The following is a 62,681-nucleotide window of genomic DNA, read 5'->3' as shown; positions in this document are numbered from 1 at the left end:
AATTAGTGGTTGCAAAATTTGTTTATCAAAAACCCCTAGTTTGTTTGGAAAGATGAACTAGGGTGTGAGTTGAAATAATATAACAAGGAGTCGGGGTGCTAACCTTCGTTTAATGAACTCACTTTAGGGATAAGATGAGTTACTACTTGGCATATTTAATCGATCTTACTTGCAACTTTTCTACATTTGGGAAAATCATGAAAAGAAATACTTTCTAACTATTGAAAAAATATTAGGAAGTGCATTAGAGATTAAGTGCATACAAAACCCCGACCCATTAGAAATATATCATATTGATACCCATAGCATAACATCTAATCACAGTGGGGACACAACTTTGGTTCTTTCAATCCAAACAAATTCCAAATACTTCAAAATAGCGAATACAAACCAAACCTCTCCTCTATACTATTCGGAATAAAATTAAAGTTTCTAGAGATTAGTTACATAAATAATTAGTACCTTTTTCTCTCCATATTGCTTGTGAGATTCAACCCCAACTTTGTTTGGGTTACTATATTTGACAACGTCCGCTTTACGCCATTAATAGGTGTAATTTTGAGCGTATTAGATAGCCTCCATGATTTCGCATCCCGAGAGTACACACATCGATCCACTACAGATCACAATGAAAGGAACAAAGCCCACCGCGCCCATCCTTCGAGGCCGGGCGGGCCGGTCTACCATGGTATGCCCACATTAAGGCATACCTGGAAAAGAGAGAATACCCACCAGAAAGTTAAGCAAATCAAAAGAAGACCATCATAAGGTTGGCCAATGGATTCTTCCTGAACAAGGAAGTGTTGTACAAAAGGAAACTCAACCTAGGGTTACTCAGATGTGTGGACGCCAAGAGGTCACGAAATTATTAAAAGAAGTGCACACAGGGGCATGCGGACCCCACATGAATGGATTCATCCTTGCTAAGAAAATCCTGAGGACAGGATATTACTGGATGACCATGGAACATAACTCATGCAAATTCGTACAAAAGTACCATCAGTGCTAGATACACGGAGACCTGATCAAGGTACCTCCCATAGAGTTGCATGCAATGAGCTTACCTTGGCCGTTTGTAGCATCGGGAATGGACATCATAGGACCCGTTGAGCCACCAGCTTCCGATGGACATCATTTCATCTCAGTAGCCATCGACTACTTTACCAAATGGATGGAAGCAACTTCTCACAAATTGGTAACTAAGAAAATCGTGGCCGACTTTGTCAAGAACAATCTGATATGTAGCTTTGGCGTACCCGAATTCATCATCACAGATAACGGTGCAAACCTGAACAGCCCTTTGAGGAAAGACATTTCTGAGCAGTTCAAGATAACTCACAGAAACTCTACTGCCTACCGAATTACGATGAACGGAGCCGTAGAGGCTGCTAACAAGAATATAAAAAGGATCCTGAGGTAAAATGATCGACAATCACAAGAATTGGCACTTGCAGTTGCCTTATGCTTTGTTGGGTTATAGAACGATGACACGAACTTTCATCGGGGCAACCCCATATCTTCTTGTCCACGATGTCAACAGCCATACCCGCGGTAAGTGGAGATCCTTCACTCGTGATCATCGAGCTAAATGATGCAGAATGGGTCAGAAATCGCTACCAGCAACTGGCTATGATCGATGAAAAGAGAATGGTGGTTGTATGCCACGGACAGCTGTATTGACAACAAATGTCTCGAGCCTTTAACAAGCGGGTCAGAGCTCCATTTTTTCAAATTGGACAACTCATGCTCAAGCGAGTCTTTCCCCACCAAGAAAAATACAAACGAAAGTTTACGCCAAACTGGCAAGGACCATACATGGTCAGAAAGGTTCTATCAGGAGGAGCCGTAGTCCCGGCCGAGATGGACGGACAAGAATGGCCCAATGCTATCAACACAGACGCACTCAAGAGATATTAAGTTCAGGATTCATTTGCTTGTAATCGCATTATCATTTCCTTGCAATCGTACTTTTGCTTGTAATCGTACCTTGTAATAGAAACAGGAAAAAACAGATCATCTATGTAATGAACTACGCGATGACCTGACTTCCCCACAGTGGGATACGTAGGCAGTCCATATCAGATACGGTCACATTATTAGTAAAAACCAAAACTCAGTTACCTTATTTTTTGAACTACGACCTAAATTCCTGCTGTGACAGGATGCGTAGGCTCTTTTGAGCTCGGTCGTCATAAAAGAAAAGCCCGAGAAACCCTTAGGGAACCTTAGAGACAAAAGTCAACGAGCTCAGAATACAAGGATCGGCACGTGAGATGGCTAAACATCAACTCTACACTGGGCAGAATTTTTGGTGGAACCTCAAAAATTCTTGCATAACAAGACAAAGCAAGGATCGCTCGGAAGCAAATCCGAAAGTTTGGAAAGAATTTTGAGAAAGATCTCAAAAATTCTACCGGTCAATCCACGACAATCATACCTCTAGGGAGAGCCGGAGAGTTTTTAAGACCTCGCTCGAAGAAAATACACGTCATGACACATAAAAAAAATAAACATTTCTTTTAAGGAAAAACAACGCCCGTTTTATAAAAATTTTACTTTAGATTTTCCAAAATCGGGCATAAGTACGTAAAACCATCTCTCGAAATACCGAGTCCAAAGAGGGCTAGAAGGAGCATCAAGAGGAGGCAGTGATGGGAGACGTATGATGCTAATCGGCCTCTTAGAAACTCATACAACTTTTCACGACGGAATGCAAGCTTTAATACGATACGGTCACATCAAGAACTGCCACTCACAGTTGAAAGGCGAAGAGTAAACTCGGCCGAGAGGCAAAAGTACCAGGAGATCACAGCAAGAAATGAGTGACAAAGACACACTCGACCACCAGAGTCACAAAAACAAAATAAAGACAAATCTAGCCAAAAGGGCCATGACAAGGTCAAAGATATATCAAACTAAAAGGGTCACACAAAGAGTGAATGACGAACATCACTCCGGTCAAAAGGGCTACAATGAACGAGCATAAAGGTACATGCGAACAAAGGGTCATGACAAGGACGAAAGGGCATATCCGACCACGGGGTCAACGACCAAATATAATGGACAAAGAAAGAATATCCGATACACGAGGCCATATACGCTCGTACGCCGAGAAAGCTATTCATATCGAAATCAACAGAGGGCCATTCACAAATAGCGAGAGGACCATTCATATCAAAGCGCCGAGAGGGCCATTCATAAACAGTGGAAAGGGGCCATTCATATAAATAGCCGAGAGGGCCATTCATATCAAATAGCCGAGAGGACCATTCATATCAAACTGCCGAGAGGGCCATTCATACAAACAGCTGAGAGGGCCATTCATATAAATAGCCGAGAGGGCCATTCATATCAAACTGCCGAGAGGGCCATTCATACAAACAAGCCGAGAGGGACATTCATATCAAACTGCCGAGAGGGCCATTCATACAAACAGCCGAGAGGGCCATCAATATCAAACTGCCGAGTGGGCCATTCATACAAACAGTCGAGAGGGCCATTCATACAAACAAGCCGAGAGGGCCATTCATACAAACAAACCGAGAGGGACATTCATTTAAATACCATAAAGAATATCTCCGATATTATCCGTCCGGGGAGATGAGCATGCGACGCCGAAGAAGGGCAAGCCATTTGAACTAGATCCGGACAAATTTAAACGACAAACATTGAACTTTTTCTTACGCAACCGGTCAAAATAGGGTGCCCATGAGAGTCAAGATCTCCGGCCAGGATTTGGAAGCCATCCGATCTCAAAATCAGCCATACTTCATCTTGTTTTATTTTTTTTTCTTTACTAAAAAATCGCAACTGGTCAGATACACACCAGGAAATCTGAAGATATTCCCACAAAAGGGACATCCTCTACTCCAGCTAGTCGAACTACATGTGACCTGATTCCCAGAGACCAGGGATATGTAGGTGGGCTCAAGACCAGAGAGTCGGTTACACTCTAGCACTTGTTTGTCCAAAGAAACCCCGGTCATAACATTGGTTTCTCGGACTTTCCTACTGAATTACTTAAAAGTCCTTTGTTGAGTCAAACTACAAATGGCTTGAATACTCGTATAGCTCGAGATATGTAGGAAACCCAAAACCCAGGGTCCTACCACATATGTGAAAATTGCATGAAAATGAAAGGTAGAATGAGTCGGGTCAGAAAAAAATTAGGGTTAGTCAAATTTTGTTGCTCAGGGATGGTCCCGCCATCCCCGAACACCGAAGGAGCAGTTGCTAAAACATAATTTTTGACCTCCCAGAACTTATTTTAATTACTCAGAGTCCTTGGATGACAGATAAAATTAGACATGCGTCTTAAAGGGTTTAAATGATTTTGTAAGAAATTGTTTAGGTCAATATTTTACTTTTTTAAATTGATAAAGTGATTTTTATGACATTATACATTATTCAGGAATTAATTGGTATTTTTTTAGAATTAATCAAAGGCAAAACAATTTTGAATAATTATCTACATTTAATTGTTAGATTGTCAAAAAGTCAAATTAACAAATGATTTATTCCCTTTTAATCCAAGAATTTGACTAATTAAGAGAATTGATCATTTTGCCCCTCAATCTCTAATTTTGTGTGTTTGCATAATTTGTTGAAATTAATAAATTGTTTTTAGTACTTAATTGGGTTAATTAATCAATTAGAGGGTCGTTATTGCAAATTGGTTTTAATTATTTAATTGTTCACATTATGGCCACTGTTGAACCAATCAATTCATGATTGAGGCAATTGGAGTCATTTTTACAAATTTGGCTTCCTAGTGACTTTAATTAAAATGACCAAATCTATTGGTTCAAATTAATTAAGGCTATTAGTGTAATTTAATCTTAATTGGTTGATTAGGTTAAGTAAAGTTATAAATTTTAGCAGTCAATTTGGATTTGAAACCCATTAAGAATGTATTTGCAAATTGAACCTTTTAGCTGTGTTTTAAATTAATGACGTCACAATTTGATTATAACTAATTACTACGATTAATAATTGGTTGTTTAAATGTTTGTCCGTTTTATTAAAATACCCGTCCTACCCTTACATACGTAGATACGTCTAGTATACGCGAGTATATATAGGTAATATACAAAAGGTCCCTTTCCCTCTTCTTTTAATTTTGGACCAGGTCCAACCCAAAACGGAACGACCCGGCCCAAAATAATCAAATCAATCGGGGAAAAACCCCTCCTCACGTTCATTTCACACCAAACACCCATTTCCCCCTACCCCCCTCTCTCTTTCCTCTTCCATCACAAACCGTTGGCGCCGCCTATATTCTCTCCCTCTCTCATAGCCAAAAATGGCAAATGTTGCAGGTCTCAGACCTCAGCCAGCTTTTACGCTTTCAAAGGCATACAACAATTAATGCTTCAATGTTTTTCACTCTCCAAACACTGTATTAGTTCCTTTCCTTTTTGTTTTCCTTTAATTTTCAAGTCAAGCAAAGAGATTTTCTGCATCTTGTTGTCATATTATTGATAGTATGAATTTGTTTTCATCGGTTCGACAAGGATTGGCTCGAATCAACTCATAGTGGATCAGATCTGACCGTATATGCTTGTTATCTTTAAATCCTAAGCGTTAATTTCCTATATTGAGTGTTTGCTCTTGAGAAATTTTGTTGTCCCACATCAGTTGTTGAAGTCTTTGAATGCAACTTTGGGGTTCTATAAATAGAACCCCAACCCTTACGAGAAAAACAAGTTTGAAACCCTCATAGCTTGAATTTTGAATAAATAACTCGAAAATTTGAGCTCTCAGTTTTAAAATTTTCAAGACTTAACTGTAAAAGAAGATTCTTACTAGTCCAAATATTTATTTACTTGTTTTTTCTTCCTTGTGGTACGAGTCTTGAGATTGGAAGCACAAGGTTTCCAAATTCATTCTTGATAGAGGTTGCACATCAAAAAGGTAAGCCTTTATCATTTTCTTCCCCTTCTAGATTATGTTTAATCCCTATTTAAATGTATGATTAGCTCTAGATTAGTAGACTATTAGTTAGTTGTTGATATAATGGCTGTTGGGATGATAGTGTAAAAATGGTTAGCATACGTTTAAATATGATAACTAGTTAATAATTAATCTGGTATTTACTAAAGTAATAGTATAAAACTATTAATTCATTTTTTTTATAAGGTTAAGCTAGTCTAATGAGGTGTTCCGTTAATATGGTACGGGAGGGTCCCATCAATTAAATAGTAAACTCGATGGTGATGTGTGAGTATTAAGGCCTATTTAGACCTTTAATTGAATCCTAAGTACTATGTAGTTCCTTGAACACTTTCGACCTTAGCTTATAGTTTTGAATATGGCGAGTTAAGTACGACCGGGGAAAATTGAATGGGTTCAGTCCTGTTTTGGACAAACTAACCATCGTTAAGCTAGCATTAGACATTAATAAAGTCATGACCATAATAAAATAGGTTTAAAAAGGATAGGAATCAATTAGGAGGTTGCCAGAATTGAAGGTGTAGACTCTTGATGGATCATTAACTGACTAATAATGAATTATGATGGCAAATAGCTTTATAAGTTTGGTCTCTTTAATATCAGGGATAAAATAAGAGAGGGGAAAGAAAAAATGGAGCCAACTAGATTTATAAAAGACCTTGGCATATGCTCGTTTTTGACATGATATGAATGATTCTATCTAAGGACCAAGCTTTTGATAGCTTAAATCACTTTTAAAAGGCTGAGTCAGTACTCAGAGAAGGGAGAACTTGAATGTTTACTATGTGATTTGCTTAAAATATGAACACCTTGTTGCTTGTGGCCTGTATACTTGTACCTATCTCTTAAGACTTGTCTGGGGTCAGTATTCTAATCCAGAGAACTTAATGGTACTAAGAACCTCTAGAGTTTATCTAAATTGAAAGTTTGAGAGACCAGCACTGAAAGTTTAAAAATTAGGTTCCAGTCTGCCTAGTTACTTATTTATATGTTTTCCCTTCTCTTTTCTTGAATAGCATTAGTTCCCATCCATGTGTGTGGATGTTCCATGATTGAAGTCTATAGAAGAGCATAAACTAGAACATTAAATCTGAATTCATGATGTAAACCACAAAGTGCTTTTCATGATCTTATTTGAAGGTGAATTGGGCCAATGGAAATCGCTTGCTATGTCCATTTTTGAAAGCTATTACGAGCCCTGCGATTCGAAACTGTCACGACCAAATTTGGCTAAGTCGTGCAGGCACTTACCTTTTCTACCTTAGTAAGCGAGCCCTCAAACCAACGAAATTAAGACGTAAATAAAAAAATCAATCAAGCGGAAGAGAATAAGCACATAAGTCTTATAATAATATATAATAGAAATAGTGCAGAATATAACGAAACACCCGTGGTCTGGTCTAAGCCATAGGGCTGTTCAAAATCGAACCGCAACCGATAACCCAACCGCAAAATAGGTTTATTGGTTTATTGGTATCGGGTAATTGGATTAACGGATGGGGAATGGTTTGGAATTTTATAGTTAACGACTTAACGGTGTGGGGGATGGTTTCCTCATTTTGCTTATCGGTTTAACCGTTAACCCGTTAAGAATAATTAAATTATAAATAAATCCCTATGTAGATAAAGTACTAAAGATTGGAAATACTAATCATTGAGCCTAAAAATCATTTTTCTTCACGCAACATGGTAGAAGTTTCTCATTTTCCTTATTGCCTCTGTAATCGGTGTTTGTTTATTTATTTTCTCATGTTATCAACTAGAATCATTCAAAACATTTTTACTTTCCTTGATGTTTCTTCCCTTTTCTATGGTGAAGATGAGAACGAGATAGAATTACTAGTGGGTACATTTGAAAGAAATAAGTTTTTTTTATGGACATTGACACGCTTTAGTATGAAAATATCATACTTAATCTGCATAGTTTGTTTAATAACGATACTTTAGTGAAAATTTAATTCGTGTTTCCAATAATTTAAAATCATGTGTCCCAAGAATATCCACCATGAGTAATACATCCATTTAAATCTTGCGATGTGAAGCAAATAGGGTCAAATGTGAGTTTTCCAACCTATAGACTATCAATATTGAGCCTTTTGTGTTTTGATAATTTTGTATTGATGCAATAGTCCGAGCAATAGAAGGAAAAAAAATCTCATATATATTATTGATTAACCGATAAACCTACCGGTAACCGACCGTTAACCGATAAATCCACACCCGAACCAACGATATCTTATTGGTTGGTTAGTGGATATAGTATTTAAAACCGATATCCGATAAGCCGAACCGTTGAGCATAATTATCCAACTGAACCGCCTTATAAGCACCCCTATTAAGCCATACAAGAGCATCTAAATGAAAATATACAAGTCTGGAATATAAATATACATCAATCTGTCAATGTCTCAGAATAGAAAAGTAAGACATAATAAGAGGAGCCTTCAAGGCAGCAAACGTCTCGTGCTCACCCTGTAGACTCGAAGAAGCCCTTGTAGCGACTATTAGCCACGGGAGACGGAGGAAGATCCAACCTGATACTCTGCATTCATAAAAGAATGCAGCGAGTGCAGATCAGTACAAAACCACAGTACTGGTAGGTAACATAATCCAGACAATAAAGCAAGATTGGCATATAAATCAATAGTATAAGTCAAACATAATCGGAATCAAGTATACGTCATCGCCTAAGTAGAGCATCTAAACCCAAATGGGCCAAGTCTCAATATGTCCAATCCGAAACCAATATCACAAGTAAGACACCCAATCATCTCAATATAAGCCATGATACAATGCAACGCAATAATGTATGAACGCAAATGCAATGTTGTGTACACATGTACTCCGGACGGAATATCTCCACGTCTCGGTAACACAACCCAAAGTGACTTGCGAAGTCTAAGTGCCACTCGTCTCGGATCTTTTCCCAACAGACTGACGAGACTCCGGATCTTTACCCATGGAGGGTTCTCACCAGCACCATCTTGGGGGACCCGCGGAGTCCATGCACTCACTCAATCCATGTTTTCGGGACTAATATCAGATATCGGACTCTCACATCACTCTCATTTAAAAATAGAGCCCAGCTCATCACAGTGTTTCATCAAGTACCAACAATGTATCAACAGTATATCATGAGAATGTGTGCAATGCATGTGTCAACATCAATAATATGATCAATAGCACAAGTACCAACATGGGTAGGCCAACAAAATATCAATGCCACAAGTACCAACATGGGTGCGCCAATAATATATCAGTGTCATAAATACCAACATAAGTATGCCAACAATATCATGAAAGACTACACAAGTCATATAGAACTCTATCCTCGAATCAACATCAACCCGTAAAATACTACGATATCCCGATCAAGATGGAACAACAAATTTCAATATCTACTAACAACGCGTGGCATCAAGCCAACACAATAGAACAATCAAGTCACAACACAATAGGGTGGCTAGCCCCAATCATGCAACAAGGCCCAACTTAAGGCAATATCCATCCCAACTTCATACCCGAAGGTTCACATGCTATCTCTGACAATATCATCTAAATATATGCTTCGCTACACGAAGTCTCACCAAGGGTAAGCCATAAGCTACCTGGATGGCCGAACAACAAACTCCAACAATCACTCTTTAGCCTTGCCCTTCCACTGACCTAAGGATCAAAGAAGTCTAGGCATATTCGAAATCTAGATTAGAAATCATGAAGAACGATACCCATATTGCTATCATTCAAATTAGGTCAAAACCAACCCTAGAATTTGGGAAAACGGGGCCTACAAGGGCAAAACGGGAATCTCGGGAGTAAAATATCAAATTAAACATTAGGTGATTAAAACCCATCAACTAACTGCTAAATTAACTCAAGGATTCACCTAATTTTGAAATTCAAGCAAAACCCCAATTTTGGGTATAAACCTTAACTCTTAGATTCAAGAATTCAACACTAATAATGGAAAGATACATGATTAATAACCTTAGACATATCATAATCTAGCATAAACCCTATCAATTTCATCATTAACAAGAGTAAGTAGAATATCGATTAAAACCCACTTTTTATCTTCCATGACTAAGGAACTAATAAGGAAAGATGAATCCTAAGATGATTAGGAGTAATGAATTAGCAAGAGGGTTAGGAGAACTTACCACCAAGAATCTTCACCAATAATCCCCAAGAATAGTTCCCAAGAGCTCAAATTTCAGAATAGTGATAAATGATAGACTAAGGGCTTTTTAATACACTCTTAATGAAACAACAAGCCCGGAGCATGCGCACGGTGTCACCGCCCCGAGCCTCCTAAGACCATCGGCGGTCGGCGCAAACTACAGCAGCCCTGACGGCGGTTTGGTGCAGAATCCCAAATAATTTTCTAAGTCTCAACTGAAGTCCCGACCCACTCCCGAGGCCATATGCTCACAAACCACATCCACAGACCCACATAAAAACATGCTACGAATGCACTCGTGGCCTCATAATTTCTAACGGAGGTCTCGTTGACCGAGTCAACCCTCGATACCTCATTTTTAATTTCCCAACCCAAGTCTCAAAATGCATCCAAGTGCATTGGAAACCGAACTAGATATACACAGAAGTCCTAAATGACCATCCCGACGTCTCGGAATCGACGAATTTTTGAAAAAGGTCCGTTTACCTAAAAGTCAACTTTGAGTCAACTCTTTTTGGCTTAAAGCCCAATTTCACAACAAGTCGCCCGAATCACATCTAGACACCTCGGGAAGCATGTAAACGGTCCTTTCGGGTCAAAAATGAGTTAACCAAGCTCGAAACGGGGCGAAAATGCCAAAAAGACTATAACGACCAAACAGGTCGTTACATTAGATACCAATTGAACCATCGCTCGTCCTCGAGCGAAGCAGACAAAGGAGCGGGAAAAATACCTGAATATGAGAACAACTGGATATCGGCTATGCTTGTCGAACTCGGTCTCCCAAGTAGCCTCCTCAACAGGATGCTGCTTTCATTGCACCTTCACAGAAGCAATCTCCTTCGACCTTAACTTTCGAACCTGCCTATCCAAGATTGCAATAGGATCCTCCTCATAGGTCAAATTCTCGCCAAGTATTATCGAATCCCAACGAATAATTTAAGTACCGTCGGCGTGGTACTTCTTCAGCATAGAAACATGAAAAACTGGATGAACTCCCGCCAAGCCTGGGGGCAAGGCTAACTCATAAAAACATCGCCTATACGGTCAGCAACCTCAAATGGGCCAATATGCCTGGGGCTCAATTTTCCCCTCTTCCCGAACCTCATAACACTCTTCATGAGTGAAACCTTCAATAGAACCTGGTCACTAACAACAAACTCTAAATCTCGGACCTTCCGGTCCGCATACATCTTACGTCGACTGCGAACTAAAACTTGCTTTGAATAACTCTCACTCTATCAAGGGACTCTCTCAACAGATCCGTACCCCAAGGTCGAACCTCGAACCCATCAAACCAGCCAACCGAAGATCTACACCTCCTACCATATAAAGCCTCAAAAGGCGCCATGCCAATACTCGAATGATAACTGTTGTTGCACACAAACTCTGCCAATGGTAAGTGCTGATCCCAATGACCTCCAAAATCAATAACACATGCTCTCAATATATCCTTGAGCACCTGAATGGTCCGCTCGGACTGGCCATCGCCATGGGGATGAAAAGCTATACTGAGATCCAATCGGGTACCCAATTCCTCTAGATAAGCCCTCCGGAATCGGGAAGTGAAGATAGTACCCCGATCAGATACAATAAAAAAACGGGCCCCATGCAATCTCACAATATCGCGAATGTAGAACTTCTCCGCGGTATAAGAAATCTGAACCGGAACAAAGTGAGCGGACTTAGTCAACCGATCAACTATCACCCAAATAGAGGCAAGCTTGCCTAGGGTCTTCGGAAGACCCACAACAAAATCCATGGCAATCCTCTCCCACTTCCACTCGAGAATGGGCATCCTCTGAAGTACACTACCTGGTCGCTGGTACTCATACTTTACCTATTGACAATTCTCACACTTAGCTACGAAATCAACTATATCCCTCTTTATTCGATGCCACCAATAGTTCTGCCTCCAATCACGATACATCTTAATTGGCCTCGAATGAATGGAATATCGAGAGCTATGAGCCTCAGACAAGATCAACTGAATTAAATCACTGACGCGAGGAACGCATACGCGTCCTTTAATCCTCAAATTGCCCTCAGAATCAATCACGGCCTCCTTGGCCTCATCCCTCAAAACTCTATCTCGAATCTTTCCCAACTGAGCATCCTTAAACTGATGAGTTATCCAATCTAATAAAGATGACCTCACCTCTACACAAGCCAAAATCCTGCCTAGGGCTGAAATATCAAGGCGAACGAAACTATTGGCCAGAGTCTGAACCTCCATGGCCAACGGATACTCGAAAACAATCAAACGAGCTAAACTCCCCATACTCACTGCTCTACGACTCAAGGCATCATGCACAACATTGGCTTTCCTGGGATGATAAAGAATAGAGATATTACAGTCCTTCAGGAGTTCCATCCACCGGTCTTTGCATGAAATTAACATCTCTCTAGGTGAACACATGCTGAAGACTACGATGATCGGTGAAAACCTCACAATGGACGCCGTACAGATAATGCCTCCAAATCTTAAAGGCGAAGGCCATGGCCAACAACTCCAAATCATGGGTAGGGTAATTCTTCTCATGGTTCTTCAACTGACATGTCACTCTACCCTCCTGCATCAATACACCACCCAAACCCATACGGGATGCATCACAATAGACCGCAAAATCCTTACCCTCCACAGGTAATGCTAAGATCGGAGCTGAAGTCAAAGGAAGCTTGAGCTTTTAAAAGCTCTCCTCACAATCATCTAACCACTGGAAGGGAACATCCTTCTGAGTCAATCTGGTCAAAGATGAAGCAATGGTAGCAAAGCCCTTTACAAAGTGACGGTAATAGCTGGCCAAACCTATAAAACTACGATCCTCAATAATAGTAGTGGGCCTTGCCCAACCCCTCACAGCTTCAATATACTGCTGGTCAACCATAATCCCATCTTTGGACACAACGTGGCCCAGGAATGCCACAGACTCCAACCAGAACTCAACCTTAGGAAACTTAGCAAACAGGTTATGCTTCTTCAACAACCCAAGAACAGTATGAAGATGGCTCTCATGCTCCTCTCTACTCTTGGAATACACCAAGATATCATTAATAAACACAATCATAAAGGAATCAAGGAATGGCCTAAAGATGCCATTCATCAAAATCATAAATGCATCCGGGGCATTGGCAAGCCCAAAAGACATCACTAGAAACTCATAGTGGCCATATCTTGTCTGAAAGTCTCTTGAATATCCTCGTTACGATCCTCATCGGTGGTAGCCTGAGCGCAAGTCAATCTTCGAAAACACTGAAGCACCCTGAAGCTGGTCAAGCGGATCATAAATACGAGGCATAGGTCACATGTTTCGAATAATAACCTTATTCAGCTAGCGATAATCAATGCACATCCTTATGATCCCATCTTTCTTCTTCACAAATAACACAATAGCACCCCAAAGGGGAGACACTTAGTCTAATGAACCCTTTGCTCAACAAATCCTGTAACTGCTCCTTAAAATCTCTCAATGTCATGCCCCAAAACCCACCCTAGACGTGATCGACATCCGACATCATGAACAATATCGAAAGAACCTAAACGACACAATAATAACACTTGAACCTGCCAGGTTCAATATTCGCCTCCAACAGTTTATAAAATAAACGTAACAACTCATGAATATATGAATTAAATCAGGGGAAGTCTTTATAATTTAAATAATTTAATATAAACATGATAGTGTGCCCGAAAGAGTTAAACAACAACTCTTCTTCTACCCATATTCGAATGTATACTAAGGAGCTTGTAAGAATAAGGAATAAATGTCTAACTCGTCGGGACGCAGCCCCAAAACTAATACCAACAATTGGAATTAAATAAATAGGGTGTCCCACGAATAAATGTGTGGGCTACGCAATCGCCCCGAGCAACACGCAAGTCCTTCCTAAACGCCGGAGTATCAAGAAGCGCTATTCACCGTTACCTAACATGCCATAAAAAACAACAATGGTATGCATGAGTACTTCGTACTCAGTGAGTACCGTCAGTTCTGAAAACCGTATGAAATCAGTGTAAAAACAGTTATTCAACTGGTGTATCTCAATAAGCATTATCAAAATCGATTAGGAAGCCTCTTGTCAATTACAACTTTCAAATATGCCTTTTATAATTGATCAAGATTGTCAATAACAGTGCCATAAAAGAATAAGAATATCACACATGTCAATACAGGCCCAAGAATCAAGCACATCGAAGGGGTGACCATAGAGGTTCCCTAAACATAGCGCACCACATCGGAATATGTAATTCTCGGTGGCTATCCTTCCTCCTGGATAGCTAGACATAAACCACACTCCGGGTAGCGAACCTGGTAGTGGCCACTCTTCCTCTCGAATGGCTAGGCAATTGCCACACTAGGATCCATAGTGACTACCCTTCCTCCCGAGTAGCTAGGCATAAATGCACCGGAATATGAAATCCTCGGTGACCACTCATCCTCCCAAATGGCTAGGCATAAACACACCGGAATATGAAATCCTCGGTGACCACTCATCCTCCCGAATGGCTAGGCAAAATCACATCAACAGAGTTCATAGCATAAAAGCTGAATTACAATTCATCTCAAGGTAGTCACATCACCATTTACCATTAAGGTTCATTATGCCATATCGTAAAGATAAATCATTTCAAAGAATGACTTGAAAACGTTTACACTTCTTTAACAAAGATTTCAATGTCATAATTCATCATGAAAACATTAATACCAATCCTTAGCCATCATTATTGATTATCTCTTATAAAGGAAAAATGTTTATAACTTATATATGTACGTAGAGCATGATACAAACTAGGTTTAATGTGGGCTTGTCCCCTCACGCACATTAACCATAATTAAAGCAAGAAATAGAGCTTCAATTCATGAAAAGTTCACCTTTTTATTCAATGAAGAGCCTTAAAAGAGACATACAAATCAGAACCAAAGAGTTCATAAAAACTGATCGAAAGAGTATGTTCAAAAGAGACATACCTTAATTCCCGCTCAAGCGTACTTTCCACTATCCAACAATTACTCTACAATAGTTTTAGATAGGAGAGATTAGAACTCTAACCTATTTCCACCCATAAACCCTTTTTACTAACGAAAGCTAGGATTTTCAAGACTAGAACGTGTTCTTGAACACTCCATGAATTAATCATGGATTCTAATCTCATAGGATAACCTATGCTAGTTTAAACCCTTTTAATAACATCCGAAAATTCAAGAATCATACCTTATAGAAGGAATATTAACGTCTCCAACCGTCCCTTTGTTCTTCTCTTTCTTGGGTTTCAAAATCTAGGGTTTTTGGAAGATGAACTAGTGTTAATTTGATGTTAGATTGATGAAGTAATGATGAGAATTGATCAATAACTTACCTTATATATTTTGGGGAAACCCTAGGGTTGTTTCGTCTCAAAATGTCGGTCAAAACGAAGTGGGAATGAATATAATGAAGTTAGGCTTTTATAAAATTCGGGAAAAATCGCTTCAGGCATAAAATGGCCTGCTGCGTCGCCTGGGGCGTCATCCAGGGCGGCGCACACAGTGTATCCATTTTGACAGCATCAAAATTTTGAGTTTCCTGAAAATTTGGCCTGGGGCACCGCCCAAGGCGCCGCTCACGCCTAATTTTTGCACTGCACAGATGATGCTCATTCAAATGGGCATAACTCCTACCACAGAGCTCTATTAGAGATGGGCAATCCACCGTTGGAAAGGTATTTAAAAGACCTACAACTTTTATGTTTTGAATTTTCTCAAATTCGTAAAGAAAATATCCAAAAACTGGCCATAAGTGTAGACTGTCTCAGACTTAGGCGAATTTAGAAGACCTTAAGAACTTCACTTTTTGGTTTGACTTCAAAATGACTGTTTAAAACCCGAATTCATCCCGAATGGATTCATATGGCTAAAATATCAACTTAATACTGGTTTTCATAAATTCACACCTAACTCGAATTTAAGGGATGTTACACTCAACTCGGCAGGTGCCATCCGATATCACGGAATAGAGATAGGGCGAGTGCCCGGATCCAAGTCAATACAGAAATTAATGTCACGATCGGGTGGCATACCCGGCAGATCAGATGAGAATACCTCCGCGAACTTGCTCATGATAGGAATGGACTCAAGGGGTGGAGATGCAACAGTCGTGTCTCGCACATGAGCCAAATAGGCTAAACACCCCTTATTGAATAACTTCTTCGCCTGAAGGAAGGAAATGATTTTCTTCAGAGGGGGACTAGGAGTACCCCTCCACTCAAGCCTAGGAATGCCTGGCATGGTTAAGGTAACTGTCTTGGCGTGACAGTCCAAGATTGCGTGATAAGAAGAAAGCTAGGACATCCCCAATATAACATCAAAGTCCACCATATCGAGAATCATCAAATCTACCCAAGTGTCATACCTCATAAAAGTAACCAAACAAGACTGGTAAACTCGATCAACAATCACAGAATCTCCAACCAGAGTAGACACATGAACAAGTATATATATGCTATGATAAGGCAAATCCCAACCAACTACATGATATGCAGATACATACAAATAGGTGGATCCAAGATCAGTAACACGTATCTTTGCTCCGTGACGGACGACGAAATGGTACTGCAATAAAGATCGAGGCCTCCCGCCTTAGCCTACCCAAAAATGAGTAATAATGGGCCCTAACACGTCCAGTCTGAGATCCCCCTCTAGCACTCTGGGACCCACCTCTAGCTTCTTGGGATCCACCTCTGGAGCCCTGAGAATCCCACGGCCTGACTGAGTGTCATCCCTCTGAGAAGCACCACCTCGACTATCAGACGATGTCAGAGTTCTCTGTGGATGATAATCCCTTCTGGGCCGGGAACACCTCCTAGCAATATGTCCAACCTCTCCACAAGAAAAATAGATCAGAGGGGACGAAGGCTAATGAACTGAAGCTGAGGACCCGGATGAAATAACCCTGTCTACTGGTCGAGAAAATAAACTCTCAGGAGCTCTCTGTCTAGCTGGCTCACTAGAGGAAATCTGCAAGGCTGAGTGCACGGGGCGGCCAGAATATGGCTGATACGGCCCAGAAGACTGACCGGCGCCTCTCGAACTAGAACCACCATAATTCTCAATCTGACGGGGCCTCTTGTCACGACCACCTCCAAATGTACGGGCTTTAGAGGCCTCAACCAAATAAGCATGCTCAATGATGGACTGGAAGGAAGCCTCTATGGCCTCCATCTGAAGGCAAGGAATCTGAAGAGGACCGACCAACCCACTAACAAAATGCCTAATCCTGTCAGGCTCAGTAGGGATTAAAGGGGTGGAATAACGGGCCAGATACAGATAATGAGTCACATAGGCTTCCACAATCATACCCCTCAACTGTAGATGTAGAAACTCCTCCCTACGCACCTCTCTTAAAGATCGAGACACATACTTCTCAAGAAAGGCCCGGTAGAACTGAATCTAAGTCAAGGGAGGGGAACCCTCAGGTTTGCAAGCAACAAAATACCTCAACCATGTCTTCGCATCGCCGCGAAATTGGTAGGACACATAGTCAACTCTATGGGTCTCCACGATCCACATCCTATGCAATAGCTCATGCATATCTAGGATGAACTCATAAGCGTTCTCAGAAGAAGTACCTGAAAACCTCGGCGGCTCTAATTTTCTGAACCTCCCAATAAGATCCTGATCAGACAAGGTCATAACAGTGCCCTCCATGGGCCTAAGATCATCAGCAGGAGCGGCTACCGCATCGATACGGGGAGCCATAGCTGCGGCGGAGTGTGCTACCTGAGTAGGTTTTTACTCAGGAGTCGGCGCCCCAACTCTAGTCTGTGAACCTCCACCAGGAGTAATAACACCAGCGACAGCCTGCTGGGCATCTAGATGAAGTAAGACCCTGGCCATAGTATCCTGCATGGCCTGATAAGAAGTAATCTCAGGTTGTGTCCGTGCTGGGGCCACACCATCTTCTACAGCCTGGTCTCGATCCTGCTGATACTCAGGCGCTTGAGACGGAGATATCTCATGCCGCTATCCTACCGCGAGAGCCTTCCCCCCGGTCGCGCCCGCGCCTCTAGCACCGTCCGTCCTCTGGCCGTCGCTCGCCCTCTAGTACCAGGCATGGCTACGGGCTCTAGTACCTGACCTCGGACTGTAGTAGCTCGAGTCCTTACCATCTGTGAAGGAAGAGATAAGAGTCAGATACCAATTTGATCGTTCCAAATACCAATTAGAATGAAGTAGCACGAAAGAATGAAAGAAGGTGAGATTTCCTAAATGCTCTGTAGCCACTCGCAGATAAATACAGAGCTCATCATACTGATCCACGAGACTCTACCAGACACGCTCTTGTATTATAAATCGAGTAACCTAGGCTCTGATACTAACTGGTCAGGACCTAATTTAGCTAAGTCGTGCGGACACTTACCTTTCCCACCTCTGTAAGCGAACCCTCAACCCAACAGAATTAAGACATAAATAAATAAATCAATCAAGTGGAAGAGAATAATCATATAAGTCTTACAATAATATATAATAGAAATAGTGCGGAATATAAGGAAATACACCCAGGGTCTGGTCTAAGCCATACAAGAGCATCTAAATGAAAATATACAAGTCTGGAATATAAATATACATCAATCTGTCTATATCTCAGAATAGAAAAGTAAGACATAATAAGAGGAGCCTTAAAGGCAGCGAACGACTCGTGCTCACCCTGTGGACTCGAAGTAGTCCTGATAGCGACTATCAGCCACGGGAGACGGAGAAAGACCCAACCTAGTACTCTGCATTCATAAAAAAATGCAACGAGTGCAGATCAGTACAAAATCACAGTACTGGTAGGTATCATAGGCTGACTAAGTATAGCTAACATAATCAAGACAATAAAGCAAGATAGGCATATAAATCAATAGTATAAGTCAAACATAATTGGAATCAAGTACACGTCATCGCCTAAGTAGAGCATCTAAACCCAAATGTGCCAAGTCTCAATATGTCCATTCTGAAACCAATATCACAAGTAAGACACCCAATCATCTCAATATAAGCCATGAGTCAATGCAACACAATAATGTATGAATGCAAATGCAATGCCATGCAATGTTGTGTACAAATGTACTCCAGACAGAATACCCTCACGTATCAGTAGCACAACCCAAGGTGACTCGCGAAGTCTAAGTGTCACTCGTCTCAGATCTTTGCCCAACAAATAGACGAGACTCCAAATCTTTGCCCACGAAGGGTTCTCACTGGCACCATCCTGAGGGACCCACAGAGTTCATGCACTCACTCAACCTATGATTCCGGGACTAACATCGGATATCGGACTCTCACATCACTCTCATTTAAAAATCGAGCCCTGTCATAATCCAGCCCCGTAAGCCGTGACTAGTGCCCGAGTTGGGCACCCATACGCACCTGTTAACCATAATCAGCGTACAAACAGATTTTACATATACAAAGGTCAGACGTCAGATCATAGCTGGCATAACCAGATCGTATACATACAGAAAAGTGAAACGTCGCCCCAAATCTATCACAAATATATATACATATCGCTGTCACAACTTTCAGCGGATGATATCACACATAAGCCAGCAGGGGCTCATAATACAGGGGGGACGTCCAAAACACAAATCACACAGACATAAATGATCAGTGACTACCCACAACCCACGCATGTGTGTCTACAAACCTCTAAGTGTAATAAAGAATCATATGACGGGTCAGGGCCCCACCGTACCCATGAATAGTCATATACATATACATCGGAAAAGTCTGTACCAATACATAGGCTCCTGAACAAAGGAGCGCTCCAAATAGGCCGAATGGAAATCCTAAGCCGTCGGATCATCACGACGAGTATCCGTACTGCGGACATGAAACACGACCCCGAAGAAAGGGGGTCGGTACGGAATATGTGCGAGTATACAAAGTAAGAAATACAAGAACAAGATCATAATCGAACCGGTGAAGTCAAGTAAAGTAAATACAACTTTCAAAATACCAAAATACTTACTTATTAAATCACAAATCATGCATGGGGCTCGTGAATATGGTCGCCCTCCCATCATTGGCGCCATAACACGACGCATAACACCGAAGATTTTATATCTCGTATCCCCGTCACATATCATAACACATCATAACGCCATAACACAGCATAGCACCAAATATAAACGGAACCCGTCCCTCTAGCGAGGAGCTCGGTGAACCGTAACGCAGCATAACACCGAAATATAACATAGTGCGCACGACGACATAACCGGCCCGGGACTCGGCGAAAGATATAACAGAATGCACGAACAGAGTCGTGAGTAACCATATGCATAAAAATCATCATTATAGACTCAACAGATAAGTAGACTAACCATACTCTGGGGTGGGGACGATAGCCATACTAAGTTCTGTCACAAAGTCGTTAGAACTATACAAGGGAAAGTCGTGGGACCCACGAACGAGCATCAACCCAATCCGAGCCCGCCTATGGAAGGTATAGTCATTATACACTACAGAACCTCCTACGAGCATATCGAGGCGATCCGGTTCTGTCTACGAAAGTTATGGCCCTTTTTCGACATAGAACCTTTTAGGAACAAACTTTTTATACAACATTTGAAATCCAATCATACTAAAGACATAAGGACCATTATTCCATTACATTACGAATGCCAACTTTAAAAAGTGAATAAGAATCGTAGACATACTCGGATCGCAAAAATAGAGTTACCCCGAGGCTCGTAGCATAGCCTTCTTACAACTAAGACATGCCAAAAGAAGGAAAGGTTAGGCTTTACATACCTTGTCCGCGTCCTAAGCTAATCCAAACTTAAGTCTCGGCTTCCCAAGATCTACAACACGTCGTTAAACACCAAACATTAGTCATAAGCACTTAGAAATCCAATTCTAAGCTAGCACTTCATTTACAGAAATTTGGGCAGCATTTCCCCTATAAATTCAACAACCCCGAGAATTCAACTCGGCCAAATCTTCAACAACAATACCAACAACCATATTAACAACATCAACAATTAATTCAAAACGCATTCTAACGTTAGTAACTCTTTTCTATATAATTCGACGGCATTTCATTTACATTCAAATCACCACATACAATTAAGCCGACGCCAATGCTCATACATTCAGATACCAATCCGAAACCATTTAAACAAAACTCAAGAACATTTCAAACGATCCACACAATATTCAAACGGCCCAACCAATGTGCAATGCCACCCGAAACTTTCCAATTCCCATAGGGACAACAACAACACATTTCTTTCTTTCAAATTCATAAACTACATCAATAATCCACACATTAACAACATCATTCTCATAAATTCAAGAAACTATGAAAAAACCACATTGACTTCTACGACAACCCACAAATGATTACAACTTCAATTTAAATCATTAAACCTTCATTTTCATCATATAATCCACAACAATCATCAACTAAAACACTAAATAAAATTAGTTCATCACTCCAACACACCCAACACCTACACGGTCCAACTTCAACATACAAAATTTCATGATTTTCATCCATTTCTACACTCTACAACATACACAAATCATCCATAACACATGTAAAAGGAGATTGAACCTTACCTTTTTCACTTAGTTCTTCACTTGGCTAGGGTTGGTGCTTTGCAAAAATGAATGGTTGGCTTACTCCAACAACCACTCCATGTTAATAAGGACCTTCTAATGAGTTGAAAAACTAGAAGAAAATATCTTTTTTTTTCAATTTCCAAAAGCATGAATTCGGCCAGCCATGGCCGAATAGTCCTCTCTTTTTCTCCGTGTTTTCTCCAAGTTTCTAGAGTGAAAGATGATGAATTAATCTTGCTTTGTCATCTATTGTATACATATATGAATTATACAAGTTTACCATGGCCCACACATGGCTTGGATGAATTAAAATTTGCCAAGCCATGAGTGGGAACCACCCAAGCCACACGGCCAAACTTGGCCCTTTTTCATGAAATGTCAACTTTTCATAATTCACTTTTAACCCCAAATTTTCCTTAATATTCCATACCAATAAAATCATAAGCAACTTATGCCTTAAAATAAAATCAAAAGTCAAAAGTCTCAACCTCGTATCCCGGAATAGTATTGTCCTTAACTTTTCATGGTTAGCTCGGAGTGTCCCAATGTATAAAATACGGGATATAACAAGCCCAGCTCATCACAGTGTTCCATCAAGTACCAACAATGTATAAATAGTATATCATGAGAATGTGTGCAATGCATGTGTCAACATCAATAATTAGATCAATATCACAAGTACCAACAAGGGTGGGCCAACAACATATCAATGCCATAAGTATCAACATGGGTACGCCAATAATATATCAGTGTCACAAGTGCCAATATGGGTATACCAACAATATCATGAAAGACTACACAAGTCATATAGAACTCTATCCTCGAATCAACATCAACCCGTATGATTCAATGAGCTAACCAAGCACGAAACAGGGCGAAAATACCGAAAACACAATAAAGATGACTAATCTATATGATTCAATGTCTTTGCTTGTTTGCATATCAGAGAACACTATGATTGCATGCCTAGCTATCATCACTTGATCATTTAGTTCACCTGTATCTCTATGATTCAATTGGATGGAATTTATGATATGATTGGGTTTGTTGAGTACTTAGACCAGTTTGTGATGGTTTTGTGAAGCTAAAAATGACCTAAGGGATAGTATAATGACCCTTTGATTCATCCCATGTCTCAGTGTGAACTTAATTAGGCCCTGATAACAAAGAATGATCCTCACTTGCACCTAAATGACCTTGTCTGCTTGTGAATACTTGTATCCGCATTTAATGGACACCTAGTTGTGAATAGCTTAAGTGATAGAACCTCATATGGTTCTAGGGGACTAAAGGTGAACTAAAAGTCACATGGCTTAGAAGAGTCTTTTTAAAAGGTGCTCTGAGGAGAGGGTTAAGGAAGAATCAAGCAATGCGTGGGTTCATAGCACCTTCCCTCCATAAAAATAGCACCATGGAACTTCTATGGCTTATGGGATGTATGCTCATCATATAAGGACCTTGAGACCATATAAACACTGTCATTAGACCCAAGGGACTTAAATTGGAAACAAACTATCACTAATGAACAACTGGCTATAATTAAGTGAAGGATCTAGGTGTATTTATGTTTAAATTAGACATTAGATTGGAAAGAACTCAAGAGAAGCACAGAACTTAGAGTTTCATGATTATTTTCCCCTTAAAGCTCTTTTAAAAAAATGCATGTTTGTGTTCCCTTTGCATCATCTTTATCACTTTGAATTTGCATCTGTATATAGATCTTCCATATCCTTGTCACATATTATCATCATTTAACAAATTGACTACAATTTGAAGAGCAATCTTGCACCCTCCTTATACACTTGGACTTGTTTGCACTCTGTTTATGCTTGTGTCATGGTTGTTTAAATTATATTTACCCTTCTTTGTGTGCTAAATATTCTGTATATGGTTACTTAAACTAGAAAATCCTGATCCTGTCTGCTTAGGTCTACCTATGCCATGTCTACTTAAGTCAAATGTCTTTCTGCATACCATAAAATTCTGCATAAGGTCATCCAAACCCAAGGAAAACCATGGTTCAGCCTGTGTGTATGTATTCTTGATTGTGCATAAGTCATACACGTTTTCTCTATACTATTGCCATTATGTGAGTCCTCCTGTCTCAGCTTTATGTGACCAGACCTGTAATTGTTTTTATCTAAGTCATATATGCATGCCTGAACTGCAACTACTTTCTCCACAAATTACTATGCCTTGCATATGATGTTATACACACAAGAAAAGCTTTGGTTCTGTGTCTATAATGCTTGTTTGTTTATACCATGGATGCCATGTCTTGTATGCCTTATTTCCAGACTAGCCTATTACTGGTTCTTTAGAACTTTCCATTGGATGATTCATTGTGTTGTGTGAAATATTGGTTCTATCCACATTTAGAATTTGTGAGATTACCCCCATGTCTAAATGGAACCTACAGTCATGAGAAAGTGTTGGAATTTGAGCATTGACCATAATATATGACTATACAACCTTATCTGGTTTTAGAATTTGTTTAATTAACCTATATCTAAACTTACTCCCTATACAAGTTAGGAATTAGTTAAAGTATAAAGGGAAAGGGCTTGGTCCATTGGATTGAAAAGTGAGCTCCAGGACCTACCTAAAAGCTGAATATACATAGGATATACACTGACTCCTCAAAAGTGATAGATATAGACTTCGCATACATTAGATGTACATGGGATATGCAAGTTATGTATAGGTTCTTAATATGTTATAAATAGGTTAAGTATACATAAGGTATACACCTTAATAGGTCTAAAAAGAACCTCTCTAAGCCCTTAATTCCCCAGTTGGGCCTCCGTTAGAAACAAGATGGGCTTAGCCCAACTGATTAAATAGGTGAAAAAGGATTTAGGTGCTTGTTCCATTATATTGGAATTGGGCCATTAAAGCCCAATGGTATGTATATATGCCTAGACTCATTCTACAAACCTGTAAAACTCATATATTATAGTGGAATCTTTATTGTTTGAACTAGTCATCTTAGGAAAATGGTACTTATGCTGTTTAGTCGACTTTAGGTCCCCAACACGAGTTCTCTTTTTTTTAAAAAAAAAACCATTTAGTATAAGTTGACTTTCAAAACTAAAAAATAAAGAAAACCTTTTCTTTAATACAATCCTGAAACAAACAAGTATAAATAGAAAAAACCTTTCAAAACTTTGACATATCTTCAAAGAAATGTATAAAACCCGATCAGCTCATTTTTATAAAATGTACAAAATATGGATATCTAAAGGGGAAAGGTTTTGGGACAAGGCCCCCAAGTGATTGAATAAAACTAGTGAATTTTGGGTTGGAAACTACGGACCATGTTTAACAGTAAAAGGAAAATGATTTTGGGTCAAGCCCAACTAAATTTCAAAATAGAAATTGGGTTGAGCCCAGAAAAATGGGAGTTTTCTGTGGTATGACTTCGTTTTAAATTTTTTAAGTCTGTGTGGCAATGAAACCAGATAATAAATAACCCCCTCTAAATCACAAACGTTTAATTACGCATTTGTAAACCAAGTCTTATAAGGCGTTCTGAAAGTATTATACGGATTGATCCAAGCCGAGTATAAGTTAAGCATGAACAAAAACACTTGTACTTTTTTTACTTAAATATAATAAACTTCTGCATCTTTTATAAATAATGAATACTATACTTATATGTAAAAGGAAACTATTTATATCCGGATGTTATAAATCCAAACCTAAATACCCTATATATAAAGCGAATATATTCATCTTCTTTTTCTCAAAAAATGATATGCAAAAAATGACAGACTTTATAAATGCGGGAAAGTAACCCTAAATAAACAGTTCATGCAAATACTCATATATTGGAATTCAAAGGTCAACCGTATAGTATGGATCCTTAATACTAGGGTGTCTAATACCTTCCCTAGGAGATCACCAGAACTCTTACCTAGAACTTTGGTTACAAAGGCTTTTTCACGGTGTTTGAATAAATCCTTTGAACCCGATTTTCCTAATTAAAAATTAGGTGGCAAATCTTTTAAAACAAAGTCCGCTCGTGAAATGCGAACCGTAACAGATGGAATAGAACGTTCCTATTTGTGGCCACCATATTTAATTCTCTTTGCAAGTACTCCATTGCTATGACAAATAGATAGGGTGATATGGGGTCACCCTGTCTAATCCTTATCTTTCCAGGAAATGGTATGGTAGAGCCTCCATTCAGTACTAAAGAATATAGCACAGAAGATATGCACCCATAACCCACTGAATGAACCTATAAAGGAAGCCCAAGTTAGTTAACATACTCTTCAGGAAGCACCATTCAATGAAATCATAAGCCTTGCTAAGATCAACTTTCAAGACACAACCGAGGGAGAGGCCCTTCCTTGTATACCACTTGAATAACTCATGACTCAATAAGATGTTATCTATGATGCTTCTACCTTCTATAAAGGCTGATTGAGAGGGGCTGATAATGGAGCCAATCACATCCTTGATTCTGTTGGTCAGGACTCTAGTGATGATTTTATAGATGGAAGTGCAGCAGGCAATTGGCCTGTAATGCTTTACCTCAGTTGGAGAAGAACTTTTTGGCACAAATGTGATTGCTGTGCAACTGAATGATTTAAGCATCTTGCTAGAATAGAAAAATTCCTTCACAACCTCGAGAACATCCTGACTGACAATGTCCCAATGTTTAATAAAGAACTCTATTGGAAAGCCATCCACACCAGGAGCCTTGTCATGTGGCATTTCTTTCATAGCACTAATAATCTCTTTATTTGTAATAGGCTGAATAGGAGATTGCCTATGTTCATAAGTACAACAATGGCCTTTTTTTTAACTTCTGCATCTGGACAGGGCATGGTTTCAGCAACAGTACCCATTAATCTAGTGAAGAAGGAGATGAATTCTTTTTTCACTAGTAGAGGGTCAGTGATCTTTGCACTAGTTGCATCATATATGGAAGCAATATTGTTTCTGCTAGCTCTGATCTTACATTGTGCATGAAAATGCTTCGAGTTAGAATCCCCATTTTCTATCTAGCAGGCCCTAGATTTTTGCCTGAGAGATGATTCTTCCACATTTCTCTATTTGTTTATTTCTAGTAACCACTTCTTCTCATTATCAATATAGTTCTAGTTCAAAGGGTCTGATGACAATCTTGCCTGATTGATCTCAAGGGACTTCCTAGCTTGGCTAAGGTTCTGTGCATATGAGGCTAAATAAGAGTTAAGATCTCTCAAGTTGTCCTTCAAGTGTCTAAGCTTTTGGTTCAGCTTGAACATGTGGGTTCCACCAAAGTTCTGAGCCCATGAAGTGCTTAGAATCCCTTTTAAGTCAGGATGTTGCATAACAATCATGAATAATTTAAATGGTTTGGAATGCAAATTCATTTGGGGCCTGTGCTGTATGAATATAGGAGAATGACCTGAGACTCCTGGATTTAAAAAGTCAGCTTCCACATGCCTATAGATTTGAATCCATGTTAAATCGCCCAGTGCCCAGTCGAGTTTTGTGTAGACTCTACCATCTTTCTGTTGCTTGTTACAAAAGGTGAAGTGCCTCCCTTTTGCCTTTAATGGTGTAAGTTGAAGAACATCAACACAAGTTCTGAATTCTTGTGTTTTTGTTGGTGTGACTTGGGACCCAAGTCTATCTTCAGAGGAGAGAGTGGCATTGAAGTCACCTGCAAGCAGCCAAGCACATTGTATAGTTGATCCCACCTATCTTAAGTCAAACCATAGGCTGGTTATTTCCTGAGCTTCATTCTTAGCATAAACAATAGTAAGGAAAATGGAAAAAGATATAGTTAAGTTATCTATCTGATAGTGTATGAATAGCACATTAACTTGTATATGAAGTTTCCAGAAAAGCCAAATTCTACCATTGGAAGCCATGGGATAGTTACAGCAAGTGCTCCAACCCTGTGCTATTTTCTTGAGTATGCCCTGAGCTTTGTTCTCCTTGACTCTAGTTTCCAAACATCCAAATACCTCCACTCTATGTTTTTGCAGAAAAAGTTTCAACTCTTTCTGTTTTAGGGGCTGATTTAGGCCCCTAATATTCCATGTAGAAATGATCATGGGGGATTATGAGAAATCCCAAGGTCTTCAGGCTATCTAGGTACATCAATTATGGACTTATCATGAAGATTAGCAAAGCTATTACTAATTGGAATCACAGTTATTTGCACCATCTGAGAAGAAGCAGCAACTTGAGATATTGTACTGCTTTAGGATTTAGCTACACACTTCTCCTTTCCCTTGTCGTGTACTGTTGGTTCTTGTGGATCCAGATCATCAGGGAAGTTAGGAGCAGTATCATTTCAGGACTCAGGGCCACTCTCTTTTGCCATCTAGTCTTGCCTAAACTATCTCATTTTTCTCTTATTTCTCCTTATTCTTCTAGGGGTTGCCTCATAGTCATCTTGTTTGATCTCCTCTCTTCCCACCCAACAATCCTCTAATGTGTGACCAAATCTCATATACTTTGTACAAAACTTAGGTCGTCAATCATAATCAAAAACTTGATTTATGATACCTGAGGGGGTAGTTATCTCAATGGATTCCACAAGAGGCTGTGATACATCAGTTTCCACGAGGACCCTACCATATGAAATACGTTCTCTTACATCTGTATACTTATTAGTTTATAGAGGTCGACTAATACTGCTTGCAATCTTACTAAGTGCTTCAATAGACCAATACCCTACTGACAACCCAGGAAAAGTCACCCATAAGGGGATAGTTGTCTGGCAGCCAGGGTTGAACTCAAAATCAATTTGCCAATTCTGCATAACGAAGGCCTTGTTGTGGAAAGAATAAGGTCCTCCCATCAAAACTCTATCACAATCTTCATGGTTTGCAAATCGAAATATGAAATAGCCCGAGTCATGTGCAAGAACTTGCGGTTTTTCCTCAAAGGGCCAGGCATGTGAAATATAACTCTCTATCATTTTCCTATAAGGAGTATCACCCACAACAAATCCAATTAGAGAATTTTTATAGTAATTAATTTGGGATTTCACATCATCCTCAACAATCGTAACAAATAATTTACCCTGCTTCGTGGAAGGTGAGACATAGTTTAGGGTTGTACCTCTTTGAGCTAGCCAATTTCACTAAAGTACCTCTTCTCTGTTGGAGTAGGCTGTGCTAAAGTAGTTGCTTCAGAAAATTGAAGTCGACGAGCTGCCAGTGAGGTATCAGAATCCTCAAATCCATGTAGGTGAATCAATTTTTCCGAATCAGTATCATCATGCCCAACCTCAATTTCCTCTGGTATAGGCTAAAATTGAGAGGGTAGAAAGCTTCCAAAGGTTACCAAAGGTAGTCTATAGCTTGAGCCGTCTGTCGGCGTCACAATCTTCATCGGTCAAGCAAGGGTAGTCTTTGTACGAGCCATTTTTAACCGAACAGTGCACGTTAGCGAGCCTTGCTTAACGTGTGTTGAAAGCTAAAAAAAAAAAAAAAAAAGCATCCCCTTGTCAATCGGGACTTCTTGTTCCGACCAAACAAAATGACTAAGAAACTCTTTAACTCCAACTGCCACATTTCCCATTCCCATCACGCCACGTGTCGAGCCATACTTTGTTATGTATACATTGGCCCCTTATCACCATCAAAAAAGTTCACTTAATCGTCGATTATGATAGCCACCTTTGAACCCATTTTCTGCATCTAAGACCACACCAAAAAACTTCACTATTTTTATAAGCTTTTCCCCAGATCACCTCTTCTTTTACAACCCAGAAATTTACCGAAAAAGAATCCACCACTTTGGCTTGTTGCTTTGATTCGTATTTTCTCATAAAGCTTAATAGGTCATGAGTCTTAGTTCTCAGCGAAATTCTATGCTCTATCTTACATACGATGATTTAGATCACCAACAAGAGGGAAGCTAAAATCTAAAAGTTGAAAGGAAGGAAAAAATTGAAAGATGAATCTTTTCCCGACAGCTGGAAAAACTTGTTCTTCCTGACCCGATTCAAAATATTTATGATATTTAATTTTCTAAATTATTAATAGAAAAAAGACCCTGTGGAATAAAATATTACCAATGACATACAAAAAATTTAATTATGGAACCCTAAAATTGTCCTTCAAAAGTGAAATTTCCCAAATGATTTTCTCGTTGCACTAGTCTTTATGGTGTAGAAGAGGGGAAATGGAAAGGGCAGAGGTGGTAGCTGGGGAGAGAAATAGGAAGGAGAATTAAAAAGTGGTATTATTTAATTTTTAAAAATTGGTATAAGTCCACATGCCTAAGAGAGTTGAGGAACGCTCTGTTTGCCATGTCAAACCTATTATGCTTAATATGTATACATTGATTAAGGTTGAAATATCTAATAGGTAAAGACCTCAATGAATGTATCTAAATGAAATGGTGACAACTTTAATGGATGTCTATGACCTCAATTGTTGTTCAAAAGGCTATCTACTCCTTCTAAGAAACCAACGACACAAAGGGGAAAATTGTGCTCAAAATAGACCTGGAAAAACGCTTGAGTGGTTGTTTATTTGAAGCTCCTTGAAAGCCTTCAACTTCCCCACCAACCTTGTCACCTTATCATGAATTGAATCTCTAGTTCTCCACAACCTCCACGGCCATCATGATAAACATTAAACTCACTGAGTTCTTTGAACGGGTCTAGAAGAATCCATCAAGGAGACCCTTTATCCCATACTTGTTCATTATACGAGTCCTCACTCGATGCATTGACCATGAGACAGATATTGATAACTGAAAAAATATTAAAATAAGCCAATCAGCCCCCAACCCAACTCAATTTCCTACCATCTCTTTGTTGATGATTTAATACTTTTCGCAAAAGTTGATACTACAAGTGTCACTTCTATAATCAACACCTTTAATTCCATAATTCAAACTCTCAAGTTAGAACATTGACGTAGCTTAATAAACAATATCAGTCTCAGAAATGTCAACACATAAGACAAAGATACCCTAACCACTATGCTTAATATACGAACATTCAATATATTTGAATAATATCTAGGCTTCCCCATTACCAACACCTTAAGGCTAATGATTACTAGTCCATCCTTGATAGAAAGAATACCAAACTTATAGGCTGGATGCTTACGTTGGTAGGATGCTTCACACCATTCCAATCTATCCTTACAACAATACCGATACATTCCATGCAGATTAACTAGCTCCCTTCTTTCACCTAAACTCACATTGATCGTATCCAATGCAATTTCCTTTAGGAAGCTAATCACTGCGGAAAAAAATGCATCCATATAAATTGGGATATTGTAACTTATCCTAAAAGCCATGGTGAGATTGAGATTATATAATGCCATTGGTGTATTGGGCAAAATCCGTGCTCCAGCTATTTTCCGTCGTCAGGAAGCTGGGAGGGGTTCCGCAGCTGGCATCCACTCCCACCAACTCGGGTCACATCAGCAGTTCTCGATCAGAGCACCGAGTTAGGGAAGCATGTGAGAGAGCAGTAGGGTCATATCAATTGAATATTGGCGTTGAAAAGTCTCGTTTTGATTTCTATATAGATAGCTTATTATGTAAGCTAAGCATACTTTCACTTCCACTCTTGTAACCTATCACTCATTTTTCTCTTCCAAGGGAATATACATCTGGGAAAATCATTGGATCTTGAAATATCTATTTGCCTTGCATTATTTTCTTATTGATTAAGTCGGTTCTTTCAATATAGCTTTGATAATCTGAATCACTGACCCTGAAAAGGAGAGTTTCCGGGATTGGATACGATCTACTTGTCTTTAAATCCATAAATTAAAAATCTCTAAATAATTATCCATTTTCATCGAAAAACGATTTTACGCGTCGTCTGTGGGGATAGACGGCGGTGCAGTTATCCTGATTCGCAGTAGAAATTCTCCTTACACGAAACTCTAGCAAAATCAATATACGTAGAAAAGACATGTCTATCGATAGTTCGAGCAATTTATAGGGACCATAGGACACACAGATGTTGCTGAGAGGTATGAGAAACTTGGTAAAGGTGCCAATATCCAAGCATGAGAAGGAACCCATTGAAGGGCACGGGAGCAGCAGGAGTGGGACACTGCACAGGCAGTCTAGTGAGGAGCTAAATAGAGGTATCCCAAATGATGACGAACAACGGCGCCAATGTGCGTTAGGAGAAAAGGGTCAAGTGGGATCTCAACCTAACAGGCAAAAACCGAATAAAAAGACAGGATCCTTGACGAATAAAATACTGATGGCCATGCTCAAGGCGTAGGAAGAGAGAATGCAATGCATGGAAAGGGCCATGACTACTATTGCAAGGTATTCTGGGGTAGGGATTCTAGCGTTGAATCAGAGCACGGGTAAGTTCCTTATGACCCCGCAAATAGAAAAGACCGAGGGGGCAAGAGAAAAGTTGAATGCATTTACCAAGGAATTACTCAGGGTCAAAAGGGAATGATCGAACGAATAAGCCAAATCTTGAAAGACCCGTTCGGAGTCAGAAAGTACGGCGTGCCATCATGGCCAGAGAGCATACCCCTCACTCTTGAACAAAGAAGAGGGAACGGTTCAAGACAGGAGACATGAGCACCAGAGAAATTTCCCCTCACCCTGATGATATGACATTAAATACATTAATAAATAATGTCTCGATTTCAGGAATAACGGTGATTTCAAGAAGCGTGATTAACATTAATCAATGGGGAGTCGTCCAACGGCTTGTTGAAAAGGAGGAAATTGAATTTTTTGGTGAAAAAGCCATCAAGTTAGTTTGTAACAGAGTCGTGGAATTGACGGTGCTCGCCGGAGAGAGCGAAGGGAAGATAAAATTTTGAGCATTAGACGGGAGCATGGATTTCAAAGTCGTGTTGGGGAAACCCTGGATTCAAGACATAAACGTTGTAATTTCAGCCCCCCTAAGAAGGCAGGAGTTTCCAACGATGGGAAGGGTGAAGTATATCCTGCCCGGAAAATAGAGAGAATTGAACCCAGGGTATACGGCCTGCACTCGTACCAAAGGGAATCAAAGGGCAATGGTCTAGGCGAAAAAGGAAATCGAACGGGAAAAGGACCAAACTCGGATCTAGAAGCAAGCGTCACAAGTCACCAAAGATAGTTTGAATCGTACGAGGCTCGCAGGCCCTTAGGTCAAAATTCAAATAGGGGAAATAATGGGAGTAGTCAGGGTATCCTCAACAAGAGTACCCCGTGCCTTTTAAGGTCGGCGTGGAAAGGGGCAGGCCTCCGAAGCTCTCGGATCATAATTTCTGCATAAATGTTGTGGAACTCGTTGCAATAATGAGAACGATAAAAGAAACCAGGTTCCCAGAGGAAATTCGAACCAACCCAGACAGGAGGAATACCGGCTTATGGTACCATTTTCATAGCACCCACGGGCATACCACGGAGGATTGCGCGAACCTCAAGGTCAAAGTGTCTCAGCTTTTACGAGCCAGGCATATCAGAGAATACATAGGTAGCCAGGTCGAACTCAACTCAGGCAAGAATCCTAGGCAAAAGATGGACGAAGCGCCCTGACCCGCATGATCTTCTGAAACTGAGAGCAATATGTCGAATGCAAAGCGTCGGAAGTCCAAAGTTTCATTCGTGATCAAAAGCCGCTCCTAGGGCCCCGCAGAAAGTGAGGATGTATCCTTTATGGGCTGGAACTGCACATTCCTTCTGAAGATGACATCCAGATAATCCATTCAAACTAAAAATTTCTTTCATTTAAATGTGCGCTTATCAATCCAGGCTGAGATCATAAATGTAACACAACTCCAAACTCGTGACAAGACATATAGTGGGCGACCCCAGTAGTTCAAACTCTGTCTTAAAGAAGCCTACACCACAGGATCGAGGGGAGGTTGAGCAAAAGACCCGAAAGAATTAAGACCAATCCGAGGAATGCTCGAACCATTGGACCAAATAGGCGGCTGGGACTCCCCGCAGCAGGCTAGCACCTTAATGAAGGATCAATGTTTACTTAAGAGGAAAAGTAGTAGGAGCAGTGTCACAGGAGTTGCAACAATGGTACCCATCTCCCACCCAAAGAGAGAGAAACTAGCTAAAAGATGTCATTAACTTTCCGCAAAGCAGAGGGAAAATACATTGACGCACTGGTAACATCCCCACAAACTCTGAATTTTAATATTAAATGTATGCTTATTGACCCAGGTAGCTCCGTGAATATAGTGCTCCTTCGAGTGCTCAAAGAGACGTAGGCGGTAGATCGGGTAACCCTGGTGATAAAAATTTTTGACCAGATTTAACCTGTCGAGCGAGACCACTCGAGCGCATATCAAGGTGGTCACTCATGTAGAAGGAATCCCCTCAGAGTCCCTGTTCGACATCCAAGAGGGAGAGAGGCCTTATAATCTGGTCCTGGGCAGGCCCTAGCTACATTCCATGGAAGCGGTCCCTCCGTCTTACAATCGGGTCCTGAAGTTTCCTACCTCGTGGGGAATTACAGATATTCAAGGTGAACCGGAGCTCAATCAAGGGGTTATGACCATGACCACCTTCGAAGGAAAACTCGAAGGTAGCGGGTCGCTAGTAATAATAGAACCCTGACCTCGGATTCCTACTCCTGATTAGTCTTAGTAAGACGCATACAAAAATCACCTTCTGGAGGATGCAATGGACGAAATACCAAGAGGGTTCGTAGTACTGGAAGAAATAGATACAGGCAGATCCACGGCGAATAAGCTAGAGTTGATTGCTTACTGATCAAACATCCTCGAAGAACAGGTATACCGGGCTCAGGCTTGAACCTCGAGTCCTGAGGGAAGATACTTAACTACTTGAAAAATAACTCAATTGGCTTTACTTGGTCGGGGGTGAATACTGCAGGTGTCCCGGCATAGTTAGCCGTTAGAGGATTGGCCGTGTATCTGGGCAGTTAGCCTGACAAGCAAAGGAGGCGCTCAAATATTTGTTTGTTATAGCTGAAAAAGCCTTGTCCCAAGGCCGAACGTGTCGCCCATAGAAAGGAAAAATTGTCCTGGCGCTAACGATCGGGGGATTAACACTATACTAATAGCGATCATAGTTGTGCCGTGGCATCGTTACCCTAGAGGGTCATCTTGAAAAAAATTCGGACCCATGTCAGTAGGGGATCAGCCGGGAAGACCCAAGCTAACTTGCAGAAGCCATCAAAAAAAAAATCCCACTTAAGGGGCAAGCTTCGAACTCAAAATTACCCCGTCACCCGAGAAAAGGGATTAAGGTGAGTGTTATATCCCATGTTTTGTACGTTGGGATAATCCGAGCTAGTTGCGGTAAGTTAAGGACAAGACTATTCCGGGATACGAGATGGAGACTTTTGACCTCCGATTTTATTTTAAGGCATGAGTTGCTTGTGATTTTATTGGCATGGAATATTAAGGAAATTTGGGGCTAAAAGTGCATTATGGAAAACTTATAATTCATGACATTAAAGGGGCATGTGGCCGGCCACATGTGGTGTGGGCCATGGCCACATGGAAAGCTTTAATATATGTGAAATTAGATGACATGTTGATCATATTATTCATCACCTTCCCCTTAGAAAATTCAAGAAACTTGGAGAGAAAAAAAGACAAGGGCCATTCGGCCATAGTCAACCGAACAAGAACCTTCACCAAAATTGATCAAAAAATTATTTTCTTCTAGCCAATCAACCAACTAGAAGGTCCTCTTTAACGTGGAGTTGTTGTTGGAGTCAACAAACCATTTGTTTCATCGTTTGCAACCCTAGCTAAGTTGTAGAGTTAAGAGGAAAAGGTAAGGATTAATCTTATTTTTCATATGTTATGGATGGTTTGTACATGTTGTAGTATGTAGAAATGGATGAAACTCATGAAATATTGCATGTTTAAGTGGAGCCGTGTGTGTTGTTGTGACCGTATGCATGTTATGTTGTGTAGGAGTGATGAATTAAATTCTAATAGCATGTTTGGTTGTTGTAGTGTATAGAAATGGATGGGAATCATGAAATATGTTTGTGGTGGTGGTGGCCGAATAGGAGTCACCTTGTGTGGTTAAGAATGAACTAATTTTATTTAGTATTTTGGTTGTTGTCATTATGGATTCTATGATGAAAATGAGAGTTTAATGATTCAAGTTGATATTGTAATTGTTGCGGGCTGATTTTGGAAGTTAATGTGCTTTTAATGTAATTTTTATATTTAAGAGAATGACATTGTTAACGTGTGGATTGTTGGTGTAATTCATGAATTTGGAAGAGAGGAATGTGTTGATGTTGTTGTTCTCGGGTTTGGAATGGTTCGGGTGGAATGGTGTTTTGTTTAGGTTGTTTGAAATATTGTGCGGGTTGTTTAAAGTGTTCTTGAAACTTGTTTGAGTGGTCTCGGATTAGTATTTGAATATGTGAGCGTTGACGTTGGCTTGAATGTTGGTAGTTGAATTGAATGTAAATGGGATAATGTTGAATTATATAGAAAAGAGTTACAAATGTTAGAATGCATTTTGAATTGATTATTGAGGTTGTTAGTATGGTTGTTGGTGTTGTTGTTGATGATTTTGGCCGAGTTGAATTCTCGGGGTTGTTGAATTTACAGGGGAAATGCTGCCCAAATTTCTGTAGAATTAAGTGCTAGTTTGGGATTGAATCCCTAAGGGTCTATAGCTAATATTCGGTGTCAATGATGTTATTGTAGACTTTGGGAAGCCCGAGACTCAAGCCTGATTAGCGTAGGAAGCGGACAAGGTATGTGAAGCTTATCCCTTCTTTCTTTGGCATGTCTTAGTGGTAAGTAGGCTATGATACGAGCCTCGGGGTAACTCCACTCTCATGATCCGAGCATGATTATGATTCTTATTCATCTCTTGATATTGGTATTCTTAATATAGTAGAAACATGGTCCTTATGCCTTTGTTATGATTGGACTTGAAATGTTGTATAAACGGTCTTGTTCCTAAAGGATCTTATCTCTAGAAGTGTCCGTAACTTTCATAGACGATTAACCGGATTGCTCTGATATGCTCGTAAGTGATTCTATAACGTATAATGACCTTAACTTTCATGGGCGGGCCCGGATTGGGTTGATGCGTATCCGTGGGCCCCGAGACTTTTCTATGTTTGACTCTAACGACTTTCTAAAAGAACTTAATGTGGCTATCGTCTTGACCCTCGAGCGTCTATTACTTACTTATCTATCGAGTCTGTAATGACGATTATGTTCTTGGTTTCCATCGCCCTATGTCATATGATTTTGATACGTACCTATGATTTCTACAATTCTATTTGATATGTTCCCGAGTGACATTCGGAGGAAACTTGATTCAACTATTGTTTGGCTTTTAAAATGAGGGTTCGTTTTGTTCATTCTGTTGAATCGGTAATGATGATTATGTGTGTGTGGTTACTTACTACTGCGCTTTCGTGCGTGGTCGTTACATCTTTCACCGAGCCCTCGGCCAGACATGCTTCGTGCATAGCTCTCTACCGTACTATTCACCGAGTTCCTCATTAGAGGGCGGGACACGCTATGTATATATGATGATGTGATGATGGCGCCAGCCCACAGGATGGGCCGAGTATGATGTACATATGATGGAGACAGGATCTCCTCCACCGAGTCCCTCATTAGAGGGCCGGGACACGCTATCCACCGAGTCCCTCACTAGAGGGCCGGGACACGCTATTCACCGAGTCCCTCATTAGAGGGCCGGGACACGCTATCCACCGAGTCCCTCACTAGAGGGCCGGGACACGCTATTCACCGAGTCCCTCATTAGAGGGCCGGGACACGCTATATGTATGTATATGATGGTGATATGATCTTACTTATCGAGTCCCTCACTAGAGGGCCGGGACACACTATCTGTATACACATGTGCAGAATAATTGTCTGATTGTGTCAATAAGCCCGATAACAGGTTGGATATGACATTGTTATGCATGGTTTATGTTTAAGAGTAAGCAGGTCGGATATTCTGAATATCGTACTCACTTCTGTACTTTTATCTCAGTTATGCCTCTGTTACTTTATTTCCTGCTTTACATGCTCAGTACATATTCCGTACTGACCCCCTTTCTTCGGCCGCGTTTCGTGCCGCGGATCTGAGACGATCATTTTGGTGACCCGCCAGCATAGGACATCCACTCTGCCGTCTGAGAGTGCTCCTTTGTCCCGGAGCCCATATTTGGTATAGACTCTTCTGTTATATATGTATATACGTACATGTCTATTCAGGGGTACGGCGGGGCCCTGTCCCGTCATATGATTCTGTTATTACTCTTAGAGGTCTGTAGACACGTATGTGGGTTGTGATTAGTCACTGTATGGCTATGTCTGTGTGATTTATATTTTGGGCGGTCCCGTTCGCCGTGGCGACCTTGTGTGCGTGTACATATGTTCGGACATATTGTGTATTTTACGACAGCCCTGCCGGCTATTGTGCAGTATATATATTCGTATGTGACAGGCTGAGACGACGTTCGATTTTCGTATATGTTTAAGTTATCCGTATACTGATTATAGCTAGCAGGTGTGTACGAGTACCCAGCTCGGGCACTAGTCATGGCCTACGGGGTTGGGTCGTGACAGTGAGTACTATGGGTTTCCTCTGCAAGAAGGTTACAAGGTCACATTACGAAGGTTTGCCGCCTCGTATTATAACATTGGCATTCTCACAAAATTTCGTACCCTGATATGGGGAGGATAAAGACGTGCCCAAGCGCTCGGAGGAAACAATCTTTGGGACTACCAACAGTTCTTATCCATTAAGTTTCCCCTCAGTCCCGCTATAGCTTTTTTTTAGAAGATGCGGATGAGAGACTACGTATTGATAGGACGAGTCATCCCTTATATGTAATGACCCCCCCCCTCCCGATCGTTATTTAATACGTCACAAAATCAATACCCAATCTAGGCCAACGATCTTAAATGGTAAACCCTATGGGGTGTTTAAATGATCAATAGTGGGAAGAATCAGTTTTGAAAAGAGTTAAAAATCACAGGCCCGGGTGAGCCTGGTCTGCCGCAGTGGACAGAATGTCGCTACAGCGGTCTCACAATAACAGACATAGTACCGCTGCAGTGGTCTCGCCATAGCGGAACTGTTGTCCGCCGCAGCGTACATCGCATACCAGTGGGCGCGTTTTTCATACTTAGTTTTATATTTCACCCTCCTTTTTAATAAAAGACTCTTCAAGGCTGCTATTAGGTTTTACATGGAGAAAAACCCTTGACACTAAGAAAAAGAGGCTTCTCCAACATTCTTCATATCTCCCCCTTCAATTATCATCTCTCATGGATTCGGATAAGGGCTAGAAGGGCGAGTACTTCATGGAAATTTGAATAGTTGTTCGTCATCGATGTAGGTTACGGTTTACTTGAGTTAGACTTTGATTAGTGAGTTGCATATACGTATAGAATTGACGGGAGAATGCATGATTAGGTCTTTGGACACGGAGTTCGGATGGATAAGTTCATAATTTAACGAAAGTTGTGTACAACTAATAATTAGAACAATAACGAGTGTATAAATGGATACTAAGTCCTAAGGTGTGTTGATGCCTGTGTGTTACTGATAGGAAGTGATTTCTTGTCATTGTTAAAAAAGGCTATCCCGTAGGCTAGCTAAATTATCCCAAGGTATATTTAATTTCCGCGTTGATTGTCGAGTAAATTGCAATATTCATATGGTTGTTCATTCTTGCCAACAAAAAAGGGTTACATTGGGTGAGTTGAAGCGAAGGCATAATAGTGTTACACCCGTCAAGGGCATATTTCATGACATTGATCTTATTCATTAGCATCGTTGCATATGTATATGTGTGTAGTTACGGAATAATGCATGAAGCGAAAGATCTGAGTAAGTATCTGTTGACACCTAATTTTTGACCTTCCGTAATTTATTTCAGTCACTCAGAATCCCCGGATAATAAATAAATGAGCTGAGCACTTTTAAAAGCTAGTGATTCTTTATAAATTATCCAGCATCAGTATTTCTTTTCCTTTAATTAACAAAAAAAAAAAAGGGGGGGGGGGGGGGATGTTCATGCATCATAATTTCGTTTAGAAATTAATGAGCATTTTTATGATATTTTGTTAAATTTAATTTAAAAAAAAAAAAAAGGAAAAGGGGAAATTGAGGAAGGGTCCTTATTTTATTATTTAAAATTATTTTGCAAATACTCCTTTCCTTTTTATTTTTATCTTTGAAAATTTGAATAATTCAAATGATTTAAGTAATTAACTATCTGACCTTTTTAACTTCTGATTTTTATAAAATAGGCATGATTGCCCTTAAATGTTTTAATTAGGTTAATTACTTAATTAATTAAGTGATTGCAAAATTGAGCGTTTATACTTTTTGCCTTGGCCATAATTAATTTAGTCAGTCCATAATTTAAAGAAATTAGAGTTGTTTTTGCAAAATCAGCCTGTTAACATTTGATTTAAAATAATAGGTTTAATTTAATTTCCAAAATTGATTTAAAAAGCCACAATTAAAATAATTACGCTAGGCTAATTAATTAAGGCCATTTTAGGCCCATTAACGATTTGACCGGCTTTTTAACATTATTTTATAAAATAGTTATGGCCTAATTTTTCCTGTAATTAATAATTCCTCCAAGTTTTAGTTTCTAATTATTTGTTTTAGGTATACCCAATGTATACACCAAAGTATACACATATATATATGAAATATATATATATACACTTGGTGTATACGTGAAAGATGAGGCCCCATTAATTTAAATTCGAATTTGGACCAAGTCCAACCCAAGCCAGGCTGTGACCCAGCCCAATCCCTTTACGTATACAACCCCCCCCCCCCCCCCCGCCTTTTTATTTTCTACTCTCTTCTCTCTCTTTCTTCTTCGGGTAACCCTAGAGGCTCAGCCTCTGAGCTCTCTCCCTCTTTCATTGCAAAAATGGCAAGTATTCAGAGAATGCATAGTCCTCACAGACGTAGTACAGCCTGAATCATGAAAATAATTAATGTTTGGTCTCCTTTTCATTCAAACTTGCCCCAAACGGTATTAAAATCCCTCCTTTTACTCTTTCTTTGCATTGTTAAGTCAAAATCACGATTTTTCTGTCAATTAAAGTTATGTTGCTTTATGATTTTGCGCTATTTTTCTATTGGTCTTCGTGGGTTGGGTCAGATCGACTTTGAAAGGAATGAATCTAGCTGTAGATGTTGTTTAACTCTAAATCTCAGAAGTTGAATTCATTTTTACTGAAAAAATGGGTTTGTACCATATCATTGGTTTCACCATTTTGCACAGCCTTGGGGTTCTATAAATAGAATCTCCACCAGAAAAAAAAGAAAAAAAAAAAAGGAAGAGAGAAAAAAGTTGGAAAAAAAAAAGAAAGAAAAGGGTTTTTAGAACCAAGAAGCTTGAACTTTTGAGTTTTACTCGAGGTTTATGCTTCATTAGTATAGTTTTAGACTTCAACTAAGGGGTTAGAGTCTTTTATAGTTCTAAAATTTGTTTATTTTGTGCTTTGTGTGGCTGAGATTTGAATTTGGAAGCACCAAGGTCTTCAAATCCATTCTTTTCCTGGCTGCGCACTCAAAAGGTAAACCTTAATTTGATTTATTTCATTTTTGTTATTTAGTATTCTGCCTAGTTTAAGTAAGTTTGTAAGTTAGTTATATTTATATGTTTTGATATGCCTTGTTTGGTTTTGTGCTTAATGTGTGCTTCATTTAATAAAAATATAACAAGGATTAATGTAAGTGTTCTTCTGAAGTTCATTTAAGAAGCAGGCTGTTTGAATCACTTATTAATCTTGTTTGTTCATGTGGTATTGAGGTTCACTGCTCACTATAAAGATGAGTGTGTGAAGTGCTTCTGAAAATCCCCTCCCCTTTCCCTTATCTTTTCTTGAATGTTTTTGCTAGTTCACTAATCATGATCCTAAGTAGAGTCAATATAAGAAGTTCAACTTAATTTTAAAAAAGAGGGAGGTAAGACAGTCTATGTGTTAGTACAGATGAATGTGGTTGATTTGTTGGTAGTGTGTGCTAGTGATTACAATTAAGTCCCCTATTTTGCTAGTCAGTCACGAATTGCCCCTATTGTGAAGTGAGGTCTTTTGTCAAAGTCTTAACTGGGTTGTTTGAACTTGACAAGTTGTTTTGGATACAAATCCTGAGGTGTTTCTCTTTCTTTTGAAAATAAATAAATAAAGGAAAACCTAGATAGAATGTGAATCTTTTTGCTGAACCTCTGAATATAAAATAGTGGGATGTCCCATTGCTTCTTTCCTCTTAAATGATCTTGCACTTAGAATAGAGTAAGACAAGATAAGCCAATGGTTTGTTTGTTTGTTATCTAATACTAGAACAAAGGAGTATTAGGTTCATGGCTTAGGCTAGCAGATTGGTAGATTGTTCATGCCAGTGTCTGTGGTTGTGTTATCATCTAATGTAGGCTAGACCATATGTGATCACCTCTGATTTGTGGCAAATGTATGCTAATTGTCCGTGTCACGACCCGGCCCGTGGTGCGCGTGATCGCGCCCTGCGGGACGCCCGAACGGACTTTCATATCAAGTCATCATATTTTAGCTAGCTCGGACACTACATTCACTATTTTAGTGTGTGCGGTCGTGCAAAAAAATTATCATATCATAATCATATGGGCGGCGGTCCCGAATATATATACATATACAAACATACGGAGCCATTTAGGCCACATCCATGATAGATTGGCGGAATATACATCGTCGGATACATACACGTGTACACAATTAGGCCGTTTTGGCCATAATAGCAAACGGGACCGCATAAAGGCGCAGATCATAAACAAACGAACGCACACATGACCCAAGACCCACATATATGACTACAGGCCTCTACAAATCAAAACGAAATCATATGGCGGGACAGGGCCCCGCCGTACCCAAATAATGAACTTGTACATCACAAGATATGTGGGCTCGATCACAAGGAGCACTACGTAATAGCGAGAATGTGGCCTACATCGGCAACCGTCCGAACCTCCTCGTACCACGGCGAAACGCGCCCCCCGAAGAAAGGGGTTTCTATGTTGAAGAGATAAATCAAATAAATAAATAAAGAGAAAACCGGATTGGTATATCGAACGTGGAAAACATGCATACATAATGCAAATAAATCGTTTAAAGCTCGTGGAACGTGTTAACCTCGACGGCACACACAAATAGTGGGATGTCAAACCCGAACACAACATATCATCATAACATATCATAAGCCATATCACAAAGATCTTGACAAACGGATAGTCTTGCGACATCGCCGAATTTATCATGGTGCGCACGATCAAACCGGTCCGGGACAAAGATATCATAGTAACTGAGCACGAGCGGTAGATGCTGAAACCATTGCATATACACCATTTTCCAAGACTTATCATATATATATATTGAGAGATCGAAGGTTCAAAATAAGTATGTCCAACACAAATTAGTATACAAAAGGCATGAGTCTTTAAATTTACAAAACTTTCGAAAAATACTTCATAAGCCATTTTCTAGAAATTTGGTATCGTTTACATTTAGGAGCTCTCAAATAACCTATGGATCAAATCAAACAGAGCCTTAAATGCGTAGGCAAAAGTCCCCTCTTTATACCATACAAAGGTGGATCAAGTAAGACAAACGAAGGAAGTCTAGCCCATGTAGAGTCGGGTGGCGGACACAAATTACGAACATTAGACTCTATGGAGTCATCCATGTAAATTTCAAAACGATTCTATCACATTGGTGCAAATTATGAATGTTCGGATAGTTTTCCAACAAAACATAATAATTATAATTCAATCACATTGAATGAATAGTACCTAAAATCAGACTCGGATTTCTATGAACAAAATTGCCCTCGGGGCTCAAGTCTCAACCTAGTATATCTAGGACATGCCAAAAGAAGAAAAGGGATAGCTTTACATACCTTTTCCGCCTCCTATGTGCCTCCAAAATCAAGTCTCAAGTTCGTCAAAATCTACAATTTGGTCATATTTACCAAATGTGAGATATAGCTTCTAAGAATTCAACTTAAATTCATATTTGTCTATCGAAATTTCGGCAGCATTTCCCCTATAAATTCAACATCCCCGAGACTTAGCTCGGCCATAATATCAACGACAACAACCACAACAATAACAACAATCATCAAAATCACAGCAAAACACATTCTAACATAATCCTTCTTCCTTTCTACATAAGGCAACACTTCCATTCCAACTTCACAATGTCAAACTAATATCAACATTTCCATATTCATTAACTAACTTAAGACCATATAATTACGATTCGGAACCATTTCACATTATTCCACAAAATGTACAAAAGTTCCACCAAAACCACAATTCATCCAAAACCTTCAATCTTCGGCGCAAACATCCGCAACACATTTTTCATCTTCTAGTTTCATGATTTACATTAACTTTCACATACTAATCACACTACCTCCCATTAATACAAAAGATTACATACAAGTCGCATTAGCTTCTATATCACTTTCCAAAACAAGATTACAACTTCATTGAAATCATCATATTCTCATTTGCATCTTAGGATGCATATCAACAACTAAATCATTGCATGGAACTTAATTCACATATTACACCACACATATATATAAACATTCGGCCAACTCCCCACATTTTCAACTTCAACCAAAACCATTAAGCTTTCATTTCTAATATAGAGTTCACAACAATTACAACTAAAATGCTACATAAAATCAACTCATATTGGCCTACACAACAATGTATGCACACGGCTATACACACGCACATATACATCCATGCAACTTCCATGTTTCCATGAATTTTAACCCTCTCTACGTTCTAGAACATAAACCAAACCTCCCTAACACATGAAAGGGATTAATTCTTACCTTTTTTTCTTCAACTTCTTCACTTGACCACAGTGCGGAAACAATGAAACGGATGAATTATCTTCCGAAATAATTATGCCACGTTGTAGAGGACCCTTGAATTAGTAGAAATACCACAAGGAAATAATTTTTGGAACAAGATTTCCATGACCCAATTTTTTTTTTATATGGCCGAATGCTCCCCTTTGTTGGTGCTCTTGTTCTTTTGTTTCTCTTCTCAAATTTTTCTTGAAGGTTCTAAGTGATAAAGACCCCCTTAATATAATTTTATCACATGATTTTAATGACATGGGCTTGGGTCTTTTAATGTCCATGGCCGGCCACCACTTGATTTGGGCCTTAATTTCTCTTATATTTTTTGAGCCCAATTTATTATGGGTCTTACTTTGTAATTCATGGAACAAATTTCTAAAATTTCAATTTTACCCCTGACCTTCCTCCATATTTCCGCATGAATATTTTTCATGAACAACACACATATATTACCTAAAATCAAATTATCACCTTACCTCTTACAAGTCACAATTATTTCGAAATTTTCGACTATGCAAAAACACGGGATATAACAGTCCGTGATTGATAGCAACTCCTAGAACCATTAGAATGTTGGCATTTGAGTGTGAATTATGTTTCCCTTTGGTTTGCTCAAGGTTGTTTTTCTTGACTGAATTTACTACCTATACACATGGTGTTCATAACTTGTTCTGATTGTATCACAAATCCTTTACCTGGAATAGTCTACTCCTAAATGGGCAGAGTTTGATAAAAGGGGAAAAGTGAAATATGAAAAAAAAAGTGATTAATGGTAGGAACTATAGGATCAAGTCCTCATTTAAGACTAATTAGAGTTAATAATCGGTTAATAGGCTAACTGTCAACCTGTAACTTAGTCATGATCATGTTGAAACTGAAAAGGGTATAAAAAATAGAATGAAATGGTGTCCAAGAGAGAGGTCTGTTCTCTTACTTATTTCTTATTGTTGGTCCTGCCCTATTAATTATTCCACTTAAGGGATGAAGCAAATTTGTTGTAAGAAATGGACTGATATGTTATGCTCTTGCATCTGTGTTCCTTTTCACCCATGTATGGGTCTTAATTTGGTAAGTGATCAGGAGGTCCCAATTTTATGAGTTAAGAATTAAAAGAGGAATGAAAGGAAACAACTTGGTTTTGATTTGTCCAAATCCTGAACAGTTTGGAGATCTAGGATTTATCTTGAGACATGAATTCTTTCTTTGCTTTCCTGTGAATAAGTGGTTGATGTAATGGTGATAACTCCTGGTTTTCAAGTTGCCTAGGCTTAAAAAAATGGACACAGATAGAAAGAAAACTTCATGGTGCTAGTCTAAGTAAAAGAGGAGTATGAAAGAATAGAAAAACAAGAAAACAGTATTTGAGAACTTAAAAGGAAAACACTTGTCTTTGATCTATAAACTGTCCAGTCTCATTTGGTATGTGAAAAAGGGTAATAAAAGATCATATGTGTAGGGGTTGAGGTTGAAAACCACTTGGCTAGGTAGGGAAGGTCTTTTAAAGACATCTTAGGAGAGGATTGAGGAATGCTTGACCCATAGTATCTTTTCTCCCAAATAAAGAATTGTCATGGCATCCCTTCCATGCCTATGGGGGTACAACCTCCTACCCTTGCATCTTGGTGTTATCTTGTCACTCTATTAAGGTTGTTGAATTCAAAAAGATGAATTTCTTATATACTTGTTAATGGACCGTGAGAACTGATTAGCCTAGCTTGTTGTATTTGTCCTGATGTGTCTTAAGAAAAGGGTTGGATCAGTTGGATTATGTATAATGATTTGGAAATTGTAATAAAATTGGAAAAGGGCAAAAACTATTTTCAAAAGAGGATACTGATTGTTGTTGTTTTTTTTTTTTTTTTTGGGTAAATAAAGTGGAAGAGTCTTTTCTTTTTGTAAAGAGGACATGATGGTATATGACAGAATCTTTAACAATTGGTTAAAGTTAGGATCATGATTTGGACCGTATGTAGATTCTGTGTGCATTGATGTGGTTTCAACCTGTATTTTTAAAGGTGATATGTTCTCCCTTGCATCCTAAGTCCTAATAAGTGCCTCTTTTGGAAAATAAGGAGGTCAATAGTCTGCGGGCATTCAAGATAGTAATGTAGGCTGATGGAGGCTGGGGGGGAGGGGTATATTTGACCCTTTTCTTTGTGACACTTTGAGCAATAAGTCATGCTTCCTTCCCATATTCTTCTTGGAACTGTGTTGTGAGTCCATTATTCTAAAAGTCCTAGTAGCAGATGAAGCTGAACCTAATCTGGTTATGTTGAAGAATTTGTTCTCCTTCTGTGCAACATTAAAAGTTAGTCAAAAAATATGTGATACTTGTCCAATTTTGAAAAAGATGAAGATTAAGAATAAGGCCATAACTAAATTAGGTGCATCCCTTAAAGATTAATTTATACCTTTTTTGCAAATGAGATAGAATCCCGAGTAAAGGTAGGGAAAATTCTAAACTCAGAACTTAGAAAAATATGAAATTCCTATGCATCTTTGAGACTTTGAACTTCCTACTTGCTTAAGACATGTATAAAGATGTAGCTGTTGTACCTGAGACTTGCATATCCTATATGGGAACCTGATGACTTGAAGGTCTCTTGGCAGTTGTTTCTACAGATGATCCTAGCTTGGTTTTCATTATTGCTTGTGTCTTGAATTGGTTTTTTGTGAGAAATAACATAGTTCTGTTATGCTATATTTGTTGAGATTATGGTTTGGATCCTTCTATTTATTCTTTGTCTTCTCTAGAAGAATCACTTAGACTTTGGAACATAATATCAGAAAATGGCAAGAATATTCACTTGAATTTTCCATAAAATGTCTAGGCTCATTTGAGGGATATACTGAGATAGTTTTACATATACTTCATGTATCCTAAACCTGTTGTGATTTTACTGTACCTGGAAGATGGTTTTTCCTTGTCCTTGTGTGTCCCTATACTTTATCACATCTGCTTGATTCTATATTGTTCAGAACTGCATCATTTCTCTGTGACTTATCTGTTGTGATTTTTTGGTCTAAGTTTAGTCTAGGCTATCTTTGTGCCCATACAAATTACCTTCATTTTCACGCTCAAGTTATGTTTTCTCTACTTGTCTCATCTATTCTTGTTGACTGATAGTTGTTCTATACACATGTATATTAGGCATATCCTATTTATTCTGAACCATGTGTGGGTGTATGTGAATCCGTGTCTTCCATGTTTTGTAGGTTGAGAGGCCGCTTAAGTAAAGGGGGATCTAGTTTGAACCCTTCCCTGGTGACTAGCCATGCCGGAGGTTCATGAAACCTCTTGAAACTTGTGCGGCATCAGGAATAAAGGGGGTGATGACTTGGCCTTCCACCACATAGTTTGGGATATTGAGTTTGAGGACATGGAACACACATATATCTCGCATGATCTCGTGAATAAATATGATATGTTTCTTATATATGTTGTATATTCATGTATAGAATGGGATCTATAAAATAGTAGTTTACTATGTATATTATGTGCATATATCATATGTATGATAGGAACAGTAAATATAAAGTAATCGGGGTTTTCTGGTTTTTCCCCTCTCTACTGCATGGCCACTTGGGCCGAAGTCCAACCACCTTATTGGGCTAAAAGCCCAATAGGGAAAATTTCTTTCAAATGTCTTCGAGTCCAAAAGGAAAAAAGGGAAGCTAATATATTGAAGGCCCAATCATGGGGAAAAATGATAAGAAGGCCCAACCATGGGTGAAAATGCTTGGGGTTTGGTACACCCCATTTCATTTTATCCTGTCATATTTTCATTATCTTTTGGCTTATTTGTATTGTATTTGTTACTTGTAAACCCACAAACATTATTGGAACCATTACTATGAATTAGGCATCTTAGGCAAACAGTGGATATGCCGTTTAGGCAGACTTTAGCACCCAAAAACTCATTTCTATAAACTTTGAAAATGTGTACTAATTTTTGGAGATAAAAATGGAAAAGCGATCTACCCTTTTTTAAAAAAATATATAGAGCCGAAGAGGTCTGCTTTGATAAAAATGGTATAGAATTGTGGTATGAAAATTATGAAGATTGAACGAAATTTCTTTTCATCTTTCAAAACTATCAAAAACGTGTTTTCTTTTTTTTTTTGGTCATAAGTTATTAAAAACGCAATGTCTTAGGACCAAAACCCACATGATTCTTTTCCTTAAAACTGAATGTTTTCAAAAGAATAAGTTTAGGCTGAAACACATCCCAATTTGGTTTTCAAAAAATAGGGATTTGTATAAAGTCACCACTTGGGCTTACAAATTTCGTTTAATGCTTTACAAAGAAATCAGAGGCTAATAAAAGAGATCAAGGCCCATAATGAAATTGGCCAAACAAGGAATATTTGGTCAAGGCCAACGCGGGTAGTTTCTTTAAACAAGATGAAAAACACTTTTGGTCAAGGACCCATGATGATCTTTAAGCAAACAAGCCTAGGGTCAAAGTTTTTTTGGGCTAATATTTTAAAAGAATTTCAGTAAAACATCCTAAGGTCCAAAAACAAAAAATAGATTTCAAAGGCAAAATTTATCTTTGAAGTTAAAATCTGGACTTTTATGAAAGTATATGAATATAGCAAGTATATTTTGTTAAAGGAAAATATATAAGAGTTTCTTTTAGGCCACAAACAATTCATTTTCCCTTTAAACTAACTGCGTAAAATAATGTAAAGAGTTCTTTCTTAAAGGGGTCAAAACAGTCCAAATTTACGCCTAATTTACCAAAATTTAGGTAAAGGTATTCTTAAAACATATTAAGCGGATTAACCCGGTCCATGTGTGAGCAAAGCATGAATAGAATTCAAATCAATAAGACAAATAAACTTTCCATTCTTTTTTTAGAAAACTACTATCCTTATATATAAAAGGAACTAATTATACCCGGATATCATAAATTCGAATTTAAATACCCTATATATAAATGGGATATATTCAATTTATAATGATATCCAACATGACAGTCTTTACGGGAAATAAATACTAAGTAAACAGTTCATGCAAATACTCACACATTGAAATTCGAAGGTTAACCATATAGTACGGATCCTTAATACTAGTGTGCCTAACACTTTCCCTAGGGGATCACCAGAACTCTTACCTAGAACTTTGAATTAAGAAGATTTTTTCACAGTGTATGAATAAATCCTTCAAAACTGGTTTTTCTAATTTCCTAAAAATTATGTGACAACTCTTTTAAAGCAAAGTCCAAAAGATCACCAACAATTTCGAAGTAGCTTTTCCGACCGTTAACCCCGCCCGCGAAAATGCGAACCGTCACAGTATCAGTTGTGCTATCCGATTTTATGGCCGAGCTGGATAGAATATGAGGTACTATTTGACAGCTGATCATTGGAAGTAATGTGAAAATAGTAATATATATATATATACATATACATATATGAACAGGCACATTTGACCGAGGGTGAGGATGTGGCCTAGTTGTGAGCTCGGGTCCGAGGTAGACACCATGGGTCCCCTGCAGGTCATGACTACTAGGCAATGACACCAGTTAGCATACATGTACAGTTTGTGGGGTTGATCATTGCACCGCATTGCATTGCATCCCATTTTATATCTTCATATCCTCATATTTACATGTTGTCATTCCATTACATCTGCATTATGCATCTCCCATAATTGTGTTGTACAGTCTGAGGGGTTCTGATCATTCATGAAGGTGTTGGTGTAAGAACATATTATTAAGTTTCGGAGTTCTGCATTTTAGTCTGATGGATTTAGAGAGTTCCAGTATTTAGTGGAAGTGTGATGAGTATGTTCCGTGGATGCATCATATCTTAGTGAGTGAACCGGATAGAAAGCTCTAAGGCTATTAATTAGGAAGTAGACTTTAGTATAATTGAGAAGATAAGACTTAATTAATTGTCCCAAAAGGAAATACGAATTATGACTACACTTTACTCGTCAAACAACTAGTAACAGGGTGGGAGTAAGGGAACCCGAAGAATTAGGAGTTAGAGAGGTGAGTTCGTATTAGAGAGGTGAGTTCGTATCAGTATAACTATCTATATTGGGAGTCTTGAGGGCGTATGTGGACTTATCTGTTTATCCTGCTGATTTTATATTGTGTTGCACGAACTTATCTTAGTTGACTTATGATGCTTACCAGTACGTGTGGTGTACTGATACTACTCTTGCTACATCCTTTTCTGGATGTAGATGTGTTGCAGGTCAATACTTGAAGTCTCTCTCTCTTAGTGCATTACCGGACATCTTTCTATAGCCTTGCTCCTCTCATTTCAGGCAGAGGCTATGTCGTTTATTTTATTATCCTTGTGTAATAGGAGCTTTGTATCTGTATAGACTAGATCTCGGGAATTTCAGTTTTCTTGTAACAATAACAGAGTCATTATGAGTATTTACTTGCAAATTGTGATCATTAAGTATTTTGTTGTTAATAAAACTATTGAATATTGGGGTGATTGGTAAGGGTTCACCTACTAGGTAGTAATACGGTAGGTGCTCGCATGGCCCATAACTTGGGTCGTAACATTATAAAAATTTAAAAAGTGATATACAGATCTCCTTTTATCTTCGGCAGTTATAGGCAATGCATCATTTGTCAAGGTTATAAAAAATGCTTGGGGCAAAATCGAGATCGGGAGCCGCATGGCCCAGCAATCCACTTCAAACACACGACACGACCCTTTGAGCCTCCGAGTGTGCAGGTTCCATGAACCTTTGTCTTTGTTAAATGGGATTGAGACATCTTCCCCATCAGCGCCGAACAGTGTGGGCCCTCCTTCATTGCGAATTGGATGCCTAAAATCCCTAAAATCGCGAAAGTGCTTCTAGAAGTGACATTCCTGGATTTAGTTAAGAAGTTATGTATATATATATATATATATATTACAAGCTCACACCGGTCATCATACTTCAACTTAAACAAGAGACGCTCAATTATTAGCATAGATTCGGAAGACGGGCATAGCGGTCACGACCCTACTTTTAAGTGCAAAACAAAAAGCCAACAGATCATTTTATGGCCATTGCTGTTGCTAAAAAAAAAAAAAGCGCATATCAAAGGCGAACCAACTTGAAAATTGTCTTAACAAAAAGGGCAAAAAGAGCACATAGACTCATGCAAAAACATCTATAGGCACATAGATGTAACAACCCGCCTAGTCGTTATAGTATTTTAGACCCATTTACCCTTGTTAACCCTTCCTCAAGTCCCGTTGGTATGATCTATGACTTAATGAATTCATTGGTTTTGTTCCCACAAGGTTCGAGTGTAAATTGAGTCATTGATGGAGAAGCTAGTTAAGTTAACTAGTTAGAGTTGACTACGGTCAACGTCGGGTTAGGATGACTTGGTGTCATTGTTTTGGAAGTTCCAACAAGTTAATGTAACGGTTCTCTTTTTACCCGGGATTAGGGCATAAAAGGCTACTACGAACTCGTTGGTGCTCCTTCGGACTTTGTTTTAAAAGAGTTGCCACTAAATTTTTAGGAAATTAGGAAAATCGATTTTTGAAGGGTTTATTCAAATATCGGAAAAAAACTTTCGTAATCCAGAGTTATAGGTAAGGGTTCTGATGATTCTCTGAGGAAGGTGTTAGGCACCCCAGTATTAAGGATCCGTACTATACGGTTGACCTTCGAATTCCAAAGTATGAGTGTTTGTCTAAACTGTCTATTTTGTGTTTATTCTCGCATTTAAAGAAACTATCATATTTTTTGTAAATTGCTTATCATTTTGAAAAAAAGAATTTAAATATATCCCCCTTATATACGGGTGTAACGACCCGCTAGGTCGTTATAGTCTTTCTGGCATTTTCGCCCACTCCCGAGCATTGAATAGCTCAATTTTGACCTGAGGGGACCGTTGGCACGCTTCTCGAGGTGTCCAGACCGGATTCAGGCAACTTTTGTGAAATATAGGCTTAAAGTGAAAAATGATTGACCCAAAGTTGACTTTGGGTAAACGGACCCTTTTCAAAATTCCGTCAATTTCGAGAGGTCCGAATGGTCGTTTAGTACTTGGTTGTGTACTTGGTTCGATTCCCAGTACACTCGGATGCATTTCAGGACTTGGATTGGGAAATTGGAATTAAGGCATCGGGGATTGACTCGGTCAACGAGACCTCCGTTGGGAATTCTAAGGCGACGGGCGCGTTCGCAGCGCATTTTTATGTGTGTCTATGTGTATGGTATGTAAGCAGATGGCCTAGGGAACTAGTCAGAAAATCGGATCGAATTGTGAAACTTGGAAAGTTTTCTTGTGTCTGGTGCCCGCTTTGGCGGCACTAGCACCCCGGCAACAGTGCGTGGGCGGGTAACGCGCCGTATTTGTCAAAGCATTTAGCTGACCGCCGAAGCGGCCGAGGTGACAAGCTGGGGCGCCCCAGGGCGGTCCCGATCGCTAAAAAAAAAAGAGGGTGACGGGCAGTTAATAAAATTAATGAAGTGTTAAAAGCCCTTAGACCCTCATTATTTTCCATTTCGAAATTAGACCCTTGGGGAACAATTCTTGGAGATAATTTGGAGACATTCTTGGAGGTAAATCTTACTTGTTCCTTTACTCTTCCTTTGACCATAATCATCTTAAATTTCCCCCTTCCCATTAGTAAATCCATGGTGATGGGAGTTGAAAGAGGGTTTTGACATTGACCCTAGGATTATTAATGATAAATTGGTGATGTTTATGTTAGATTTTAATGAATCTAAGCTTGTTAATCATATATCCTTCCTTTTTAGTGTTGAATTTCGGAATCAAAGAGTTAGGGTTTATACCCAATTTGGGGTTTTACTTGAAATTAGAAATTAGGCTAATCCTTGAGTTAAATTAGCAATTAGTGGCTGGGTTATGATCATCTAGTACTTAATTTGGCATTTTGCTTTCGAATTTCCCATTTTGCCCTTGTGGGCCTGTTTTCCCAATTTCTAGGGCTACAATTGACCTAATTTAAATAGTAAAAATATTAGTATCATTCTTCATGATTTCTAATCTAGAATTCGATTATGCTTAGACTACTTTGGTTCTGAGGTTCAGCGGAAAGGCAAGGCAAAGGAGTGAGTTATTGGTGTTGCGGTTCGGCCATCCAAGTAGGTTATGGCTTACTCTTAGTGAGACTTCGTATAGCGAAGCGCATATTTAGATTATATTGTCGAAGACAGCATGTGAACCTTCGGGTATGAAGTCGGGTTGGATATTGCCTTAGGTTGGGCCCTATTGCGTGTTTGGGGCTAGCCACCCCGTTATGTGTGATTTGATTGTTCTATTGTGCCGGCTTGATGCCATGAGCCGTTGGTAGATGTTGATTCTGTTTTATCATCTTGATTATGATATAGTTAGCATACCCATTGTTGGTATTTGTACTCGGATATACTGTTGGTGTACTAACTGTTAGTACTTGTGATTCGGTTATATGATGGGCATAACCACTGTCGGTATTTGTGATTCGGATATATTGTTGGCATACCCATTGTTGGTACTTGTGATATTGAGCATGATTATTGATGTGATTCATGCATTGCACGCATTCTGAATTTCATGATACATAGTTGTGATATGGATGACACTGATGAAACACTTGATGAGTTGGGCTCAGTTTTACTTGAGTAACGTGAGAGGCTAATATCCGATGTTCATCCCGGAATCGCTGATGAGTGAAATTGATATTTGAGAGAACTCTTTTACTTGAGTGACGTGAGAATCCGATGTCCGATGTTCATCCCGGAATCGTTGATTGCACGGTCGATATCCGATGTTATTTTCGAAATCGTTGTTAGTGCATGGACTCCGCGGGTCCCCCAGGGTGGTGCCAGTGAGAACCCCCTGGGTAAAGATCCGGGGTCCCGTCTGTCTGTTGGGCAAAGATTCGGGACGGGTGGCACTTAGACTTCGCAAGTCATGCTATGTTGTGCTACTGAAACGTTGATAGTTCTGTTCGGAGTACATGCGTACACCTCATTTGCATGGCATCGCATTGCATTCATACACTACTGCATTGCATTGCATTATGACTTGGTTGAGATATTTGGTGTGTATTGCGATGATTGGATTGGATTGTATATGTTCAGACTTGGCACACTTGGGATCAGATGCTTTACATATGCGATGACGGATACTTGATTCTGATTTTGTTTTGACTTATACTTGTTGGTTTATTTGCTTATCTGTTTTATTATCTGAGTTGTGTTAGCTATGCTTAGTTGGTCTATGATGCCTATCAGTACTGTTGTTTGTATTGACTTGCACTGGCTGCATTCTTTTATCAGTGCAGAGTATCAGGTTGGATCCACTTATATGACGCGTGATTGATAGTCGCTTCAGCTTCCTCTTCGAGTCTCCAGGGTGAGCATGACCATCCGCTACCTTGAAGACTTTTCTATCTTTATGTCATATTCTATTTAGAGACATAGACACCTTATGTGTTAGTATTTTGAATTGTATTATTTCCCTGTTAGATGCCCTTGTGTTATTCAGACTAGACCCGGGGAGTGTTATTATTCCGCACTATTCTACTATTCTATATCTATATCGTGAGACTTACGTATTTTTACTATTCTGCTACTTCATTTCATTCTTTTACGTATTTATACCTTGTTAGGTTGAGGGTTCGCTTACCGAGGTAGGAAGGTAAGTGCCCACACGGCTTAGGCAAAAATAGGTCGTGACAAGTTGGTGTCAGAGCCCTAGGTTACCCGGTCTTTAACACAAGAGCGTGTCTAGTAGAGTCTCGTAGATCGGTACGATGAGCTCCGTACTTATCTGCGGGAGGCTATAGGACATTTAGGAAATCTCACTTTCTTTTCATTCTTCATGCTACTTTGTTCAATTTAGGATCTGGAAGGATCAAATTGGTATCTGACTCTATTCTCTTCTCTCACAGATGGTGAGGACTCGAGCTACGATGGCCCGAGGTCGGGTGCCAGGGCCCACAGCTATGGCTGGCACCCGAGGGCGCACTACATCCAGAGAACGCGACAGAGCGAAAGGCCGCGTGGCGCAGCCGGGGGCGAGCTCCCGCGTGGCCTGCAGTGAGAGAGGTCTCCATTTCCCAAGCCCGAGTATTAGCCGGGTAGGGACCCGACAGTAGAGGATGGTGTGGCCCCAGGACGGACACAGCCTGAGGTTACTTCTGACCAGGCCGTGCATGACACTATGACCAGGATTCTACTTCACCTTGATGCCCAACAGGCGGCAACTGTGTCACTACTCCCGGCGGGGGTTCACAGACTAGGGTATGGGCACAGATCCCTGAACAGGGGTCTACCGGGCAGCACATCCCACTGCAGCTATGGCTCCTCGCATTGATGCGATACCCGCCCCTGGTGAGGATATTAGGCCCATGAAGGGCGCTGTTATGACTGCTGCTGATCAGGACCTGGTTGGGAGATTCAGGAAGTTAGAGCCACTGAGGTTCTCTGGTACTTCGTCTGAGGATGCCTATGAGTTATTTCTTGATATGCATGAGTTGCTGCACCGTATAGGGATAGTGGAGACCCACAGCGTTGATTATGTGTCCTACCAGTTTCATGACGACGCGAAGACATAGTGGAGGTATTTCGTGGCGTGAAGACCAAAGGGTTCTTCTCCTTTGACTTGGATTCAATTCTACCGGGCCTTCCTTGAGAAGTATATGCCCCTGTCCTTGAGAGAGGCACGTAGGGAGCAATTTCTACACCTTGAGCAGAGAGGCATGTCTTTGGAGTCCTACGTGACCCGTTTCCTTTATCTGGCCAGTTATTGTACTCCGTTGATCCCTACTGAGGCTGATAGGATCAGGAATTTTGTGGGAGGACTAGTGGACTCTCTACAGATTCCTTGTCTTCATATGGAGTCTATGGGGGCTTCCTTCCAGTCCATTATCAATCATGCTTCTATGGTTGAGGGCGCTAAGGCCCGTGCTTTTGGTGGTGGTGACAAGAGGCCACGCCAAGACAGTCACCTTAGCCATACCGGGCATTCCTATACTTGAGTGGAGAAGTATTCCTAGTCTCGCTCCGAAGAAGATCATTTCCTTTCTTCGGGCGAAGAAGTTTGTAAGCAAGGGGTGTCTAACTTATTTAGCTCATGTTCGTGATACGACGATTGTATCTCGACCCCTTAAGTCTATTCTTATTGTGAGCGAGTTCGCAGAGGTACTCCCGTCAGATCTGCCGGGTATGCGACCCGATCGCGATATTGATTTTTGTATCGACGTGGATTCGGGCACTCATCCTATTTCCATTTCACCGTATCCGATGGCACCTACTGAGTTGAGGGAGATTAAGGAGCAGTTAAGGATTTGTTAAGCAAGGAGTTCATTAAACCAAGTGTCTCCCCTTGGGGTGCCTTGGTGTTATTTGTGAAGAAGAAAGATGGAACCATGAGGATGTGTATTGATTACCGCTAGTTGATCAAGGTCAGTATTCAAAACAATTGCCCTATGCCTCGTATTGATGATGTGTTTGACTAGCTTCAGGGTGCTTCGGTGTTTTCGAAGATTGATTTGCGTTTTGGCTATCACCAGTTGAAGATCAGGGCGGAGGATATTCTGAAGACAGCCTTTCAGACGAGATATGGCCACTATGAGTTTCTAGTGATGTCTTTTAGGCTTACCAATGCCCTAGCTACATTTATGACCTTGATGAATGGCATCTTTAGACCATTTCTTGATTCTTTTGTGATTGTGTTCATTGATGACATCTTGGTGTATTCCAAGAGTAGAGAGGACCATGAGAGCCATCTTCGTTCTGTTCTTGGATTGTTGAAGAAACATAGCCTGTTTGCTAAGTTTTCTAAGTGTGAGTTCTGGTTGGAATCGGTAGCATTCTTGGGCCATGTGGTGTCCAAGGACGGGATTATGGTTGATCCACAGAAGATTGAGGTTGTGAGGGGTTGGGTGAGGCCCACTACTGTTACTGAGATTCATAGTTTTGTGGGTTTAGCTAGTTATTACCGTCACTTTGTGAAGGGTTTTCCTGCCATTGCTTCGTCCTTGACCAGGTTGACCCAGAAAGATGTTCCCTTCCAGTGGACGGATGATTATGAGGAGAGTTTTCAAAAGCTCAAGCTTCTTTTGACTACAACCCCGATCTTAGCATTACCCATAGAGGCTAAGGATTTCGCTGTCTATTATGATGCTTCCCTTATGGGTTTGAGTGCGGTGTTGATGCAGGAGGGTAGAGTGATAGCTTATGATTCCCGTCAGTTAAAGGTTCATGAGAAGAATTACCCTACCTATGATTTGGAATTGTTGGCCATAGTCCTCGCTTTGAAGCTTTGGAGGCATTATTTGTACAGTGTTCATTGTGAGGTTTTCACCGATCACCATAGCCTTCAGCATGTGTTTACCCAGAGAGATCTCAATTCCAGGTAGCGCCGATGGATGGAGCTCCTGAAGGACTATGACATCTTTATTCTGTATCATCCTGGAAAGCCAATGTGATGGCTGATGCCTTAAGCCGCAAGACAGTGAGTATGGGGAGTTTGGCTCGATTAATTATTTTTGAGCGTCCGTTGGCCATGGAGGTTCAGATTCTAGCCAACAGTTTCGTTCGTCTGGATATTTCAGCCCTCAGTAGGATGTTGGCTTGCATAGGCGAGGTCGTGTTTATTGGATCGGATCAGGACTCATCAGTTTGAGGATGCTCAGTTGAGCAAGATCCGAGATAGAGTTTTGAGAGGTGAGGCCAATGAGGTCGTAATTGATTCTGAGGGCATTCTGAGGATTAGAGGATGCGTATGCGTTCCTCGTGTTGGTGATTTGATCCAGTTGATCTTGTCTGAGGCTCATAGCTCTCGCTATTCCATTCATCCGGGGGCGACTAAGATGTACCGTGACTTGAGACAACACTATTGGTGGCATCGGATGACGAGAGATATAGTTGATTTTGTAGCTAAGTGTGAAAATTTTCAACAGGTAAAGTATGAGCACCAGCGACCCGGTGGGGTGCTTCAGAGGATGCCCATTCCCGAGTAAAAGTGGGAGAGAATTACCATGAATTTTGTCACGGGTCTTCCGAAGACCCTTGGCAAGTTTGATTCTATTTGGATGATAGTTGATCGGTTGATTAAGTCCGCTCACTTTGTTCCAGTTCAGATTTTCTATACCGCGGAGAAGTTAGCCAAGATGTACATTCGGGATATTGTGAGATTGCATGGGGTTCCTATTTCTGTTGTATCTGATCGGGGTACGATTTTCACTTTCCCGTTTCTGGAGAGCGTTTCATGAGGAGTTGGGTACCCGATTGGATCTTAGTATAGCTTTTCATTCCCAGACCGATGGCTAGTCCGAGCGGACCATTCAGGTGCTTGAGGACATGTTGAGAGCGTGTGTTATTGATTTTGATGGTCATTGGGATCATCACTTGCCCTTGGTAGAGTTTGCGTACAATAACAGTTACCATTCGAGTATTGGTATGGCGCCTTTTGAGGCCTTGTAAGGTAGAAGATGTAGATCTCCGATTGGTTGGTTTGATGGGTTCGAGGCTCAACCTTGGAGTAAGGATTTGTTGAGAGAGTCCCTTGATAGAGTAAGAGTCATTCAGGCCAAGCTTTTGGCAGCTCAGAGTCAGCAAAAGATGTATGCGGACCGGAAGGTCCAGGATTTGAAGTTTGCTATTAGTGACCAGGTTCTGTTGAAGGTTTCACCCATGAAAGTGTTATGAGGTTTGGTAAGAGGGGCAAGTTAAGCCACAGGTATATTGGTCCGTTTGAGAATGTGGACTGTATCGGCGATGTAGCTTATGAGTTGGAATTGCCGCCAGGCTTAGCGGGAGTTCATCCGATTTTTCATGTCTGGATGCTGAAGAAGTACCATGCCGACGGTACCTATATTATCCTTTGGGATTCTATTTTGCTTGACGAGAATTTGACTTATAAGGAGGAGCCTATCGCGACTATGGATAGGCAGGTTCGAAAGCTGAGGTCGAAAGAGATTTCTTCGGTGAAGGTGCAATGAAAGAACCGTCCTGTTGAGAAGGCAACTTGGGAGATCGAGTCCGACAAGAGTAGCCGATACCCTCAGTTGTTCGCTGATTCAGGTATTTTCCCGCTCCTTTTCTTTCTTCGCTCGAGGACGAGCGACGATTTTGGTATCTGATGTAATGACCCACTTGGTCGTCATAGTCTTTTCGGTATTTTAACCCTCTCCCAAGAATTAAATAGCTCAATTTTGACCCGAGGGGATCGTTGGCACGCTTCTCAAGGTGTCTAGATTAGATTCGGGCAACTTTTATGAAATATAGGCTTAAAGTAAAAAATGGTTGATCCAAAGTTAACGTTTGGGTAAACGGACCCTTTTCAAAATTATGTCAATTCTGAGAGGTCCAGATGGTCGTTTAGTACTTGGGTGTGTATTTGGTTTGCTTCCCAATGCACTCGGATGCATTTCAGGACTTGGGTTGAGAAATTAAAATTAAGGCATCTGGGGCTGACACGGTCAATGAGACTTCCGTTGGGAATTCTGAGGCCACGGGCACGTTCGTAGTGCGTTTTTATGTGTGTCTATGTGTATGGCATGTGAGCAGATGGCCTCGGGAACTAGTCGAAAAATCGGATCGAATTATGGAACTTAGGAACTTTTCTGGTGTCTGGTGCCCGCTTTGGTGGCACCAGCACAGCGGCAGCGGTACTGCTGGGGCGGTAACCCTGCCACTGTAGCGGTCCAAGTGCTTTAGTCTTGACGGCTAAAGCGGCCAGGTAACCGCTGGGGCGGTGCTGCTAGGGCGGTCCCAGTACCGCTAAAGCGGGTGACAGGTAGTTAGTAAAATTAATAAAGTATTAAAAGTCCTTAGACCCTCATTATTTTCCATTTCGTAATTAAAGCCTTGGGGAACAGTTCATGGAGATAATTTGGAGACATTCTTGGAGGTAAATCTTAGTTGTTCCTTTACTCTTCCTTTAACCATAATTATCTTAGATTTCCCCCTTCCCCTTAATAAACCCATGGTGATGGGAGTTGAAAGAGGGTTTTCAAGAACATTGACCCTAGTCTTATTAATGATAAATTGGTAATGTTTATGTTAGATTTTAATAATCTAAGCTTGTTAATTATATATCCTTCCTTTTTAGTGTTGAATTTCGGAATCAAAGAATTAGGGTTTATACCAAATTTGGGGTTTTACTTGAAATCAGAAATTAGGCTAATCCTTGAGTTAAATCAGCAATTAGTAGTTGGGTTATGATCATCTAGTGCTTAATTTGGCATTTTACTTCCGAATTTCCCGTTTTGCCCTTGTGGGCTCGTTTCCCCAATTTTTAAGGCTACAATTGACCTAATTTAAATAGTAGCAATATTAGTATTATCCTTCATGATTTCTAATCTAGAATTTGATTATGCTTAGACTACTTTGGTTCTGAGGTTTAGCGAAAAGGCAAGGCAAAGGAGTGAGTTGTTGGTATTGCGGTTCGGTTATCCAGGTAAGTTATGGCTTACCCTTAGTGAGACTTCGTATAGCAAAGCGCATATTTAGATTATATTGTCGGAGACAGCATATGAACCTTCGGGTATGAAGTCGGGTTGGATATTGCCTTAGGTTGGGCACTGTTGCGTGTTTGGGGCTAGCCACCCCGTTATGTGTGATTTGATTTTCTATTGTGTCGGCTTGATGCCATGAGCAGTTAGTGGATGTTGATTATGTTTTATCATCTTGATTATGATATAGTTGGCATACCCATTGTTGGTATTTGTACTCGGATATATTGTTGGCGTACCCACTGTTGGTACTTGTGATTCGGTTATATGATGGGCATACCCACTGTCGGTATTTATGATTCGGATATATTGTTGGCGTACCCATTGTTGGTACTTGTGATATTGAGCATGATTATTGATGTGATTCATGCATTGCACGCATTCTCATTTTCATGATACATTGTTATGGTATTGATGACACTGATGAAACACTTGATGAGCTGGGCTATGTTTTACTTGAGTGACGTGGGAGGCCGATGTCCGATGTTCATCCCGGAATCGTTGATGAGTGAAATTGATATTTGAGCGAACTCTTTTACTTGAGTGACGTGAGAATCCGATATCCAATGTTCATCCCGGAGTCATTGATTGCATGGCCGATATCCGATGTTAATTTCGGAATCGTTGTTAGTGCATGGACTCCGCGGGTCCCCCAGGGTAGTGCCGGAAAGAACCCCCCGTAGGAAAAGATTCAGGATCCCATCTGTCTGTTGGGAAAAGATCCGGGACGGGTGGCACTTAAACTTCGCGAGTCACGCTGGGTTGTGCTACCGAGACGTCGATATTTCCGTCCGGAGTACATGTGTACACCTCATTTGCATGGCATTGCATTGCATTCATACACTACTAAATTGCATTGCATTATGACTTGGTTTAGATGTTTGGTGTGTATTGCGATGATTGGATTGGAATTACTTGGTTCAGACTTGGCACACTTGGGATCAGATGCTTTACATAGGCGATGAAGGATACTTGATTCTAATATTGTTTTGACTTATACTTGTTGGTTTATTTGCTTATCTATTTTATTATCTGAGTTGTGTTAGCTATGCTTAGTCGGCCGATGATGCCTACCGATCGTTGTTTATACCGGCTGCTTGGCTGCATTCTTTATGAATGCGAGTATCGAGTTGGATCCACACGTGACGTGTGGTGATAGTTGCTTCAGCTTCCTCTTTGAGTCTCCAGGGTGAGCATGGTCGTCCGCTGCCTTGAAGACTTTTCTATCTTTATGTTCTATTCTATTCAGAGACATAGACACCTTATGTACTAGTATTTCGGATTGTATTTTTTCCCTGTTAGATGCTCTTGTGTTATTCAGACTAGACCCTGGAGGTGTTGTTATTATTCCGCTCTGTTCTACTACTTCTATATCTATATCGTGAGACTTATGTATTTGTACTATTCAGCTACGTCATTTCATTCTTTTACGTATTTATACCTTGTTGGGTTGAGGGTTAGCTTACCAAGGTGGAAAGGTAAGTACCTGCACGGCTTAGGCAAAAATAGGCCTTGACAACGGGGTATCGTAGTTTTTGGATTTACAATATCCTTGTATAAATAATCTCCTATTATATATATAAGGAGTATATTATATTTCATAAGTGAAGAGAAAAGTGAAGTTCTGTGTTTTTTCATAGTGTTAAATTCGTCTCATACTCATGCTTTGGCTCTTGTCACTCCGTTTTGGT

The 62,681-nt window shown here is 40.0% G+C and overlaps 2 long non-coding RNA genes across 2 annotated transcripts; both read left to right on the top strand.

The window, feature by feature from the left end:
• Nucleotides 1-3,629: 3,629 nt before the first annotated feature.
• LOC132058325 (uncharacterized) lies at nucleotides 3,630-51,003 on the top strand. The gene is made up of 2 exons (XR_009415244.1): nucleotides 3,630-5,913; nucleotides 50,741-51,003. It is a non-coding gene; the product is annotated as an uncharacterized LOC132058325 (long non-coding RNA).
• On the top strand, nucleotides 40,471-48,400 carry LOC132056603 (uncharacterized). Its single transcript, XR_009414858.1, has 2 exons — nucleotides 40,471-41,204; nucleotides 47,758-48,400. It is a non-coding gene; the product is annotated as an uncharacterized LOC132056603 (long non-coding RNA).
• Nucleotides 51,004-62,681: the final 11,678 nt, after the last annotated feature.

This window comes from Lycium ferocissimum, chromosome 5 (assembly GCF_029784015.1).
Source record: "Lycium ferocissimum isolate CSIRO_LF1 chromosome 5, AGI_CSIRO_Lferr_CH_V1, whole genome shotgun sequence".
Classification (NCBI taxonomy): Eukaryota; Viridiplantae; Streptophyta; class Magnoliopsida; order Solanales; family Solanaceae; genus Lycium; species Lycium ferocissimum.
This window is presented reverse-complemented; position numbering and strand designations above follow the sequence as displayed.